General features: G+C 41.0%; 4 protein-coding genes across 9 annotated transcripts; 3 read left to right on the top strand and 1 right to left on the bottom strand.

Moving 5' to 3' along the window:
- Nucleotides 1-1,731: 1,731 nt before the first annotated feature.
- Nucleotides 1,732-20,801, bottom strand: LOC131191964 (lysozyme C-like). The gene is made up of 4 exons (XM_058170641.1): nucleotides 20,660-20,801; nucleotides 10,499-10,657; nucleotides 2,928-3,006; nucleotides 1,732-1,814 (listed from the first exon to the last, which is right to left on the bottom strand). Exons 1-4 carry the CDS (start codon nucleotides 20,799-20,801, stop codon nucleotides 1,748-1,750), a joined length of 447 nt encoding a protein of 148 aa, XP_058026624.1. The 3' UTR covers nucleotides 1,732-1,747.
- A 9,729-nt stretch (nucleotides 20,802-30,530) lies between these two features.
- LOC131190628 (homeobox protein prophet of Pit-1-like) lies at nucleotides 30,531-38,922 on the top strand. The gene is made up of 3 exons (XM_058167973.1): nucleotides 30,531-30,561; nucleotides 32,084-32,322; nucleotides 38,569-38,922. Exons 1-3 carry the CDS (start codon nucleotides 30,531-30,533, stop codon nucleotides 38,920-38,922), a joined length of 624 nt encoding a protein of 207 aa, XP_058023956.1.
- Nucleotides 38,923-43,332: 4,410 nt separating this feature from the next.
- Nucleotides 43,333-50,504, top strand: LOC131192026 (RNA-binding protein 3-like). 5 transcript variants are annotated; one of them, XR_009153627.1, is made up of 9 exons: nucleotides 43,337-43,470; nucleotides 44,504-44,615; nucleotides 44,702-44,808; nucleotides 45,677-45,779; nucleotides 45,881-45,989; nucleotides 46,072-46,136; nucleotides 48,765-48,869; nucleotides 49,785-49,857; nucleotides 50,032-50,504. XR_009153627.1 is itself a non-coding variant. In XM_058170782.1 (7 exons), the coding sequence occupies exons 2-6, from the start codon at nucleotides 44,513-44,515 to the stop codon at nucleotides 46,133-46,135; spliced, it is 486 nt and encodes a 161-aa protein (XP_058026765.1). In that variant the 5' UTR covers nucleotides 43,333-43,470; nucleotides 44,504-44,512; the 3' UTR covers nucleotide 46,136; nucleotides 46,493-47,109. The 5 variants fall into 5 exon arrangements, 3 of the variants coding, with proteins under 3 accessions (XP_058026765.1, XP_058026763.1, XP_058026764.1); XR_009153626.1 differs by having other exon boundaries at nucleotides 43,338-43,470; nucleotides 46,069-46,136; XM_058170782.1 differs by lacking the exons at nucleotides 48,765-48,869; nucleotides 49,785-49,857; nucleotides 50,032-50,504 and adding an exon at nucleotides 46,493-47,109 and having other exon boundaries at nucleotides 43,333-43,470.
- Nucleotides 50,505-56,379: 5,875 nt separating this feature from the next.
- LOC131190131 (cold-inducible RNA-binding protein-like) lies at nucleotides 56,380-63,700 on the top strand. 2 transcript variants are annotated; one of them, XM_058167153.1, is made up of 7 exons: nucleotides 56,380-56,531; nucleotides 58,743-58,857; nucleotides 59,426-59,532; nucleotides 60,542-60,635; nucleotides 60,733-60,811; nucleotides 62,440-62,503; nucleotides 63,015-63,700. In XM_058167153.1, exons 2-6 carry the CDS (start codon nucleotides 58,755-58,757, stop codon nucleotides 62,501-62,503), a joined length of 447 nt encoding a protein of 148 aa, XP_058023136.1. In that variant the 5' UTR covers nucleotides 56,380-56,531; nucleotides 58,743-58,754; the 3' UTR covers nucleotides 63,015-63,700. The 2 variants fall into 2 exon arrangements, with proteins under 2 accessions (XP_058023136.1, XP_058023137.1); XM_058167154.1 differs by lacking the exon at nucleotides 56,380-56,531 and adding an exon at nucleotides 56,665-56,799.
- Nucleotides 63,701-70,679: the final 6,979 nt, after the last annotated feature.

Below are 70,679 nucleotides of genomic sequence, written 5' to 3' on the forward strand. Positions count from 1 at the left end.
CTCTATAACTGTCTGGTTTGGTTCTGCAACCCAACAAGATAGACACAGACTTCAGAGGATAATTAGAACTGCAGAAAAAACAATCGCTACCAACCTGCCTTCCATTGAGGACTTGTATACTGCACAAATCAAGAAGAGGGCTTTGAAAATATTTACAGAACCCTCACATCCTGAACATAAACTGTTTCAACTCCTACCCTCAAAATGACGCTATAGAGCACTGCACACCAGAACAACTAGACACAAGGAAAGTTTTTTCCTGAACACCATCACTCTGCTAAACAAATAATTCCCTCAACACTGTCAAACTATTTACTAAATCTGCACTACTATTAATCATTCCCATCACCCATCTCCTTCCACTTATGACTGTATGACTGTAACTTTGTTGCTTGTATCCTTACAATTTATATCAGGGGTGAAATCTAAAAATTTTCCCTACCGGTTCTGTGGATGTGGCTTAATTGGTGGCATGGCTTCGTGGTCAGATGACTGGGTGGGCATGGCCAATAACAATAAATAATAAAAATAATAAACAAAGTATACCAAACAATAAGAGGTACCAAAAACCAACTTTCACACTTTACACACACACAACACAACACAACTGACTCACACACATGTAAAAGCAGCTGCACCTCACCCAAAATAGCCCCTGCAACAAGCAGGAACCTCACACAGCCACAAAAAGCTCAAAAACTGACTTTCACACTTTACATACACACAACACAACACAACACAATACTACTCACACACACACACACACAAAATGCCACATACAGCTTTGTGAGATTTTGTGTGTTTGTGTAGTGAAACACTACAGAAACACACCAAATCTCAGAAAGCTGCACAAATATTTTATTTTATTATTTTATTTTATTTATATTTTTTAGATCAAGGGTCTCCAACCTTAGTAACTTTAAGGTTTGTGGACTTCAACTCCCAGAGTACCTCAGCCAGGAAAGCTGGCTTTTAAAAGTAAAAAAAAAAAATCTCTGATGATGGCGCGGCTCAGCAGGGGCAGGGGGCGAGGGCAGGGATTTTTGCTACCAGTTCTCCGAACCACCAGCCACCATCGCTACTGGATCGGGCGATCCGGTCTGAACCGGGAGCATTTACCCCTGATTTATATTGATATTTATTGTTTCCTGATTGCTTATTTGTAGCCTATGACTATCATTAAGTGTTATAAGTGTTGTACCTTGATGAAGATATATTTTCTTTTATGTACACTGAGAGCATATGCACCAAGACAAATTCCTTGTGTGTCCAATCACACTTGGCCAATAAAAAATTCTATTCTATTTTATTCTATTCTATTTTCTCCATGTTAACCTTTTTTATTGCTACGAAAGGCAGCAGAGGTAGTGAGAACCTTATGTCTCTCACATACTGGGATTAGGGGAAGGGTACCAGATGAGGTGCTACTGGAAGACAGGTAGTGGCAGCAACTCTGTCACTAATCCAGAGTTGGGGTACAGATCTTGACGTTCCAGAAAGTTTCAGAGAGAAAAAATTGAAAAATCTGGCATCCTAAGTTTTGATCTAACACTTCACCACCATCACCATTATACCTTTTGCCACAGCCATCCTTGATCAAACAAAGACATGAAACTTATTATCTCAAAAAGAATTTATTCTGTAAAATGCCTTTGATCAGATTGTACTCTGTGATCACAATTGAAGAGCACAAGCATATAAAAAAACTGATTTGCAGATGATAAATTTGGTTGGTGGTACAATAAATTCACAGTTTACAAGTAGCTGTCCAGTAATGTAAGTTTTTTCCACGGCAATGATTTCGCCAGCCATTCCTAGAGGACAAAATTAAGAAAAGGGAAAAGAAAATACAGCTATGTGAAAATTAAAAACAAAAGGCAGTGAAATGACAACAGAAGTAGATAACTGTAAAGTAGCCCATGGTCTTTCTTCCATATGGTATAAAGTTAGAGTGCTCCCTACCCATCCCTGAGTCAACAGAGAATATTCCACCATGAAATATGCTGTCCCTAAATGTCACCAGTTACCAGGATCTTATTATCATATGTGGTGGACATGCTCAGAAGCTAAAAATTATTGGAATAAAATAAAGGTATGGTTAGAAGATATGACTCAACAACATATTGATTTAAAACCAGAGCTGTTCTTATTGGGTATCCTCCCAGAGAAAACCAGTAAAGAAAATATTTATTTGATTATACATGTAATAACAGCAGCAAGAATTGTTTTTGCACAAAACTGGAAAACAGAGAAAATACCCCTGGAAGGAGAAGTTATTGAAAAATTTTTAGACTGTGCAGAAATGAATAGATTGATGATCAAAGAAAGAGAGGATTCAGAATATTTTAAGATATGGGATCAATTTTACCATTGGTTAGAAAAAAGATATAGATAAGCAATTGATAGTTATGTAAGAAAATGGTATAATTAGAATATTGTACTTGTGGAAAAAAATTGTAATAGATTAAATTGAAATGAAGAAAGAAGAAACAACAAAAAGATGGAGCCATGAAGAAAACACCGAGATGTCGAATGGAAGGAATGACTGATGTATTAAATGTTTGTTTGTTTATAAAAAAAATATTTAAAAAACTATATGCTTTCCCCGTTATGAATCCCTCTCCTGGTTGTGTTTCAAATCACTCCCTGCCCCCTGACTTTCCTTTGAAAAAAAGCCTATACCCCCCCTCCCTCCCCCCCTCTCTTTCTCTCTCTCTCTCTCTCTCTCCCTCCCTCTTCCCTCCCCCTGTCTGGGAACAAGATGAAGGCATTATGATGAGGACTCAGCAGGAAAAGATGTTGCAGGGGCATGTTTGAGCCAGAATTGGGTGTAAATGGGGAAAAGCTCAAATTGTATTTGATGTGTGACTGGATGGCCGGGTGAAGGAGGTAGGCAAAGCCAATGAAAGATAAATTTAACTCCTTACCAGGCTTCCAAACCATCTGGACCTGCTGCAGCTCTCTTGACACAAATTATATCATCGATGATTTCATCGCCCACCAAATCTAGTAAGTAAACAGGAAATAATTTGTGGCGTGGAGTAGAATGGGACATGTTTGAATAAAACAGCCAACGGACCTAACAACTTTTCCTACTGACCTAGTCAACCTTTGCTTTTTAGGAGATTAGAATCCAAACCTTCTCCGGTAAGGGAGATGCTCTTAAATTGGAGGTGCCCTGGATTGAAGTTGGGACTTTTAGCATGGCAATAAAAAATTAAAATGCACACCTTCTTTAATTGGATGACAATTACAGTAGAAATGCAAATTTGTCAGGACAAGTAAAATATCCTGTTCTCTAAAATACCTTCTCAGGAATTTAAGAAACAATAAACATTGAAGCTCAACCATGTGTGTGTGTGTGTGTGTGTGTGTGTGTGTGTGTGTGTGTGTGTGTGTGTGTCGGTCTTGGCATTTTCAGGTCTTTTCCCATGTAAGGTTGAGAGTATCTTGGTGATGTTTCGACAAGGTCTCACTCATCATCTTCAGGCTGGTGTCTTCGGCACCAGCCTGAAGATGATGAGTGAGACCTCATCGAAACATTGTCAAGATACTCTCAACCTTACATGGGAAAAGACCTGAAAATGCCAAGACCTACATACCTATACCCATGAAAACCTACGAAAAGATATATATATAGATAGATATAGATATAGATATATAGATATAGATATAGATATAGATATAGATATATATGGCTAAGGAACATTGATAAGGCTGGAAAAAAGATCTGTTTCAGACTTGCAAATTTCTCTTACTGTAACTTACAGTGAAAGTGGTGTTAGTATGTCTGGACTATCTCAAAAGGCTGACACCAGTCTTGCAAATCTCAAAGTCCATCTCTTTTGTTTAAACAAAAAACATAAAAGTTTCTTCCCGCCTCACCCACTCTCCCTGCTAGTGAGGAATGGCCATGATTGGCAACACTAATGGGTAACCACTAATTTATTTTTTATTTATTTATTTTTTATTTAAATTTTTATACCGCCCTTCTCCCGAAGGACTCAGGGCGGTTCACAGCCAGATAAAATAAACAATAATATTACAATATAAATACTATTAAAATACAATTAAAAGACTTATTCAATTGGCCTAGATTAAAAATTTAGAATAAATGATAAAAAACCCATTAAAACCAACAAATTTAAAAACTAATCCAGTCCTGCGCAGATGAATAAATGTGTTTTAAGCTCGCGACGGAAGGTTCGGAGGTCCGGAAGTTGACGAAGTCCTGGGGGGAGTTCGTTCCAGAGGGCGGGAGCCCCCACAGAGAAGGCCCTTCCCCTGGGTGTCGCCAGATGACACTGTCTCGCTGACGGCACCCTGAGGAGTCCCTCTCTGTGAGAGCGCACGGGTCGGTGAGAGGTATTCGGTAGCAGTAGGCGGTCCCGTAAGTAGCCCGGCCCTATGCCATGGAGCGCTTTGAAGATGGTCACCAAAACCTTGAAGCGCACCCGGAAGGCCACAGGTAGCCAGTGCAGTCTGCGCAGGATAGGTGTCACACGGGAGCCACGAGGGGCTCCCTCTATCACCCGCGCAGCCGCATTCTGGACTAACTGAAGCCTCCGGATGCCCCTCAAGGGGAGCCCCATGTAGAGAGCATTGCAGTAATCCAGACGAGACGTCACGAGGGCGTGAGTGACTGTGCACAAGGCATCCCGGTCTAGAAAGGGGCGCAACTGGCGCACCAGGCGAACCTGGTGGAAAGCTCTCCTGGAGACGGCCGTCAGGTGGTCTTCAAAAGACAGCCGTTCATCCAGGAGAACGCCCAAGTTGCGCACCCTCTCCATCGGGGCCAATGACTCACTCCCAACAGTCAGCCGTGGACTCAGCTGACTGTACCGGGATGCCGGCATCCACAGCCACTCCGTCTTGGAGGATTGAGCTTGAGCCTGTTTCTCCCCATCCAGACCCATACGGCTTCCAAACACCGGGACAGCACTTTGATAGCTCGGTTGGGGTGGCCCGGTGTGGAAAAGTACAGCTGGGTGTCATCCGCGTACAGCTGGTACCTCACACCGAAACCACTGATGATCTCACCCAGCGGCTTCATATAGATGTTGAACAGAAGGGGCGAGAGAATTGACCCCTGCGGCACCCCACAAGTGAGGCGCCTCGGGGTCGACCTCTGCCCCCCCGTCAACACCGTCTGCGGCCGGTCGGGGAGATAGGGGGGGAACCACCGATAAACGGTGCCTCTCACTCCCAATCCCTCCCACCGGCGCAGCAGGATACCATGGTCGATGGTATCAAAAGCCGCTGAGAGGTCTAATAGGACCAGGGCAGAGGAGCAACCCTATCCCTGGCCCTCCAGAGATCATCCACCAACGCGACCAAAGCCGTCTCAGTGCTGTAACCGGGCCGGAAACCGGACTGGAACGGGTCTAGATAGACAGTTTCATCCAGGTGCAGGGGAAACTGATATGCCACCATACTCTCTACAACCTTCGCCGCGAAGCGAAGGTTGGAGACCGGACGATAATTACCTAAAACAGCCGGGTCCAGGGAAGGCTTCTTGAGGAGGGGCCTCACCACCGCCTCTTTCAAGGCGGCCGGAAAGACTCCCTCCAACAAGGAAGCGCTCATAATCGCCTGGAGCCAGCCTCGTGTCACCTCCTGAGTGGCCAGCACCAACCAGGAGGGGCACGGGTCCAGTAAACACGTGGTGGCATTCAATCTACCCAGCAACCTGTCCATGTCCTCGGGAGCCACAGGGTCAAACTCATCCCAGACAATATCACCAAGACCGCCCTCAGACGCCCGTCTGAATCGCCGCAATTTTGGTCCAGACCGTCCCGGCTGAACGATTTTATCGTATAGATAACGTTAAACTCCTCAGCACGTCCTGCAGCGGGTCATCCCGCTCCCCTGATGAAGGAGGGAACGGGTCACCCAAACAGGGCGGCTGGGCGGTTATCTGCCGACGCAATGAGGGAGGAGGCAACGCCTCGCTTCCCTCAGTGCCACTAGGTAGGTCCTAGTATAGGATCTAACTAGTGTCGATCAACCTCTGAGCGGCTGGACCTCCAGGAACTCTCTAGGCGTCTTCTCCGGCGTTTCATCCCCTCAGCTCCTCGGAGAACCAAGGGCGGTTGGGATCTGTGCCGGGTCAGAGGCCGCAGAGGCACGACACGGTCTAAAGCCCCAGCCGCAGCCCGTTCCCAGGCTGCGGCTAGTTCCTCTGCCGTGCCGTGAGCCAGACCCTCAGGAAATGGCCCAAGCTCCGTCCGGAACCTCTCCGGGTCCATCAGGCGCCTGGGACGGTACCAACGTAATGGTTCCGTCTCCCTGCGGTGTTGGGTAGCGGGCAGAAAGTCAGGCGAAGGAGAGAGTGATCTGACCATGACAAAGGTTCTGTGACTATATCTCTCAAGTCCAGATCCTTCAACCACTGACCAGAGATAAAAATCAGGTCCAGTGTGCCTCCCCCGATGTGAGTGGGGCCATCCACTACTTGAGTCAGGTCCAAGGCCGTCATGGAAGCCATGAACTCCCGAGCCACTGTTGATGACGAGCCGGCAGATGGCAAGTTAAAGTCCCCCATGACTAAAAGTCTGGGGGTCTCCACTGCCACCCCAGCAAGCACCTCCAGGAGCTCGGGCAGGGCAGCTGTCACGCAGCAAGGAGCCAGGTACGCGACCAGCAAGCCCATCTGACACCTATGACCCCATCTCACAAAGAGGGATTCACACCCGGCAATCTGAGGTACCGTGGTCTCCCTCGGCTCTATTTATTTATTTATTTATTTTATTTATTAATCATATTTATATACCGCCCTATCTCCCAAGGGACTCAGGGCGGTTTACAGGCACTAAAAACAGATAAATACAATATAAATACAATATAAAACATTTAAAAAACTTATTCTAAAGCCCGTCCAATTAAAAATAGAAATAAAACCCAATTTAAAACCCAAAATTTAAAATCTAGCTCAGTCCTGCACAATTAAATAAGTATGTTTTAAGCCAGCGGAAGGTCCGAAGGTCCAGCTGACGAAGTCCGGGGGTAGATCGTTCCAGAGGGTGGGAGCCCCCACAGAAGGCCCTTCCTGGGCGTCAGCGACATTGCCTCGCTGACGGCACCCTGAGGAGACCCTCTCTGTGAGAGCGCACGGGACGGTGGGAGGTATTCGGTCGCAGTAGGCGGTCCCGTAAATAACCCGGCCCAATGCCATGGAGCGCTTTAAAGGCGCACCCGGCTCTAGACTCTCTTTAATAAGAACCGCCACCTCGCCACCCCTACCCTGGGCCCTCGGCTGATGAAATGCACGGAAGCCCGGTGGGCACATTTCGACCAGGGGCACGCCCCCTTCAGTGCCCAACCAGGTCTCCGTAACGCCTATAAGGTCCGTGGCGCCCCCCTGAATAAGATCATATATTAGGGGGGCCTTATTTGCCACGGACCGTGCGTTGCATAACATAAGCCGAAGGCCCAGGCTCTGAGGGTCTTGACCATCCGGGGAACGGGAGAAGTCAGAGGGATCGGGGCACGCGATCGCCTGCAAACATCGAGCGCGTGCCCCCCTAAACTGATACGATCCCCCCCTTCCGCCATATCTGCCCCTCCCACTTAATGGGTAACCTTCTCCACAAAATTATTAAAAAGGAAGAATATGGCTATATTAACCCCTTGCAGTAGGAGACCTGAGATGGATTCATAAATGACAGAATCAATAGCACCCAGCTGGCAAAACATGAATGTCTTTCCCAGTTTAAATGTACTTTTCGGTAGCAGCACAGGACTACAGCCCTAGTATATTTTTAAAAGTACTATTTTTAAAATACAGATTTAGCACTAAAAAAAAACACTTTAGGACTCTAAAAAGTGCAGGAAGTCCATGAATGCGGGATGTTTGATGTGTGTATATATGGAATCTAAGCAACTGCATGTCTGTCATTGATTTGTTAATCCTGTTTATAGGCTCACTACTTCAACCTAGGAATGGGGGAGAAATTGGTTGATTTTATTTTTATTTATTTATTTATTTATTTATTTTATTTTCTTAATCACATATAAGATAACAGATAAAAGTATAAACATAATTTGGATACATGAAAAGAGTAAGTAAAAAGGAATTTTAGGACAGGGATGGTAGGCACGCAGGTGCACTTATGCGCACCCCTTACAGACCTCTTAGGAGTGGAGTGAGGTCATCAGTAGACAATTTAAGCTTAAAGTTTTTGGGGCTTGGGAAAGAAACCACAGAGTCAGGTAGTGCATTCCAGGCATTGACCACTCTGTTACTGAAGTCATATTCTCTGCAATCGAGTTTCAAGCGGTTTACCTTGAGCTTGTATCTATTATTTGCTCGTGTATTGTTGTGGTTGAAGCTGAAGTAGTCACTGACAGGTAGGACATTGTGATAGATAATTTTATGTACTATGCTTAGGTCAGACTGAAGTCTGCATAGTTCTAAGTTGTCTAAGCCTAAAATTTGGAATCTGGTGACATACGTTTTTATTTTATAAATAAATTTTTAAATTTTGCATTTGAAGGCATATTTTTCCAGTTTTATGACTTCCAACTACTATACAATTTAAATGTTCACTTGCATACTTCTAAACTTTATAATCGAGGTCATTAATATATGGGGGTGGGGGGTAAACAAAGATGTTTTACACTGAAAATTATACAAAATACATAGGCTAAAAGTAATGTGCACGGGAAATAACACGCAACATTTGTGAAAAGTAAATCTGTTTAATGAATAGCTGTGGAGTGCCTTGGTGCTCTCTGAGCTTGGTTGTTTGCTTATAGACATTTCATTATCTGACTAGATAACATCATCAATGTTAGTGAATGTGGAGTTTGTTCTCTGTTTATACACAGTAGCCTACGCTGCCAGTGTTACTGGCTATTAGGGAGAATGTGTTCTGGTCTTTTTGTTTCTCTTTTAGCTCTTTTTATTGGAGCTATGGTGAGCTACTGGTTAGAATGCAGTATAGCAGGCTAATTCTGCCCACTTCCAGGAATTCGATCCTCACCAGCTCAAGGGTGACTCAACCTTCCAGCCTTCCGAGGTCACTAAAATGAGGACCCTGATTGTTGGGAGGCAATAGGTTGACATTGTAAACCAGCTGGTAGTCAACCTGGTCCCTTCCACCCACTAGTGGGTGTTCCAGCTTTCATGGTGGGCGGTAGGGGTTTTGTCCAGTACTGAAGCACTTTCCTTTTTTTTTAATTTAATTGACTTTTTTAAAAAAAATTCATAGCATTATTTAAAAACATTTTCATTAGGTTTTCATAAGATTCCCCATGACAATTTAAATTTTTGAAAATATACTATTTGTATCGCCCGCGCATAAGTTTAGTTCACATTACGTAAGTGAAACTAAATGGCGCTATAGTATGACCGCAAACAAAAGAGCCTCATCCCAGAATAGCTCACCCATCTCCCCCCACACCACCCAGCTGTAACAGTCAAACAGAACTGGTAGCCGGCGCCCCCCATAACCCAATCCATGATGCACGAGAGGCATGCGCAGATGATGGTACATTGTGCATTACTGTGGAACCGGTGGGCGGTTAGAAAATTTTACTACTAACAGAGATACAAAAGTGGGCAGTTGGTATAAAAAGGTTGACTACCCCTGTTGTAAACCATTCAGAGAGTGCTGTAAAGCAACAGTACCCAACCTTTCCAGCTTTGTGAATCAGCAGTGGCAGGGGTGGGAGCAAAGGAATGGTTTCATGCGTGTACTCACCACAGACACAAATGGAGCTTCTGGGCCCATTTCCCAATTGGCTGCAACCTAGTACTGGGCTATGGAGTGGGGGTTAGAGATCCCTGTTGTAAAACACTATGGAGTGTATAAGTGCTATTGCTATTGTCTTTTTTGAATGGTGAATAAATGTGATTTATCTCAGTGTGTCTATTGATGGCTGATTTATCTGAATGCCAAGCTTTCAGGAAATAACTACCGTGTTTCCCCCAAAATAAGACCCTGTCTTTTTTTTTCTGAGCCCTAAAATAAGCACTTGGCCTTATTGCCATGCGCTAAAAAGCCCGATTGGGCTTATTATCAGAGGATGTCTTATTTTGGGGAAAACAGGGTATCGTTCTTAGATTTGGCTTGGTGTAAGACGCTCATAGTTTCCCAGTTGAAACTATGGTTGAATCGGTCCATGTGTTGTGAAATTAATCACGTCTTCTGCCTGCTAGTTGGTGTTCATGGATGCTCTCTGCTAGTCTTCTGCCTGTCTGTCATACAGCATATAGTGGCTGTTCCAGTCCTTACACTGTACGTTGTAGATGCTTTTTCTTCTCAGGCTACTGGGTCTTTTGTCAGGTATAGTAATTAAACATCTGCAAGAAAATAACCAAGCTCAGAGAGCACCAAGGGCTCCATAGTTTAATCTTGAGCCACGTATGTTCTCTTTAATGAAAAGCTTTGACTGATTAACAAAAATGAGAAATTAAAAGAAATCCAGACCCAGATCCAACGTTCTCTCTTTATAAACTGGACTTTAACACGAATATTTTAGAAGGAACACTTACCACGACAAGCTAAGCTGCAGAGGTTCCTTGACGTGCTGCGGTGGTCAGTACACCAGGAGCGACTGTTGATTTGGAAAAGGCCATATTCTGAAGTACCATCAATGTTTTGGGTCACCTTAGCTGTGTTGAAACCGCTCGCAAAATATGCCAAACAGACCCCTGAAGGGAGAAAGTGATGTACAGATTGACCTCCCTGTGGAAGTTTTCTTCAGAAAAGAAGCAGACAAGAAATAAGATCATGCCAGAAATAAGACCGACAGATTATTTACAGGCAGATTATTAGCATTACATGATGAATCCAGTTTGCCTAAGGGTTGAATGGCAATGGCACACAGGGTAGCTGGTGGCATATATGTGAAGATATGTGCCTGCTTGTATGTACATGGTAAAATACAGAAATTAGTCCTGGAAGATCAATTTGAAAAGGAACTTTAGTGGGATACAGGTCGTCCTTGACTTACAACAGTTCACTTAGTGACCATTCAAAGTTACAACAGCACTGAAAAAAGGGACTTATGACCATTTTTCATAAGACCGTTGCTGCATCCCCACGATCGCATGATCAAAATCATGTGGACCGTGGTGGCTCAGGCTGTAAGATAGCCTGTTATTAAAACACAGCTGCCTGCAATTACTGCAGGTTCTAGTCCCACCAGGCCCAAGGTTGACTCAGCCTTCCATCCTTTATAAGGTAGGTAAAATGAGGACCCAGATTGTTGGGGGAACAATAAGTTGACTTTGTAAATATACAAATAGAATGAGACTATTGCCTTACACACTGTAAGCCGCCCTGAGTCTTCGGAGAAGGGCGGGATATAAATGTAAATAAATAAAAAATTCAGATGCTTGGCAAATGATTCATATTTATGATGGTTGCATATCCTGGGAGGGGTCATGTGATCACCTTTTGCAACCTTCTGACAAGCAAAGTCAATGGGGAAGCCAGATTCACTTAATGACCATGTTACAAACTTAACCACCGCAGTGATTCACTTAACAACAGTGGCAAAGAAGGTCATAAAAATGGGGCAAAACTCATTTCACAAATGTCTCACTTAGTGACAGAAATTTGGAGCTCTCTGGTGGTCGTAAATTGAGGACTACTTGTATATTCATTTTCCCAAGTTAAATGCACAAATAATCTCATGCACAGGAAAGAATTTGGTATTCTAAATCATTATTCATTTTACAAGGGATTTTTTAGTAAATACAAGTAGAATACAAATGCTTAACATGGAATATAGATGAAACAAAATAATGCTCCTCAAGAGAAGAAAAGAACATTATTTAAAAAAGTTAAAACAAAATATAATTTGCCTACAAGAGGCAATATTAGGAAAAAAGAAATATTTGATTTATAAATATTTGGGTGAAGAATTTATCAGCAACAGCGGAAAAAAAAAGAAATGGAGTTGTCTTGTGTAGAAAGGCCCAATTAAATCAAAAATTGTATTGACTGTTGGCTGGAGAAGGTTTGTTAGGTTGGAAGCTAATTTGCATGACACTAAGACTTTGATACAGTACTGGGAATCTATGTTCTAAATGAGAATAAATCACTGTTCTATAAAGAACCTATGAAGAGACAAATAGGTTTTTCTTATGATGGTGTTTGATGGGGGATTGGAATGAAAAGAGTTTCCCACAACTTGATCAGAGGTGGGTTTCATCAGGTTCTGACCAGTTCTGGAGAACCAGTAGCGGAAATTTTAAGTAGTTCAGAGAACCAGTAGTAAAAATTCTGACTGGCCCCGCCCACATCTATTCTCTGCCTCCCAAGTCCCAGCTGATTGGGAGGAAATGGGGATTTTGCAGTAACCTTCCCCTGGATTGGAGAGGGAATGGAGACTTTACAGTATCCTTCCCCTGCTACGTCCACCAAGCCATGCCACACCCAACAAGCCACACCCACAGAACCGGTAGTAAAAAAATTTGAAACCCACCACTGAACTTGATGGAATGTCTGGCAGGGGGGGAAATTAAAATCACCAAAGCAAATAACAATTTTTTATTTGATGGACAGTTCAGGGCTGGTTGATATATGATAAAAGAATGGCAATTTGGGATAGTATACCTAAATTTCTGAAAGACATACCGTATATACTCGAGTATAAGCCGATCCGAATATAAGCCGAGGCACCTAATTTTACCACAAAAACTGGGAAAAACTATTGACTCGAGTATAAGCCGAGGGTGGGAAATGAGGCAGCTACTGGTCAATGTAAAAAATAAAGATAGAGCCAAGTAAAATAACATGAATATTTATTTGAACGAAAAACAATAAAAGTGCAAAAGGGGGAAGGAGGATTCCCAGCTTTAGAAAATTTAGAACTACGCCGCCTTTGGTATGACCTGAGCATAGCTCATAAAATTATCTGCTACAATGTACTTCCTATCAATGACTACTTCAGCTTCAACCACAACAATACACGAGAACACAATAGATTCAAACTTAAAAGTGAACCTCTCCAATCTAGATTGCAGAAAATGTGACTTCAGTAACAGAGTTGTTAATGCCTGGAATGTGCTACCTGACTCTGGTCTCTTCCCAAAATCCCCAAAGCCTTAACCAAAGACTATCTAGTATTGACCTCACCCCATTCCTAAGAGGTCTGTAAGGGGCGTACATAAGAGCACCAGCGTGCCTACCATCCCTGTCCTAATGTTCCCTTTAGTTGTATTCCTTTTATGTATTCAATTCATGCTTATATTTATATAATTATTTAATATGTATTTGACAAAATAAAATGAATGAATGAATGAATAGAATAGAATAGAATAGAATTTTTATTGGCTAAGTGTGATTGGACACACAAGGAATGAATGAATGAATGAATGAGTGAGTGAGTTACTTCAACAACATTGTCTCACAGAAATTGACAATACAACTGCAAGCATGAAAATGAGTCCTCCTTTAGCTTCCAAGGGACCAGGGTGCCTCTGAAGGTCAGTGCTCTAAGCACTAAGAACCCAGCACAAATCTAAGCCTGTATGCACACCAATAGTGAAAATACCCTGCACAGTGTCTCTTGGCAGAGAAGGTTAATTTTCATAGGCGTTGGGGTGGCGCGTTTTTTTTTTTGGCAGGGCAATAAGGATCTCTAATATCATTAAACCCAAGTGTGAGGAAAAAGACAGCAGCTAAAATGTTAAGGCCAGTTGTGTGACCTTCTCCAATACAGTTGGCCTGGCTGTTTGCCAAAACTTAAAACACCCTCCCATCCCCCCCTCCCTGCTAAAGCTTCTTTCTTAAAACAATTGTGGTCTTTGCCTTTCATGTCGCTCAACCTTTCACCTGCCAGGTTCCTAGCCCTTCACCCTTGACCCACTGCTGTGTTTGCTTAGCATTGTGCCAATCGACTTTAGAAGTCTGTGTGTGTGTGTGTGTGTGTGTGAGAGAGAGAGAGAGAGAGAGAGGGAGGGAGGGAGGGAGTGCAAAAGGGGGAAGGAGGATTCCCAGCTCTAAACAAAGGGAAATCCCGGAATGCCAGCGCGAAAGGCGGTGCTCGCGTTCCTCCTCCCTTGCTCAAAAGCCCCAATAACCTTCACCAGCAAGGCAGACCCCCACGGGAAGGAAGGGACGGGCTGACTCACCGAGCATCTGGCTGAAGAGCAGCTGCTCCAGGTCGCCCAGCACGGTGAAGCACGGAGGGAGAAGAAAGAATGAAAGAAGGGGAGGAACGGCCCCTCCTTTCTCTCTCTCTCTCTCTTCCAGCGCTGCCGAACAGAAGGGGACTAGGGCGCGCACACACACGCCCAGCTTCTGAAGCACGGAGAGAGAAGAAAGAATGAAAGAAGGGGAGGAACGGCCCCTCCTTTCTCTCTCTCTCTCTCTTCCAGCGCCACGGAACAGAAGGGGACTAGGGCGCGCACACACACGCCCAGCTTCTGAAGCACGGAGGGAGAAGAAAGAATGAAAGGAGGGGAGGAACGCCCCCCCCTTTCTCTCTCTCTCTCTTCCAGCGCCACGGAACAGAAGGGGACTAGGGCGCGCACACACACGCCCAGCTTCTGAAGCACGGAGGGAGAAGAAAGAATGAAAGAAGGGGAGGAACGGCCCCTCCTTTCTCTCTCTCTCTCTCTCTTCCAACGGGAAAACGCTCTTTCGCTTGCGGGGGAGAGGAGGGAGGGAGGGAGGGAGGTTGGCTTGCTTATTCAACCCTTCCCGGCTAGCCATCCAGCCCTTCCCAGGAGAAGGCGAGGAGTTTTGGGCGGCGACCTTTTTGCTAGAAAGCGGCAGCGGCTGCCCCAACACCACCAGTTGGGCGGGGCAGCTGAGCCGCAGTAACTCCCGCCAGGCCATGCATTGGCGCGGGAAGCCCTGGCGGTGCAGTCCTTCTCGGCTGAGGGAGGAGGGTTTCCCGACAGCGAACTTCGCCGCGAGAGCCACCCCAAAGGCCAGAAGAAAAGGTCATTCCATCGGAGTAATGGGCGAAGGCTCCTTCCTCTCCCGCCTTATCCATGCTGTGCGAGCCCGGCTGGGCTGCAACCCCGCCGCCGCTCCTTCCTCAGCCTCCGGGCTCGCGCTCTAGCAGCCGCCAAGCTCAGGCGGACTCGGCAGCTCCCCATCAGCACTGCACGGCGCGATTCGGGCAGGAGGAGCCGGGCCCGCCCCGTGGGGGTGGCGGCGGCGGCGGAGGCGGAGGCGCCACCGCCACAGAGCGAGCCCAACTCCTCCTGCCCGAATCGCGCGTGCAGTGCTGATGGGGAGCTGCCTTACCCATGCTGTGCGAGCCCGGCTGGGCTGCAACCCCGCCGCCGCTCCTTCCTCAGCCTCCGGGCTCGCGCTCTGCAGCCGCCAAGCTCAGGCGGACTCGGCAGCTCCCCATCAGCACTGCACGGCGCGATTCGGGCAGGAGGAGTCGGGCTCGCTCCGTGGCGGTGGCGGCGGCGGCAGCGCCACCGCCACAGAGCGAGCCCGACCTCCTGCCCGAATCGCGCCGTGCAGTGCTGATGGGGAGCTGCCTTACCCATGCTGTGCGAGCCCGGCTGGGCTGCAACCCCGCCGCCGCCGCCGCCGCTCCTTCCTCAGCCTCCCGGGCTCGCGCTCTAGCAGCCGCCAAGCTCAGGCGGACTCGGCAGCTCCCCATCAGCACTGCACGGCGCGATTCGGGCAGGAGGAGTCGGGCTCGCTCCGTGGCGGTGGCGGCGGCGGCGCCACCGCCACAGAGCGAGCCCGACTCCTCCTGCCGAATCGCGCCGTGCAGTGCTGATGGGGAGCTGCCTTACCCATGCTGTGCGAGCCCGGCTGGGCTGCAACCCCGCCGCCGCCGCTCCTTCCTCAGCCTCCCGGGCTCGCGCTCTAGCAGCCGCCAAGCTCAGGCGGACTCGGCAGCTCCCCATCAGCACTGCACGGCGCGATTCGGGCAGGAGGAGTCGGGCTCGCTCTGTGGCGGTGGCGGCGGCGGCAGCGCCACCGCCACAGAGCGAGCCCGACTCCTCCTGCCCGAATCGCGCGTGCAGTGCTGATGGGGAGCTGCCGAGTCCGCCTGAGCTTGGCGGCTGCTAGGCGCGAGCCCGGGAGGCTGAGGAAGGCGCGGCGGCGGGGTTGCAGCCCAGCCGGGCTCGCACAGCATGGGTAAGGCGAGAGGAAGGAGCCGCTCCATTACTCGATGGAATGACCTTTTCTTCTGGCCTTTGGGTGGCTCTCGCGGCGGCGATTGTGATCGGGAAACCCTCCTCCTCAGCCGAGAAGGCTGGCGGCCCCTGCCCAGCCCTCTCACTGCACCACCAGGGCTTCCCGCGCCAATGCACAGTCCGCCAAGTTTGCGCCGTCCGCCCACCAGACACGGAATGGGGCCGGCCTGGGGGCGACAAATCCCGCGAGACCTCGGCGGGCCCGCTCCCCGTCCCTCCCATGGGAGTCCGTTCGGTACCCCCTCCTGTGCGGGGTTCCCGAAGACGTAGACTCGAGTATAAGCCGAGGGGACGTTTTTCAGCACAAAAAACGTGCTGAAAGACTCGGCTTATACTCGAGTATATACGGTATATCCTTTTTGAGAACAGACATGATTTGGATTTCAAAGAATTTGGCTACTATATTTTCTGAAGTAGATATATTACCAAAGACTTCTTCAGATCATAATCTTATGAGTTTGATTTATGAAAGGAAATCCAATTATTTAGATGGGGACTAAATGAAATGTCACAGAAAGAAGCAATAATGGAGGATTGTAAAAAAAATGAAATCAAAAGTTACTTCATACAACAAAATCTTGAACATGAAAAGAAGAAACAACAGGAAAGACAAATTGTTTTGGAAGAGATAAAAAGAAAACAAAAACTAAAGAAATTTCCAGAGAAGCAGGGGTGAAATCTAAAAATTTTTGCTACCTGTTCTGTGGGTGTGGCTTGGTGGGTGGGTGTGTCCTGTACGGAGTGGGCGTGGCCAAATCAATGTCACTCACAGTCATGCCCACTCAGTCACAACCCCCCACCAAGCCACACCCACAGAACCCAGTAGGGAAAAAAAATTAATTCCTATTCTGCCTTTTCCCTTTTTGCGAGATGCCTGCAGCTGCAGCCTCTCTGCCCACTTGCCACCCACTTGCTACCTGTTCTCCCTTCACCTTGGGTCGGGGCCCGGGGCCCAGGGATGCGCCATTCCCCTAGGCCCCAGAGCCACCACCTGCTTCAACGGGGTCGGGGAATGCACCATTCCCCAACTCCGGCCTTTCTCCGGAGCTTCCGCCCACTCACCGCCCGCTCGCCACCTGCTCGCCCTTCACCTTTGCTCAGGGGCCGGGGCCCAAGGATGCCCTATTTCCTGAGGCCCCGGAGTCGCCCTCTGTTCGCCGCCTCCTCAATTGAGTCGGGGAATGCACCATTCCCCGACACCAGCCTTGTCCCAGAGCTGCCGCCCACTCTTTCTTCGCCACACGGCATATACTTACTTTCCTCCAGCGGCTGGCTGCCAGGAAAGGCAAGCATCCAAAAGTTACCAGAGTTGCTCTCCTTAAATATGCCGCCTTGTTCTATGTGCCGGCTGCGCAAGCGCATACCCAACCTGCCGCTGATAAATAAATGAAATAAACGGTGTGCGCTTGTGCAGTCGGCCCATGGAACAAGCAGCAATGGCGGCAGCATATTCAAGGAGAGGGACTCCAGCCTTTCCTGGCAGCCAGCCACTGGAAGAAAGTAAGTATACACTGTGTGGCGAAGGAAGAGCGGGCAGCGGCTCTGGAACAAGGCTGGTGTCAGGGAATGGTGCATTCCCCGACCCGGTTGAGGCAGGTGGCGAGCAGGGGGTGGCTCCGGGGTCTCAGGGGAATGAGGTATCCCTGGGCCCTGACCAAAGGCGAAGGGCGAACAGGCAGCGAGCGGGCAGCAAGTGGGCAAAGGAAGAGCGGGTGGCGGCTCCGGGGAGAGGCTGGAGTCGGGGAATGGTGCATTCCCTGACCCGGTTGGGATAGGCGGCAGCTCCGGGGCCTTGGGGAATGGGCCCCGGCCCCTGACCTAAGGGCGAGCAGTTCGCGAGCTGCCTTCCCGGTGTTTCGGTGTCCAGCTTGCGAAGGCTGGACTGCGGGCCGTGGACTGGTTCGGCGCCGTGGCCAGCCAGCAATTGCTACTGGATCGGCGAACCAGAACCAATCTCCACTACCTACTTGCCCGATCCAGTCCGATCCGGTAGCATTTCACCCCTGCAGAGAAGTATGTCTCATCAATTTAAATTGTTACAACTATAACTATCTATGTTAACAGTAAAAGAAACTAAAATAAAAATGAACTAATTTTTTGCGTTTACAACAATCTAAAGAAAAATAAGCCACATTGATTTTCTTAGATGCAGAGAAGGTTTTCGGTAATTTGAAATGGTTGTTCTTCCTCTTTTGGAAGATATGAACTTTGGAGATAACTTTATAAAATAGCTAAGATCAAATTTTAATTCACAGATGGAGCAAATAGCTCAGGCAATAGAGAAGCCTGTTATTAGAACACAGAGCCTGCAATTACTGCAGGTTCGAGCCCGGCCCAAGGTTGACTCAGCCTTCCACCCTTTATAAGGTAGGTAAAATGAGGACCCAGATTGTTGGGGGGGCAATAAGTTGACTTTGTAAAAATATACAAATAGAATGAGACTATTGCCTTATACATTGTAAGCCGCCCTGAGTCTTCGGAGAAGGGCGGGGTATAAATGTAAACAAAAAAAAAAAATTGCTAATGGAGATCTAACAAAACAGAGATAATGGAACAAGATAGGGGTGCCCAGTGTCTTTTCATTGTTTATTTAGGTTCTTAAAATACTGAATAGAGATTAAGACAAGATGAGATCAATTTGACAGATATGTATATTATTTCAAAATAACTATGTTAAGACATGGAATGAAAAACTTGTAGAGAGAGAAGCTGTATAAGACATTGAATTAGTGGAAAAAAGGGGGATTCCAGGACAGAGTGTCAAATATTTGCAGATACTCAAACATTTATACTCATAAAGGTTTGGAGCCCTATTCTTAAGCATTATGTTGCTCAAACATGTTTTATTATTTGTCTTGTGTTCTTTGAATAGTGAAAGCAGTCCTCCATCTTTTCTCCAGCTGGATTTGGTGCTGTGGTTAGAATGCAGAACTGCAGGCTAACTGAGAATTGCCTGGAGTTTGATCCTGACTGGCTCAAGGTTGACTCAGCCTTCCATCCTTCCAAGGTCAGTAAAATGAGGACCCAATATTGGAGCACCCAAAGTTGGGGGCAATATGCTGACTCTGTAAACTGCTTAGACAGGGCTGTAAACACTGTGAAGCGGTATATAAATTTAAGTGCTATTACTATTTCTAATCCATATATCCATGTAATCCAGGCCAACAGAGAGGCTGGATGCATCACATTGCAACAAATGTTATTAGCATTCTTCAATCTGTTGCATGTAAGTTAAAGCCTGTCCTAAGTCTGAGGATCTTTTACCAACTTCAGCTTAATATAATATATCAGATGTTGTCACTAGTGTTAAACAGATCGTGTTCATTTTCATTTTGGGTAAAGAGTTTGGACAAGATGGCCCTCTTGACCCTATAGTTCCATTAGTGGCTATTACAAGTATGGAAATATATAGAAAAGTATATATACTATATCTATAAAAATAAATACCTGATTATAAATTATGCAAAAACAAAAAATAAAGTTTTCCAACAGCATCCAAATGCCAAAAGAACAGTATAAACGAATAACTATATAAACAAAGAGGTAAATATATATTGTTTTCAAACAATATCTAATTTTATTATTTATGTGTTAAATTTATTTGCTGCCTATCTCGCTGTGGGACTACTCTAATTAATTTTGCTGCCTCAAAGGCAAACAATAGGGCTGCAGCCAGTCTAAATTTTTACAGAACACAAGGAGGGAAACTTGGTCTGGCAACAATTAAATTATTTCAAGCCAAACCAATAGCACAAATTATGTATGGAATACAAATGGATCTACCTTCACATCTTACAACCTATGAATGCGTCCAATCAGCTTTCCTTAGGGACCTAACAGGTGTTATCAAATGCAAAGCTAATGTAATCTTGAGGCTAGAAAGAGGGTTGCCAAGTGTTCAAGGCTGGTCCAGAACACTAACAATTTGGTTCATAGTTACATCAAATCCCAGTAGATTATTTCCACTGTTGTTAAAATATAAAGAAAAACTGGCAATTAGTTTGCAGGGAAAAAAGCATATTACCTATAGTTTCTCACTTGAATGTCTAAGCCAACTAGGTTATAAGAATTCCATGTGAATATTTTAAGAAGGGATCATTGATAAGTAACATCATAAAGTGATAAGTTAAACCCCACACTTCTACTGCTGATTAGCAAAAAGTACCAAAGGTGCCCCAACCAATTATTTACAACATACTATTGTTTAATAAATATTTTTCAAAACTTATTATTAAACTTCTATCGTCGCCGAGGCAGCTCTATATAAATGAGCCTTGCACTAGCTGCACAGTGTGGGCACGTGAAAAAGTTCCAGAATCAAGCACAGCACTTGAAAAGAGCTGGAAGAATGCAGGATTCAGAGCCATTTATATTCCTGCCTCAGGCTTTCTACAGTCTGTTCTAAAACGAGTACTATGAGCAGGTTCAGCAAAACCAGTACGTTCTTTTTTGTTACCCTTTCAGATAGAAAGCTGCGATCAGGATTTTAAAAAAGAACAGTAGGGACACTCCATGGAGGCTACTCACAGTCATCCAAACTGTAGCCCTCGTGCCCCTCCATTCCCCAGCGTCGTAATACTGTTGCCAGTTCACAACGATTGAAGATCTTGCCATAGACTTTCACCACGAGGCAGGTCAACAGAGCTAACCACAGGCAGAGACCTTTCATTGCTCCTCAACGATGGGCTTCTGCTATCTCCGGTACCCAGAAAATGGGAGGGGGGCTTTCCCAGGCTGGCAGTTCTACAAAGAGAAGAGAAACATCTAGAGACAAACTGTTGATGAGAAGGTTGCATTTTGATATGGAGAGTTGTTTTTGTACAACAGGAAGCAAGAATGCAGTACAGAGGCACGCACAATGGAAGTGCAGATAGCATAGCCCAATGTCCAGAGTTGACTTGTGGATTGTGGAAAGAGTGGTCAGCTCATGAAACACTTATAAGTTTTTATTTAAGAGACACATATGTAAGGAAGAGGCTGAAGTCTTGCTTGGTTTCTGTACCAAAAATGCATTGCCTTATTAACAGCATTCAACCTAGGTCACCACCTGACTTTTGCAACTGGAATAAGTTTCTAGGTTGATTTACTCAGAATGTCACTTATACCCTCATGGCCTCCCATCTGGACTACTGCAATACACTCTACATGGGGCAGCCCTTGAAAAACATTTGGAAACTTCAATTGGTGCAGAACGCAGCTGCATGAATAGTAAATGATGTCAGTTACTTGGCATACATAACATCACCACTATGTGCACTGCATTGGTTGCCAATGTGCTTCTGGGTACAATTCATTGTCTCTTTTAAAGTCCTGCATGGCTTGGGACTGTGTTACCTGAGGGTTCATCTTCTCCCAGTTATTTCTACCCATTCAGTCTGGTCAGGCAGACTGAATGTTCTGGATCCTGTCAGCCAAGGAATGTTGCTGGTGGGAACCAGGAGATATGCCTTCTCTACCTTACCACCTGCCCTCTGCAAACTTGTCTCTCCAGAAATTAGGATGGCCCAAATCCTACTGGTCTTTTGTAAGGCCCTGAACACCTGACTATTTATTTATTTTATTTTATTTATTTTTGTCACAGCAATATACATAAGCATCACACAAAATGGTTATATAGTATATAAATATATATATATGAGGAAATATGGGGAAGTATAAGCATATATGTATAAGAATAAAAACAATAGGACAGGAATGGTAGGCACGTTTGTGCTCTTATGCATGCCCCTTATAGTCCTTTTAGGAATGGAGTGAGGTCAATAGTAGACAGTTTTTGGTTAAAGCTTTTGGGATTATGAGAAGTGACCACAGAGTCAGGTAATGTGTTCCAAGCACTGATAACTCTGTTACAGAAGTCATATTTTCTGCAATCAAGATTGGAGCGGTTAATGTTAAGCTTAAATCTATTGTGTGCTCGTGTATTGTTGCAATTGAAGCTGAAGTAGTCTTTTCTGCAATCTAGATTGAAGCGGTTAACATTAAGTTTAAATCTATTGGTTGCTCTTGCATTATTGCAATTGAAGCTGAAGTAGTCTTTAACAGGAAGGACATTACGATAGATGATTCTATGAGTTAAACTTAGGTCTTGTTGAAGGCGACGGAGTTCTAAGTTTTCTAAACCTAGGATTTCAAGTCTGGTGGGATAAGATATTTTGTTGTTTTCAGAGGAGCGGAGAACTCTTGTAAAATATTTCTGGACACATTCAATTGTATTGATGTCAGAAATGTGGTGTGGGTTCCAGACAGGTGAACTGTATTCAAGGATTGGCCTAGCAAATGTTTTATATGCTCTGGTTAGTAGTGTAGTGTTTTTGGAAAAGAAGCTACGCAAAATTAGGTTTACAACTCTTAAGTCTTTTTTGCTATGTAGTTGCAGTGGGCTTTGGCACTTAGATCATTTGATATGAAAACTCCAAGGTCTTTAACAGGGTGGGGGTCATCTGTAAGGTAATGTCCATCAAAGCGTTTGGGTTTGGGTTTAGTGTTTGGGTTCTTTTTTCCAATATGTAAGACTGAGCATTTGCTGGTTGAGATTTGGAGTTGCCAAGTTTTAGACCAAGCGGTTAGAAGATCAAGGTCTTTTTGAATGGTAGATGTATTGTCGGTGATGTTAAATAGTTTGACATCATCAGCAAAGAGAACACAATTACTTGAGATATGGTCACAAAGATCATTTATGTATAGTATGAAGAGTGTTGGTCCAAGAACGCTACCTTGAGGAACGCCACTCTTGACAGGAACAGGATTTGATAGAGCATTGCCAATTTTAACCACTTGTTGTCTGTTAGACAGAAAAGCAGATATCCAATTGTGAAGGGGTCCTGAAATGCCATAGGATTTTAGTTTTAGGAGGAGTTTATCATGTACTACTGAGTCAAAACTTTGCAGAAGACTATGTAGATTGCATCTATTGCTTTGCCTTGATCAAGATGTGCCCAGGCCTGGGGCTAAGCTGGATTTGGACACGATTTGTTTAATGACCATGGTGATTAACTTAACAACCACGATAAAAATAAGTCATGTGATGACCCAATTGCAATAACTTACAGCCAAACTTCCAGGCTCAATTGTGGTCAAACATCAAGGACTACATGTATTGGAAGTCATTTTGTTGTATTTTATTTCTTTCTTTTCTATTTTTCTTTACCTTTTTTTTGCACTTTTTGCTTTCTCTTTGTGTTTTCCTTTTTCCTTTTTCTTCCTTATTTTATATTTATTTAGTTGTAAAATTTATTGGCTTCCCATATTACTTTGGATATATATATATTGTGTGTGGGTGTAAAACATGAAGGATTTGAAGGCTAAATCGGTGAAATCCAGCAGGTTCTCACAGGTTCTGGAATACCGGTAGCGGAAATTTTGAGCAGTTTGGAGAACCGGCAAATACCACCGCTTGCTGGCCCCAGAGTGGGGTGGGAATGGAGATTTTGCAATATCCTTCTCCCAGGAGTGGGGAGGGAATGGGGATTTTGCAGTATCCTTCCCCTGGAGTGGGGTGGGAACGAATAGTAGTTTAAGAAGTTGGTATGCTTAACTTATAGAAGAAAAGATTGAGGGGAGACATGATAGCAGTCTTCTGATACATGAAGGGATGAAGGGATGTCCCAGGAAAGAGAGTAGATTTATTCTCCCTAGCACCTGATAATAAGACAAGAACCAATGGGTGAAAGCTTTATGGTGAGAGATCCAAATATAAACTAAGGATGAATTTGTGACCTAAAGCTCCATTGTGTATAGGCTCAAATGAATTCATGGAATTGTTGAGCCTGACCTAATCAGCAATGTTCTTAGTTACAGACATCCAATAAAGGATTGCAGGGAGCAACTCTCAATACAAGGCTAAAAGAAACAGACTCATGTACGATCTGACTAGGAGACCTTTCAGATTCAAATGCTGGCCTACCACTAGCCCCTTTCAGATATAACTTAAATGTTCATAAGATTTATAAATTGATTTACTTGAGTATGTATTAGATGATTATCATTTTATGTTATGGTCTACTGATCATGGGTAAAAACAGTACTACACGATAGCACTAAGGACAGAACTCAGGATAAATAAACTGCCCTCTGCTTATGATGTGGAAAATACAATTATTTACAGATATCATACATCCCATCAGCACTCGATGATCAACATGTACGGAGCTCATGGATACAAATAAATAAACAATACTCTCAGTTCAGTTTAGTGTGGGTGGCTGTATAATCACTCTCTGTGAATGGGCATTCAGAAGTATGCCTGCCTATGCTCTTTAATGTGTTGCTGGGCTCCCTCTGCTCTCAACTCCAACAAATGGTGAGGGATACTATGTTTCCAAACTTAATTGACTATACAGGTACTTCTCACATTCAAAAAGGTGGAAAAAGCTGCTCAACAGAAGTGATTTAAGCAGATCTACAGTAGACAATTTATATTTCAAGCTAGTCCTCTGGCTTCTGATGCAGGGCAACAACCCAATAATTTTCACCCTTTAAGGAGGACAAAGAATTGAGGAAGGCTTATTTTATCAGTGGCCCATCTCTTACCTCAGCCACCGAGTTCAAAATGATTAACCATAAGTAAATAGCTTGCCTCGTGCAGGTCAAGTCCAAGCAAATATCAAGTTAGCATAGCAGCCAGGTAAAATGAAAGAAAGAAGCATTCAGGGTATTATCCTTTGTGAGTGCCAAGTCAAGAGCTCCAGAAGATTCTTAATGACAGCTGACAAAGCGAGGCTCCAACTTTCCAGCTCGAACTTCTCCAGGCCACAACCAAGTTCTTAATCGGCCCAGCAAGACACACTTGCCAGTGTACTCCATGAAGAGATGGCAGTTCACCTGACTTCTAGAACCTCAGCTCTGAGGTCATCCTTTGATGTCATAGCCTGTATCTGCTCTCAGCCTCAAGCCTAACCTCTTGGAATGGGAAATGGTATTCTCATCTGTCATATTCATGCAATGGCAGCCATTCCTGATTTTATCTCTCCTCTGAAAATCCATCTTATTTAATGAATGAAGCCAGCCCTGAATTATTTGACTGGTTGGTTGGTTGGTTGGTTGGTTGGTTGGTTGGTTGGTTGGTTGGTTGATTTAGAAGATGATCAGTTCTAAAATGTCTACAGATGGTTCACACTTAAAACAGGAAAACAATAAAAAGAATCTCAGCATCTGGACAGGCTACCCAACAGCAAGCCAAATAGGGCTCCACAAGCACCCTACCTCAAGGCTTAGGAGCATCTGGGTTTTCAACAACTTGCAGAACATCATCAGAATGGAATGATCATATGCATTTCTGGGGGAACCTTACCATACAGGCAGAAATCATCAGAGGTGGGTAGTCCCTCAAGTAACCTGGTCAATGCCATGAAGAGCTTATAGCTTATACAAGCTTATACTTTGAAGTCTATCAAAACCCTACTAGCAACTCTAGCTGTGGAAAAGTGGTATCACATGGGCATAGTGAAGCATGACCAACATTGCCTGTATTATGGGCTATTTGCAGCTTTTGAATGGCCTTCAACAGCAACCCCACGTGTAATGCACTGTAGTAGTCAAACCATGAAGTAACTAGAGTATGAATGACCATCTGAAGGCCTCCCAATCCAGGAATGCGTGCAACTACCACATTAACTAAAGCTTTGTAAAGGATCTCTTCATCACAGCTTTCATCCATTCTTTAAGCAAGAGTTGTGAATCCAAGATGCCCTCCCAGACTGAGCACCAGTATTAATCCATCTAAGACAGAAAATCCCCAGGTTCAAGGGACCCAAAATCCACAATCACTCCATCTTGGCAGGATTGAGCTTGAGCCTGCTCCTCCCTATCCAGACTCACCCAGACTTCAGACACTGAGATTGGACACTGATAGCATCAGTTGATCAGCTCAGATTCCAGATATACAATGGGGAGTCCTCCACTGATTGATGATACCAGACCCCAAATTGATGACCTCATTCATGTGATGCAGATGATAAAAAGGAGAGAAGAGACTACCAAGTTCCGAGACACCCTGCAAATGACTCTGGAATATGAGATGCTAGATTGCAACTGCACCTTCTATTCAAACTTCAGCACATGATCTCATGTTTAGCAGAAAGGACAGAAAAGGACTGGCACATTCAGTTATATGTGCATATTTTTCACTTTCAACCAAACACGACCAGCAGATGTGCAGAGGTCATGAGTGTAGCCTTCTATGTTTACCATCTACATGTAAATTAGAATCTATTTTCTGGCTTCTGGAAGGCCACTGAACATAATGTGATACAGACACAGCTGTGATAGTTTCCCCCACCCACCCCTTAGCCCATCTTTCCCCTTCGCAACTCACCACATTCAAACAATTGTAGGTGTACAACGGAATTGAAACAGCTTCTAGCCTCTTCTATTTACATTGACCCTATGAATAAAATCTTGCCTTTTTGAAGAACTGGGAGCTCTTTCATATTCCTGTTCTATATTACTGGAATATCCTGGGCAGCCAAGGAACAGACATAAGCAAAACCAATCTGGCTGAATAAGACATAAAAACCACTGCTGGAACTCATTCCATAGCCAGAAAGCATTACCCACAAATCTGGACTAATTGAGAATTCCACACTCACCCATCTATACATCCACCCTCCACATTCACACAGCTGCTAGACCTGTTTGCTTCCATCTTGCCCTTTTGTGCCTGGATTTGTTCTTAAGCTGCGCAATTGTTAATATTAAAGCCCTGCAGAATAACAAGAGCTGGACCGCTGGGGACATACCGCCTCTACGTGGGATATCCAGAATCTGAATGTGGCGAGGCTGTTGAGGCCACAAATTAAACTCAAATGGCAGAGGTAGGAGGTGGTGATATAGACAGGGTCTTCTTTTGAGGCTGGGTAGTTCTGCTATTTCAAGGGATTTGCCCTGACAATAGACAGTCATGATTGCTGGAACCTTATCTCAGTCCTGGGCTGCCACCCACAGAGGGGGCCTCCAATGCACTGTTAGGCAGGGAAACTGTTCCCAAAGTGATTGGCATGCCTCAGTGCTCTCAGATCAATCAGCGAATGTTGTAAAAATGGTAAGAAAAACACACTCACACCAGTCTAGCCTCAACAGAGAGTTGCAATAAACTTTTAACAAAGACCCTGGCCTCCAGAAGGAATTATTGGGAATTTTAGCTGAGCAAAACTCATCTAAAGTACCTATGCACATCTGTCGTCTGTGTAAAGGACACCTATCTTTGGATGCTTTCATAGGTACACAAACCGACCTGCCAAGCTGCAGCCATGCCTGGATTTCAAATACTCCATGCTCCTTAGTCTTGCTTTATTCCTTCCCTTTGTTGAACATCTCCAACATGGTGAATGGTGAATGGTGCCCTCCAGGCCAAGAAACAGGAGGCATCTAGTAAAGCTGCAAGATGCCCTGACACACACCCCCACAGTCAGGTGAAAAAAGTGACGTCAGCCTTCACTTATAAGTTTGGGAATGGGGAGCACTGAGGATCTTAAATGAGATGGAGGATGGACAAGCAGGCAAGAGGAAGAGTGTGGGGTTCACTGAAGCATATCCTGAGAGAGCTGGTGAGTTGAAGAACTTTGGTCTACAGGCAACAGGGACATTCAAAGGGCACCCTAGATGCAAAGCAGATTGAGTAGAAGAGTGTGGGTTGAAGAAAAGGTCAACCAACAAGTTAGAGAAAGGTTGCTGTGCGAAAAGGGTTTCAGGGTTGTACTTATTGGGAGCCAGCAGATTGCTGATCCATTCCCAAATGAGAGATCATGGAAGCTAGTAGTTAGGATCCATGAACATGTTCAGGATAGATTGAGGAATGATTTTTTTTCTAAACCACTGGAAATTGTTTTCATTTCTGTGCTTTGGTTCTTTATGAAATTAACCATGCTTGCTGTGTTTTTTTTTTAACTTTCTTCCTCCCTTCCCTTCCCTCTTTCTCTCCTTCCCTCCCTTCCCATTTAATCTCCCCAAGATATGGCACAGCAGAAATATGCCAGGAAATTACATTACCTAAATTTTAAGCAGGCCATTTTGGCTATCTTTCCTCAGAGCGGAACTCCAAATTAAAGCATTCCTATATATTTCTTCTAAAGCAAAAATTGACTTGGACAGAATAACTCAATAAAAAGGCATATCCAGGCACTACCTGAAGTTTTGATTGTTTCTGTCCTCTGAGTCCAACTCTACAAATCTTGCCACCCGATTCACTGCACAAACCCCCCCAGATATAGTGTCTTCAGTCTTTCTGTTTGCACTGCAATGGTGGGGGCAGGAGGGAGGGGGGACCCACACTCTAAACCAGGGGTAGTCAACCTTTTTCTACCTACCGCCCACTTTTGTATCTCTGTTAGTAGTAAAATTTTCTAACCAACCCCACCGGTTCCACAGTAATGTGCCATGTATCGTCGTCTGCGCATGCCTCTCGCACATCGTGGATTGGGTTTGGGGGGGATGCAAGCTACCAGCTCTGCTTGTCTGTTACAGCTGGGTGGTGTGTGGGGAGATGCACGAGCTATTCTGGAACGAGGCTCTTTTGTTTACGTTTGCACTATAGCGCCATTTACTTTCATTTACGTAACGTGAAATAAACTTATGCGCAGGTAATACAAATAGTATATTTTCAGAAATTTAAATTGTCACGGGGAATTTTATGAAAACCTAATGAAAATGTTTTTAAATAATGCTATGAATTTTTTTTAAAAAGTCAATTAAATTTTTTTTAAAAAGGAAAGTGCTTCAGTATTGGACAAAACCCCTACCACCCACCATGAAAGCTGGAATGCCCACTAGTGGGCGATAGGGACCAGGTTGACTACCACTGCTCTATAAGGCTGTGTACCACTGTGTGACCTCCCAATTCCTAGAAAGGGGCTTTCTCAGACTTTTGGAGGAGCAGGGTTGGTTAATCTGGGATTCCGGTATTCAGGACAGAACTGTGGCCCTGCTTGGTGCAGTTTGGCTGGCAGCTCTGTTAAGCTGGGCAACTTTCTTACATCCTCAATAAAAACATGGCACTGGATTGGAGGGAAGGGGGATTTTTTCCCCCCATGGCAGAAGGCCTCCTCAGCGAGAAGATAGGAGGAGGAGATTGAAAGTGCTTAGAAGATTTATAATCTTCTAGTTATAAGATTTATAATCTTATAATTTATAATCCTCAGCACAATCCTTCCCAAACTGAGGGATGCACACTTCTTAATGAGAAAGGTCTTTGGCTCCAAACCTGGATGCTCAAATTCCTCAACACTGCAGACCCAAATTAATTAGTTTCTCAGGCAAGGCCATTGTGTTGCCCTGGCTCTCACGGTCTCAAGTTCTCCCAGAGAGTGGGGGCTGAAGCATCATATTTCCCAAGCTTAATCCTAGCTATTTTGGTGAGATGGAACTGAGAGAGAAAAATACTGTTTCTATCACAGGATTTCATTATCAATATATCACAATGTCTGATGCTGCCAGCTGCCAGCATTAAAAAAACATTAAAATATAAAATGTTCAGCCAAAGATACACAACATGTTGGCTGTTCTTAAGAGGTATTTTGTTGTACTAAACAGTGCCAGTGAAAGTAAGGTATCCCTTCATCGACAATCCTAGGAATTTAACACCACAGGTGACTCACTCAATACTGTTTCTTTAAACCAATGGTCTTCAAAGAGGGAAACAATAGCATCCAGGGGTCTGCAAGACATTATGTTAGAGTGCAGAAAGAAAACATTAATTTATCTAAAAAATAAAGATATTAAGGTATACCAATATAGAGAATATTTAAAATATAGCATTTGTATCTTGAGGACATGTTTTACAATGTACGTATTAGTACACTATAACATGTATATAATTTATACATGAATATATAGTACATATATGTGGGCGAGGTCCATGTTCAACACATTGTTACTGTTAGATAGTTTTTCACTATAAGGTTGTGCAACCAAAAGAATTGTGCAGATATTCTAGACAATAACTTTATTGTGTGAGAGGCTGATTCTCAGTGGGTGTAGGGAAGAAGGTCCCCATCCAATTTAGAGAAGGTGGTTCCCTAACAAGTGTAATCCAGTTTTTATGGCTTCTTCGAAAAACTGAAAGGGAAAGCAAAGTGGACCAGCAGTAGTGCTACAGAGGGTTATTTTCTTTCTTTCTTTTTCCATTTTTAAAAAATGCTTCTCCGTTCCAAAACCATCCACAAGTGCTTCCTCTTCTTCTTGCAGCATTCTGAAGGGCACATGCAGCTCACAATCTCATATCTGAAATTCCCCCTTTATCCTCGCATTGTGTTTAAACAGACCAAGTAGCTTGGTTCAAGTATACATTTGGTTAATGATGCATGTGTGGCTTAGATTGAGAGATTAATCCAGCCCTGTGGCATGGTTTATGAGTCAAACTACCTGGCATAATAAAAAAAATGGATTAACATATGTGTGGCAGGGAATGGCGTTGGAAGAATCTGAAGCAAAACAAGGTAAGAGGAGATGGGATGGGATGGGATGGGATAAACAGAATGTGGAAATGAGTATTTTATTTCTTGTTGCAACTGCTGAATTCCTAATTGCCTTCTCACACCATTGCTTTTTTATTATTGTAAAAAGCAGCCATTCAGATACTGTTATGTGTCTATATAGGTGATGGGAGTGTGGAATTCAACTGCCCCTTCATAAAGTACCTTTTCTTAAGTGCTGCTATACAGTTAGGCTTCCCTAAATTTTTCATCATTATCACAGTACAGATGATAAAGTACAGTACAGTACTTTAATCAATCCCCTTTACTACCTTTCAGATCCTGCATAATGTAGGAAGTTTTTAAAATGAGGTAGGTTTGCCCACAAATTAATGCTAGCATCGTATCAATGTACAATATACAAAAGGTAGTGTTTTATGTTATGGGCTGGTTTTGTTTTTGTACACCACTCAGAATCTGATAGACTGCAAGGTCTATAAATTGGTAAATAAATAAAGAAGTAGGGGAATATTCTGAATAGTATAATTAGCTTCTGGTTTGAGGAGGCCTGGGAAGACCTTTTCATGTTGATTCCCTGCTTCAGATCTTCCTGATGACAGCAGCATTCCAAGTCAGAGGATTGCTATGCCAATTTCTTAAATCCCTGCTGCCCTTTATAGTACTGTACTGAAAATGGAAGTTCATCGACCCAGATGCTAATGGAGAAACTTCATTTCTTCAGTGCCCAGTGGGGCTTTCTCCACTTGCATCTAATCAAGAAGACAAAACATGCCTACAACACCTTGCTTTGGCCATGTGCCCACGATGTTGCTTTCATCTCCAGCCCATGAGTGAGCACACTTGATTCACCTTTCATTGTACCTGACTTAAAGTAAAAGACATTTCCATATCTTGAGGCTGCTCTTATTCTGACACCATAAAATGCTAGCCTCAAGATATGTAAAATCTGCTAAGCTTCATTGTCCAGGACCTGAGGGAAGTCAGCAGACTGCAGTGACCGAGAATTAATACGACAGGACCCAGCATTCGTGGAATTAGTAGAAGCTGTTTTCATTACGGAAAAACCTTTCTAAACATTAACTTTCTATCTTTTTTTGTTATTGTACTTTTGGCGGCAGGGCTTTTTTTTGAAATTAAACAATCAGTTACTATAAATAACTGTGTACTTTGGGTTTCCCAGTGTTTATTTTTGGAAAACTTCGTCATCTAGGTATAACTGCTAAGATGAGGCAAATGAAGGTCTGGGCAAGAGCCTGCCTTTATTATAAATCCATCTCCAAAGCCGTTGTGCTCCTATTCCATGTGTAATGAATGATACTCCTGGATATGGTACTAGTGACTTACCACCTAGGTAGTTATCACACCAAAGTACTGGTTACCACATTCACAAGGATGGGAATTATTCCGGCAATTGCAGCAGGCCATATTTAGAATATTTGAATATTCTGAATATGAAATATTTAAATAGAGGTTCCTTGCAGATTAGAACAAGAAGACATCAGGGAATTTTCTTATTTCCTTCCAGATGTTGATGTTTCCCTCTATAAGAAATTCCCTGGCCTGGCTGGAGGCTCCCTGCTTTCTCCATCAGTCCCTGACTCCTTGAATACAACTGCCATTCCTACCCGCCGTCGACACCGCACTACCTTCAGCCAGGACCAACTAGACCATCTGGAGACAGCTTTTGCAAAAAACCATTACCCTGATATTTATTGTCGAGAGGAACTGGCCAAGGCTACCAAACTCAACGAAGCTCGCATCCAGGTACCTGATCTACAGAACCAGAGAACTTCTGATTAATGGTCTACTAGACAAATTAAACTAGCCTGAAAAGGCTTTTTAGAAATTAGGTAAATAAAACAGCCATGGGTTGTCCCTTGCTTTATACCAAAGAATCTGTTTTCCATCAGGAGTGCTAATGGAAATTCACGTTGGATAAAATTCACAGAACATGGACAGAACCATCTATTTCCCTTTAAAATATTTTCTGGCAACCCTTCCTCTTTTCCTCAAATGGCTGTCAGGCAAAAATGGTATTGTGTTTGCTAGAGATGTGAGTTCATTGCTAATATGAAGCTACTAGGCCAAGGGCCACAAGAAACTGAGGCTCATTAATTCTGTGCCCACACACTTACTGCCCATCCCTACTACATACCACCACAGGTTAAAGGATGTTTGATTTTTAACTATTTAACACCACATGCTTTCCTTTTATATTTTGAATTCTAAGTGAATTTATTCCCCAATAATATTTTAGTATTTTCTTAATTCTGAAATTTGGCATCTATTTTAACCTTAAATATTCAGTATTTAGAATAAATTTGAGGCATTCACAATCTATGTGGTGCAGTAACAGCTAAATCACTTACCAATCTGTTAAGGATTTAAGCTGAGAATGCAAAATCACAGGAGTTGCCAAGAACCTTTTTTTTAAATTTTGTCACAACAGTATACACAAGCATCAACATAAAACAACACATCATATTAGCATATATATATAAGCAAAAGTGTGCAATAACTATATTAATTTGATATAATGAAAGGAAACAATAGGACAGGAACGATAGGCACTTTTGTGCTCTTATGCACACCCCTTATAGTCCTCTTAGGAATGGGGTGAGGTCAATAGTAGACAGTTTTTGATTGAAGTTTTTGGGATTTTGAGAAGAGACCACAGAGTCAGATAGTGCGTTCCAAGCGTTATCAACTCTGTTACAAAAGTCATATTTTCTGCAATCAAGATTGAAGCGGTTAACATTAATTTTAAATCTGTTGTTTGCTCTTGTATTATTGCGATTGAAGCTGAAGTAGTCTTTAACAGGAAGGACATTGCAATAGATGATTCTGTGTGTTAAACACAGGTCTTGTCGAAGTCAGCGGAGTTCTAAGTTTTCTAAGCCCAGGATTTCAAGTCTGGTGGTATAAGGTATTTTGTTGTTTTCAGAGGAGCGGAGAACTCTTCTTGTAAAATATTTTTGGACGCGTTCAATTGTATTAATGTCAGAGATGTGGTATGGGTTCCAGACAGGTGAGCTGTATTCAAGAAAAGGTCTAGCAAATGTTTTGTATGCTCTGGTAGTAGTGTAGAGTTTTTGGAAAAGAAGCTACGCAAAATTAGGTTTACAACTCTTAGAGCCTTTTTTGCTGTGTAGTTGCAGTGGGCTTTGGCACTTAGATCATTTGATATGAAAACTCCAAGATCTTTAACAGGGTGGGGGTCATCTGTAAGGAAATGTCCATCAAGTTTGTACTTAGTGTTTGGGTTCTTTTTTCCAATATGTAAAACTGAGCATTTGCTGGTTGAGATTTGGAGTTGCCAAGTTTTAGACCAATCGGATACAAAGTCAAGGTCTTTTTGAAGGGTAGCTGTATTGTTGGTAGTGTTAAATAGTTTGGCATCGTCAGCAAGGAGAACACAATAACTTGAGATAAGGTCACAGAGATTATTTATATATAGTATGAAGAGCGTTGGTCCAAGAATGCTGCCTTGAGGAATGCCACTTTTGACAGGAACAGGATTTGATAGAGCATTGCCAATTTTGACCACTTGTTTTTTTGTTTTTTTTTCAAAAGTTTTTATTTTCATTTTCTATCATCATATTTAATGTAGTCATTTATTCATCACCTTTTAACTTTCATTTGTTACCTATTCAGGCCAGCTCGTTTACCACTTCCTTCCTTAACTTAGCCTTCCCTTCTCCTCTACCATTCTCTACCTTCTTCTACTTACCCATCCTCCCTCTCCTTCCCTTTTCTACTTCCTCTCCTCCCTCCCCTCCTCTCTTCTTCCCCTTCCTCTCCATTTCCCCCTCTTCCATCCTTCTCTCTTCTTTCCATCATACTTCCTTCTTTCCCTCTCTCTCCTCCTCTCCCTTTCCAATCCCTTATTCCCACCAGTTCAATCTGAAGTGGTATTTGAGCAGCCCTGATTTCATCTCAAATTCTTTTGCTTTTTGGTTACATAACTTCCGTCATACCTGTACATTTTAATCAATCCATATACCATCTTCTACCCACCTCCCCAACCCTCCCCCCTCCCCCCCAGGACTTCCCAGAGCAAATACAGGGTATTATAACCAACAATCACAAACTAAAATAAACTAATCATACATAGACTCCCACCCCTCTCTAAAACTAAAACGAAGAAAGAAAATATAATTCCATCAATACAAATACAGTCTTCCCTTCGTAGATTTCTTCTTTCAGTCCAATTTTAAATTACAGTCCATCTTCTCCACTTATAATCAACGCCACAATTAATGTTCCATCTTTTGATGTTGCTCCATCAGTCAAATATCATTACTACAATTACATATCTAACATTTAAATTACCAAACATTTAATAAACTATCCTTAATCAATTAACATATTTAAAAATAATATTCGTAATATCATTTTTCTTCATTCTTTATACATTTACACTCCATTTAACATACAATTTACTTCTTTCTCTACTCTTAATAATCGCAATCTTGCTTTGATCCCCACAGCATTTGAATCATATAAATCCAACATTTTCAAAATCTTACTTATATTCCCACCACTATATGTTACAAAACTATCACCATATTTCATCAAATACCATTACTACAGTTACATACCCAAAATTTAAGGTATTAAACATTTAACTTATATTCAATTAATAAACCTAAAACTAATATTCCTAAAATCCTTTCTTCTTCATTCCCTAAACATTTTATACTCCTTTTAACATACAATTTACTTCTTACTCTCTATTCTTAATAGTTACAATCTTGCTTTGATCCTCCCCCACAACCTTCTGTAATTCTGCTGCCAACATTAAGTTTCAAATTGTGTTCGCTTTAGTTCCTCCCCTTCTTTAACCATTCCCACCTCTCCTTCCTTCTTACTTCCTAACAATGGTAAACATCCAGCCTTCAATACTTTAGTATAGAAATTTCTTGCTTTAAAAACTGTATTAAAACAATATTTCACTCCCTTATAATTTATTGTTATTCCAGCTGGTACATTCCATCCATACTGTATCTGAAGATTTCTAAGATGTTCCACCAAAAATGTGTATTGGTTTCTATTTCTTAACATTTTAAAAGGAATTTCCTTCAATACCAATACCTTTTGTCCCAATATTTCAATTCCATTTTTATAAGAAACTTGCGAAATTTCATTCCTAATCTTCCTAGATGTAAAATAAATTACTAAATCTCTTGGTAAATGCCTCTGCTTTGCTACCCATGAATTAACACGATAATTTTTTTCAATTTGAATTTCAATATCCACTGGGCTCTGTATCATCAGCTGTGCGAAGGCCTCTGCAAAAATCTTCTTTAGAGCCGCTCATTTATATTCCTTCAAACCTCTTAATGCATATTCCATAACTCTGTATTGCAAAAAAAACCGTTCATCCTCTGCTCTTTCCGCCTTGATCTGGAGCTCCTCTATTTTGTTTTTAAAATCCAAATTTCCTTGATTAATTTCTTCAAATCTATCATCCAACTGCTTTATATCCTCCACCTTGATTTGAAATTCTTCTATTTTACTTTTTAAGTTCAAATTAGCTTGATCAATCCCTTTCACTTTTCCCTCCAATTTTGTTATGTATTCAGCCACAGCTTTAATTGCTGTCACCAGATCTTTTCTTATATCTTCATTCTCAGCTTCAACAGTGTCTTTAATTTGCAATATTTTGTCCTCAATTTCTTTAATTTTTTTATCCCGAGCCAACATTTGAGCCTTGAGAAATTCCTTCAACTCGTCTTGTAATTTATAAAGTTGGACTAACAAAGCTCCAGCTTCCTTAAAAACTTTCACAGAAGCCATTTTACTTTTGTTTTATATTCAACCAAAGTTAAATCTTTTATTAAATCAATTATAAATCTTCCCAGTTCCACTTTATTTCTCCATATAAAAATCAAATCCAGCAAGGAAAGAAAGTAGCAAAGTTCTAGGCAAAGCAATATTAAAAAACAACTTTTTAACTTTCACTTTCTTCACTTACAGTTTCCACTTAAAAGGAAGAGAAAAAAAAGAAAAAAGAAAAAAAATCTTGTTTCTTCTCCTCTTGAATTATAAAAAAATAAAAAATAAAAAAAATTATTCAAATCCTTATTCCTTTAACATAATCTCTTCAATTAACATCAACGCCAACAACTAACAGGCATTTCCTTAACTTTCGCTTTCAATCCACAAACGGCATTTTCTTTTCTTCATCTCTATTTTTTCAAACTAAATCTTCTAATTAGGGAGTTTCAATTGATACATACATGCCTGTACTCCTGTTTTCTTTCCACCTGCCTTAAAATCCAATCATTGATCCCTATCGATGGCAGGAGCGGACGCTGCCTTTAGCTCTGCTCGTTGGAACAGAGGCGCCTCCAGATCCGGAGCTTGTTCTGGGCTTTTGAAGGAGCTTCACCCTCAAGCCTCCAGAATCATTTCTGGGGCTTTCCGCGGGGCTCAACTTCAGCCTGAATGCTCTCCTTCCCCTCTTTGCCCAAAGGGAAGATTTCAAGCCACCAGACAGCTGATCTCCGCTGTCTGGACGGCTCTATGAGATCGCGAGCGGGCGGTCTAAAAAAAGACCGCCATCAGGGCAGCGGAGCCACCGGAAGTCGCCCAATTTTGACCACTTGTTGTCTGACAGGAAAGCAGTTATCCAATTGTGAAGAGGTCCTGAAGTGCCATAGGATTTTAGTTTTAAGAGAAGTTTATCATGTACTACTGAGTCAAAAGCTTTGCAAAAGTCTATGTAGATTGCATCTATTGCTTTGCCTTGATCAAGATTAGTAGTCCATATGTTTTTGCAGTGGAGAAGTTGTAAGTTACATAATTTTTTTCTGAAACCAAATTGTTTATTAGAGAGTAGGTTGTTTGTTTCTAGGTGGAAGGTAATGGATCGGTTGATGATAGATTCCATTACTTTGCAGGTGACGAAGCATAGAGAGATTGGTCTGTAATTTTCAACTAGGCTGGGATCTCCTTTTTTGAAGATAGGGATGACTGTGGCTAGAGACCAAAGTTTGAGAAGGGAACTAGTCGTGAAAGCTTTATCAAAGATTATGCTTAGGGGTTCTACTATATTAGTGGAAAGTTTTTTTAAGAAATATGCACATAGCCCATCAGGCCCAATAGAAAAAGATGGTTTCAGTTTGCGAAGAGCTTTTTCAACATTATCTTCTGTGAAGTCTATATGCATTAAGTCATTGTACTCATTGTTGATACGATTGGGGAATGTCGGATATGAGCCATCACTGTTAACAAGACTGAGCCAAAGAATGTGTTAAAGAGGTTTGCTTTAACTGTTTCATCATTACATTCTTTGCCGTTAGATTCTTTTAGTGGTGGGATGGATCTTGATTCTTAAGTTTATTGTTCACAAAATTATAAAAAGCACGACTGGAATTTGTGCGCAGGTCTTTTTCTTGTTTGGTGTGGTAAATGGTGCATTCAATTTTTATTTGGTTGCAAATATTTCTGTAGCGGTTTTTGAAGTTTGCTACACAGCCCTTTTTGTTTCTTTTCCAGAGGGATTTTTTTTTTTGGATTGAAGCTTTTTTATTGATATGGGTAATTTTTTTTAATTTATTTTTTTATTTTTTTTGGTGGTGATTTGTGGTATGTATAGTTTGATGATTCTATTGATTTCAAGTAGGAAAACTCTATAGTGGTCTTCGGCAGTGATACAGGTTGAGAACAGATTTTGCCAGTCAAGAGATGAGAGGTTGTTGTTTATAAGGTCATAGTTGGCTTTTTTGAAATTGTAGTTAGGAGTACTATTATGACGATTTATGTGAGGGCGTATATTGAGACAAAAGTCTATCATGCAGTGGTCACTGTTGGAAAAGGGTTCTTTTATTTGTAGTCCATAAATTGAGTTTGTGTTATTGCAAAAGATGAGGTCAAGGCAGTTGTTGAGTCTTGTATTGTTAGTTACTAGTTGTTCAAGACTTGGCCCTTTAGACAAACATGGCTGTTATGCAATGTTTCCCTTACTATATTATTCATAATCCACTTTTGCTCTGTCCTTGTCAGGTGTGGTTCCAGAACCGGCGGGCAAAGCAGCGAAAGCAAGAACGGGCCCTACCAAAGCCAACCACACCTGCTGTTCTTTCTATCTGCCCCATTCCTGTACCTCCTCCTCGACAATACCAATATTCCTCCACGCTTGGACCACATCCTCATTTACCCCACTTCCCTTCCACCTACACTCTACCACCCCCCTCTCCTACTTCTGCCCCTTTTCCTTGTTCTGTCCCCCATCATCCTCAAAGCCCTCGTAATCATGAAGACTGGTATAATTCACTGCGCGCTTTCGGCTCTTCTACAACTACTCCATCCACTTCTGTGCTCTCTCTTAATCTTGATCCCGGTGTACATTGGGACTAGGAGCTGTTTGCTTGCAGGAACTGAGGGGAAGTACAGGTAGAGGAGGTCATGATAAAGATACCCAAAGGTGTCCTGCTTTTTTCTGACAAAGCTGTTTTCTAGGCACGTTTTCAGTCTCTAAGGGTTTGTGCTTCAAATATCTTTATTCCAACTTGACACAGAATAGAAACCAAAATCAGCTGGGCTGCAGATGACAAAACTTAAAACTCTGAGGACCAACATGTATAGCAATATATCTAATTTTAACAAATAAATAATGAAACAAATGTGACTTTTGAATAAAATAATATACAGTTAGTCCTCTACTTACAACCAGTTGTTTAATGACCGTTCAAAGTTACAACAGCCTGAAAAAAGTGACTTATGACCTTTTTTCTCACTTATGACCATTCCAGTATCCCCATGATCACATGATCAAAATTTGGATGCTTGCCAACAGGCATATATTTAAGATGGTTGCAGTGCCTTGGGGTCATGCAATCACTTATTGTGTCTTTCTGACAAGCAAAGTCAATGGGGAAATGAGAGTCACTTAACAACTGTGTCACAACTTTAACAACTGAGTGATTCACTTAATAACTGTGGCAAAAAAGGACATAAAGTGGGGCAAAACTCACATAACAATTGTCTTGCTTAGTAATGCAACTTTTGGACTCGATTGTAGGCATAAGTTGAGGATAACCTGTAAAAACTTTAATCTAAACAAATGCTATTACAAAACAATCTATACAATCTGTTAGAACTTTGGAATAGAGGCTGAAAAACAAATGCTTCAGACAGATATGTATGACATAAAATCTTTCCTAATCACTTTATAGATTTCTCTGTTCAAAATGATGGCAGTCAATTTCCAAGAAAATCCTGTGGTTATGTCCATGTAGTTATCAGGAGCCAAGTTTAATCTGAGGGTTTTTCCTTCAGGGGAACATGCATACAATTCCTCTTCCACTATCTTCCCACAACAATTGTAGTTTAGCTCATAACAACATGCTTCTCTACGCATACTGAATTGAAATTTAACTTCCATTACTGTGATGGTTTGCAGTAAGCAAAGATTCCCAAAGGGGGGAGGGGGTGCATTGCAGATGGGTAAGTTAATTCAGCCCAGATGCTATGTGTGTGAGAAAGAGGGTGAAGCCCCTCCCTAATAGTTCACAGAATATATTGTAGATGCAGATAGTAGAATGCCCAGTCTGGCAAGATTTTTACTTATAGGTGTGGAACAATAAAGAACTCCATTTGGAAGAATCTTGTGTCATTCTTAATTTTCAACCTGACAATTACCCTCCCACAGTATAATGCTCATAATATCAGGGAGCGAAAAATGTTTTAGTCCAGCAACTGGAAAATACAAGCTTGCAGAGAGAAAGATGATAACATTTTTTGTGCACCATGGATAACAATATTCTGTAGTTCTGCACAGCTGCCTTTTTTTCTCAGGTACTGTCAAGCCTGACTTTAAATACGGGTAAAAGAGATATGAAAATAGAATCAAGATTCAATCGCTTCCTAGCCTACCACTTCTGCTATACCTACAAAGCAATAGTTATGTTCCATTTCAGTTCCTGAGAATATTTTCTGAATATTTTCACACACTTGATGCTGGTCATTCAATGACAATTTTGCCTTTCAAAATAATTGTTTCATACTACTTCTCAGCTTCTGACACTCTCTTGCTTCACTTTGCAAACTACAATAAAAATATGAGCAGGGAAAGTGGGCTTCAATCCCCCAAAGGAAGGAAAGTAGCTATACACCCCAGATATCATACAACCACCTCAACAAGTTTCTGCCCCTTTTTTCCAGCCTCATTACACAATGCTGGGGGTGGAGGGAGAGGGATCAGTTTGATTCACTACTTTCAGAGCACTTCTGAAAATATCTATTTGAAACATCAATAAGAGTTTATGTAATGGTCAATATCAAAATGGATCCAGCTTTTTTTACTCTAAACCACCTGCACATCATGCATATTCAGAAGCAACATTCACTGCTTGTGATATTTTGGAAAAGGGAAAAGCTGCTAAGAAAAGAGTGCCATGTATTTCCATGTATGGATTTGCATCCACTTCTTTCATGAGTGAATATCCCTATGCATCCAGGCATTTACCGAATGTTTATGTTGCACTATACATGTATTCAGTATGCTCACATCTCAGCAGGCATGGGCAAGACATGAATTAACTTTAGATGCTGGAGGTGAGCTTAGACCTTGAGGAAATCTGAAATTGAGATGATTTTTTCTGGGAAAGAGATTAAAAATTAAAATTAAAATGTTCCCTTTATGTATACATTGCAATCAGCTTTTGAACATAATTCAAGGGGCTAGTTATTACCTATGAACCACTGTATAGCATAAGGCCAGGATATCTAAGGGATCACGCACCTCCAATCATTTCTCTCCACTCAGTAAATTTCAGCAGTGGGTGTGCTGCAGGTCTCCTTTATGCCATTGTTCTAATTCAGACAAAAGTGGCAAGATCCCTATTATCCCTATCTTCTGTGGGAGGGTTGTGTATGATGCTCTGAACCCTGGGCATACAGCAGTATAGATGTATTGGTTATAATAGCCCCACAAAATAACTCTTTTCTACTCCTATCACCTGCAAATTCAGTAACAGCAGAGGATCAAGGAATATTTCCAGATTGCAGACTTGTCCTTTCCAAATGAAAAACAGAGTTGGAAGGGACCTTGGAGATCTTCTAATCTAGTCCAACCACCTGCTCAAGCAGGAAACAAGTAGCTGTCCAGTCTCTTCTTAAAAGCCTCCAGTGATAGAGCACCCACAACGTCTGAAGACAAGATGTTCCATTGGTTAATTGTTCTCACTGTTAGGAAATTTCTCCTTATTTCTTGGTTGCTTCTCTACTTGATTAGTTTCCATTCATTGTTTCTCTTGTCTTCTGGTGCTTTGGAAAAAAGTTCGACCCCCTTTTTTGTAGAAACCCCTCAAATATTGGAACGCTGCTATCATGTCACTCCTAATCTTTCTTTTCACTAGATTGGACAAATCCAATTCCTGCAACCATTCATGTTTTAGCTATCTTGTTTATGTCTTCATGTTTTAGAATCTTGTCTGCTATTCACAAATAGCAGTTATTTGGGGGTGCAATATATTCAGGCTTCCTAGTAAGTAAGCAGGAGCAGATTATGATTCTCTCAGCAGCATTTCCTGTCTTTAAATATACACCAAACCCAGGCGGGACAGAAGATGTGATGGGAATATTTTGTGCTTACCCTAGCAACTGCGGTACATGCTAGAGATAGCTATGTTTGTAAACCTCAAGTTATTTTGTCTGCTAGAATGGAAAAAGTTCAGAATGAAATGACAAAACTTGCATCTCCATAGACACACAAAAGATATCTCTAGGTCCTATCTGCTCTTTCACAGATTGGGGACAGGAGAATTGAAGTGACATTACACTATTCAATGAGGGAACCCTACACCACCAATTGCGCTGACTAGGTGATTATGGAGAAGCGTTCACTGTAATGTATTTAGAAAGCATCATACTGGTCAACCTGCCCTCCCTCCTTCAAAGGATCTCCTGAGTGATCCTTTGCACATAATTATAGGCACAATTATGCACATAATTAAATTGTTAAGCTCTGACCGACAAAAGCTTCTTTTTAAAAAATCTTCAGAAAAAAATATACTTATTATTGGATTTATAAGACCACTCAACTCAATAATGGTGGCATGCAAAAAGGAACAAACCAAAGCCCCCAAAAGAACCATATATGATAGAAGTTTTTCTTTCCAACCATTCTTCCTTTCGTAGCCAAACAGGCATTTCTTCTCCTCTTGCCTAACAACTGGGCAACTTTTATGTCACAATACACCGACGCAAGACCACAAATCCCCATTACTCGAACGGGGAAAAGACGAGAGCATGAGTTTCTCAAACTGTTTCATAGGCTGCCCGTCATCTCAGGCAGGTAAAAAAAAACTGGTAGCAACAAGAAGTGGTAGCTTTTGAAGTGCGGGAGAACTCTAGCTCTCTGCCGCCATCTCGTGGTTGCCCGGAGTTCTGCACTTCTAGTTATAACGATCATACTCGACCTCGGAAACATCTGCCTGCTTCTTCGTGTTCCCGTCCTCTGGCTACACACGTGGAATCGTGCAGTCAGAACCGAAAACGAAAGCAGATCCACTTAAATAGAAATAATAAAAGGCGGGATTAAAAACAGCTTTACAAGTACATGTATCTCAAGGTAACATGGGAAAGTTCCCAGAAGACACTGTCACATCAAAAAAGCTAGCGATCGTGCGTGCATCAGTCGGCATTTAAGGTCCACCTACGAGTCAACCGTATTATATACGGTTGCATTCTGCCTCCGGAGCTTCTTTTCCGGGGCGAGAGGAAACGGTAGCAAAAAGCGCCCTCAGCGGTCCAACCGCTTTAACCCTCGGTGCAGCACCCGACAGCCATAGAACGGGCCTGTGGCGGTCACGTGATCGCGATAGGGGGCGGGATCCAATATAAGCGTCGCGCGGGCGGTGTCCTGGCCGCATTTTGAGTACGGTCCAGCCCAGGCGACTTCTTGTAAGTAAACTCTAAAGTTTCGTTAGCCCCCGTGGGGGTGGGAAAAAGAATCGCGCTTAGCCTATTTACAGGGGGAAATGAGGGCCTCCTGCTCGAGGAGCGGGAGGCGCTCGCGAACGCCCGTGCGGACACGGCGGGCTTTCGGAAAGCAAAAAAAAGCTCGCGCCCCGAACGAAAGCCTCGCCAACTGCCAAAGGAAATAACGTAGCCGTGCGGTGCGCGTGCGTGGTGGAGTGCATGGAGTGGGGGGGATGGGGGCACGAGGGAACAAAACGTTCCCTCGCGCGGGGTTAACAAAATGGCGCTCGGAGCGCGGCGATAGAAACGGCCGTCTCCTCTCCTTCGTTATTTTCCTCGAGCCGCCGCAAAGGCTTCTGCGGCTTTGTTCCTGGGCAACGAATAGATTGGGGCTGGCGGGCGGAGCGTGGATTAAGGCGTCCTTCTTGTAAAGGATCCTGGACCCAAACGGGGCGCTGGGTAAAGTTAAACTTTGAAACGACGAGGAGGGCGGAACAGGCTAGTGGGCAGCTTCCGCTTAGCGGGCTGGCGGAACGGTTAAGGTCACGTGGAATGCCGGATAACCGTGTGACGTTCGGAGCCATGTGCTCGGTTCAGGCCTAGCTATTCTCCATTGCTAGATTCGCCGGAATTACCCACGCCGTGGTGTATAGAATAAGAGAAAGTCCTCTAGGGTAGTTCAGTAGTTTACCAGGTTTTGTTAATGCTCCTGGTGGACTCTCGGTCGTTTGGTTTACGTCTCTTGTAAGGAAATATGGCTAGTATATTGTATAGTATACTATATGTCTGTGATTAATATATATGTGTGTGTGTATACATGTGTATCTTGATATATATGTGTGTAGGTAGATATGTATATGCACACACACGCAGTATATGTGTGTAGATCTAGCTATAGAGAGCAGACATCAGAATTTCATTTTTTTAATGTATGCCGGTGTGTTCACAGAAAAAAGTGACAAAGGTTATCTTACTTATACAGTATTCACATTCTTTCTTTTTGTTTATTGTTTAGACTACCATCATGTCTTCTGAAGAAGGAAAACTATTTGTTGGGGGGCTGAACTTTGATACTGATGAACAAGGCCTTGAACAGCATTTCAGTTCTTTTGGTCCTATTTCTGAAGGTAATGTGTGTGGCTGATAAAGGGGAATGAGTTGCTGTTGAGGATTACCAAAGAAGATGAATGACTTTTTTTTTCTGTACTCACAGTCGTGGTGATCAAAGACAAAGAAACACAGCGATCAAGAGGCTTTGGTTTTATTACCTTTGCCAATCCTGATCATGCATCAGATGCCATGAGAGCAATGAATGGAGAGGTGAGATTTGTTTCAAAATTGTATTGGTTATGGCCACAGTCTAAATATACATGTATTAGTGAGGTGTTCCCAGGAAACAAAAACTAGCACTGTGGTGGTTAGCTTTTAAAGAATCAGGAATTATTGATGTTGGGTATTTTTTTACCTTTAATGAATCAATTGAAGCATTCATATTTTCTTATCTAATTGACTAGTTTACTGGACTCTGATACCTGTACTATGCATATCATTTTGGCTATTAGTAAGGAAGTAAGTTTTGATACAATTTGGACAATATTCACAAACACAAATATAGTTTCCTTCAAAGATCACTTATTCCATGCAATAAGTCCGTCTTGCAAAATAACTTTGTTGCCTGCCTTTCATCAGGAAAGAAATACATTCAGCATACTACTAACACTAAGGATGCTGAAGATAGTAGTTGCAATGAGGGAACAAATGAGGGTTGAACTGAAGAACAAATCTATGAAAGAAGAGTGGATTGAGTTGAAACAAAGCCAGTCAACACAAAGTCAGTCAAGGCACCTTGGGCCAATCATTCTCAGTCATAGGAAGCAAGCAAGGGCGAACTATTTTTGAAAATCTTGCCGGGAAAAAGTGTAGGACTTATCTACACAGTCTCCAGAAGGCAAACATTGATTTGAGACCACTTACCAAAAGCATGTTTTTTCCTGACATGGTTTTTTAAATGTTCCCCATTCTTTTAAAGGTGTCTAGTTTACGTTAATTTGACAATGTCACTTAGCATTTAGTCAATTCATTGACTAAAATCCTGTTTTTTAAAAAATGGTTTTACATCTAGAAGAATGCATATTAATCAGTTTCATTCTCTGACTTAATCACATCTAAAGTATTTGTTCATTATCAGTCTATAGATGGGCGCCAGATCAGAGTTGATCATGCTGGAAAATCTCGTGGATCCAGAGGTGGCTACTTTGGAGGCAGAGGACGAGGTCGTGGCTATTCCCGAGGTAAAAGCAAGACACTTATGATAAATACTTGATACATTGAACTAAGGGTGAAAGAGGTGGGTTTCTGCAATTCAGCTGCCATTGAAACTTTTTTATTGTAGGCGGAGACAGAAGCTATGGTGGAGACAGAAGCTACGGGGGTGACAGAAGCTATGGTGGACGTTACGATAGCCGAAGTGGAGGCTACAGTAGTTCCCGTGACTACAGCAGGTAATTATGGTAGTACACATTTTATTTTACAAATCCATTCTATAAGAAACAGGCGTAAAATATTATCCCTTGTTTTCAGAAGTCAAGGAAGCTATAATGATCGATATTCCTCAGGAGGTTCTTATAGAGACAACTATGACAACTGAGGTAAGTAGGCGTAGGAAAGGGAGTGAAAAAATTGTCTATCAAAATGCCCTTAAGCTTTCAGTGCTCCAACTTACACTGGATAGTGGCAGAAACTTACAACTACTGAGTTAAAATCAAACATGTTTTTTCCATGTATGCCATTGATTACAGGCCTTCAGTCACATTACTGATGAATAATTTGAGTGCATGTTCGACCTTAAAGAGTTAATTTTTTAATTGAGAAGTTATCTTGAGTGCTAACTGGGGGAGGGTCTGAGATTCATAGCAACACTAATCTAAAAGTATAGGAGTGATGAATTGCTGCAACATGTCCATAAACTTGTGCCTTTATGATTATACCTGCTTCTTGTCCTCAGCTCACACCGAGTAAAAATCCTTCCTGACTCGAGATCGTCCTTCCAATGGCTGTATTTATAAAGATTTTTGGAGCTTCGCTGAATCTTGTTTAATTACCTACATGATCTTCCCCTTATATAGCTTTTATCACATGTAGCCTGAAAGCTTCCTCTACAAGATGGCCTGTTAGACTTTACTCAAGGGGTTTTTTTTAAGTGGTTTTTAAGCATTTTTTAAATCCAGTTTTATTTGTCTTGCCTTTGCAATCTTCAGTTTTTTTTAACTTGACACATGGGGCCCTACAAAATAAACCTGTTGGAAGCTGACCAGTCTTTTGAAAAAGTACAATCATTTGATGTTCATCTCTTGGCATAACAAGCAAGGGTGACAAGGCAAAAAAATCTTGGTATTATTAAAGATATTGGTATTAACTACATTGATCATAGTAAAAGCTATTTTACTGTAAACCTATAACTCGAATGCTTTGAGAGGTTCTTGAAAATGTTTGTTTATATTGTCCATTTTTTTACTGGAAGAAATATGCATAATTTCAATTAATTGTATTTGAAGTGGATACGGAATTTCCTGTACTGAGGTTTTGGCTTTACGAAGCCCATTAAAATCCCATCTGAAACAATTCTCTGTTCCTAATGTTTGCACTACACATCTTTAGTTTAGTTTAGTTGCTAGTAAGTAAAAGCATTTTAGATAAGGCCCTGAAGTGGTATCTGAGTAATGAGGGTTTCATGTATGCCAGGAGTTTAAAAAGTATGAAATACAAATGCAAAAATCTGACAAATTGGGAGGGATAATTATAGATACTTGTGTTTCTCACTAAAGCAATGTCCTAGCATGATTTAACATAACCATTATCTCTATACAAGAGTCTAAATGTATCTTGATAATCAGATGAGTATTAGATTGTAAATATCAAATATGACTCAAGTATGGCCAATATAGTTTTTGTTCTAGAATGTTTCAAAATGTTAGGATTTAACATTGCAATGCTACTCGGGGAAATCATTTTTACTTCTAGGAGGGATAGTGGCTGAAATAAAAATTTGCAGCCCAGTGATGACTTTGTGAACGTGCTAACAAAAATCCCAGCAGGATTTCTCGATAACAGTGGCACAAAAACAGTTTTTAAACATGTATCATTCAATAGTGAATTTAACTTAGATTTGACTGATGAGTATTGATTAATAATTTCTGGTTTGCAAGTCTATATTGCCATAGAAGAAACGATGCTAAGTTTGTAAGCTGTATGGTGATAATTGAATTTGTAATGTTTCTAAATTTTTCAAATATGTTCACTGAGTAACCTTCATGGGTTGCTACTTGCTTTAACTGTAATTTACTTTAATGTTGGTATTCCTAGAGTGGAGGGCATGGAAAATAACTTCCCTTGCTTGTACAAACACTTCCAAAAGTAGGGAATGCCCTACTTGGTGGTTTGAGAAATAAATGGCTTTGAGCTGGTAGAGAAATACACTTGACATTTGGAAGGCCTAAAGCTTCTGTTCAGCTTTAAGGCTGGACTGATGCTTAGCTGGCCTTACCTGTAGTTAGGTCTGTCCTGTTCTTACACTGTGAGAATTCTCTGCTAGCATGTGGAAGCCAGTGTCCTTGGAGACCCCGAAGTGTGTTGTCCTCCTTCAGTGCGATCCATGTGAGACGAAAGCTGCTCTTGGCTAGTTCATTTGTGGAAATAGTCCTGTATTTCGAGGTAACTCTTTTGCTCATGTCTGCATCTTTTCTCCCATAGAGCTCCATTCTTGTTGCTGCAGCAAACAGATCTTTGTTATTGGCAAATTTATTGGGCAAATCTGGGGTCTCATTGGACCCTAGCAGAACTTGGACTTGATAAGTTTGGGGTTTGTTTTTTTTCTAATCCTGGGGGGAGGTTCTGCCTTGCTCCTGTAACTTGACATTCTACTTCAAGAAGGAGGAAGGCAGTCAGCTAAAACAATATTCAGATCCATTCAGCCACCCTCTGTTCATTTCCAGTCTCTTGTGTTTTATGAAAACTTGGATTGTTACTTGGATTGATATTTCCTAATAAAGTCTAGCTTGGGTGTGGAAGCCTTCCCACTTCTTAAAATAACTTCATATAATTTTGAAAAAGGCTTAAATATGGGAGAAAAATCTTGTTAATTTGGGGAATCTTCTGAGGACTTGGTGAACAGCGTCACCTAGGCCTGAAGTATCTTGTTTAGAACTGTAATCACTGATATTTGTTATATTTTTGAAATTTTGAATGAACTTCTTTTAAGTGATACTTATTGTTTGCAGGCAAGAAGATTATAGTGGTTATTCTGCCTAAAATAACCATTGACCTCTGAAGTATTGAACAACAAGATTGCTGCCTCACCAAGGGTCTAAAAACCACACTATAAAGTAAGTAGATTTTCTTCAGAGTAATACTAAATAATACACCTACTCTATTGGCCACCATCGCATAATATATGTACTCTGAGATTATAATTGTTCATGAGTTAAATTTATATGGCTGCCCATTTTATACACCGGTGGCATATAATCAAACAAAGCATTATACAAATGTCATTTAAAACAAGTATAAATAAAGGTGATGAGGGAATGCATTAGAATCTTGTACATGATGCAGCAAACAGGCATCCTATTGGCAGGGGTTCATCAGGCCTGCTTAAAAAAGCTACATTTTAAGAGGTTTTTGGAATGTCACAAGGGTTGGAGCTAGCCTTCCCTCGGGTGGGATGAAGTGTGCTTCCTGTAAAGCTTGTATAGATGAAAAGTACAGAAATCTGAAAAGAGTAAATTTGTATTCAACATTTGTATTTACAGGCAAAATAGGATTGTGTTGTTCAATCAATGCCTTATATGAGAAATTATGACAGTGACTCTAGAAAACAAATGTTAATTTCCAGTATCACTTAAGCAAATTTACCCTGTTGTGTATGATACTTTGGACATACTAAGAATCTTTATGATTGTAAAGTGCTATCAACATTTATTCATAGTACAATCTATTTTTTGAAATCTAAACGTGATGCAATGTTCACAATGTTTTATTCTGTGTTATTCTAGATAATGGATAGAGCCCTATGATCCTTAAGAGCCCCTTCTGCTTGAAACATTATTTTCTGATATTACAATGGTATAAGTACTAACAGGCATAGCAGTTTCTAAAAAGAAAAAAAAATCAGAACTAGGAGATATTAGTTCCAGCCACATATGACGTTGTTCTACCTTAATTGTCACAAAATCAATCTATGATCATCAAAGGTTTCTTTTCTCTGTTATATGATTGACTAGTACATCCTTTCTTTACAGGACTTTCTTTTCTATTTGCTGAAATAGCGTAACAGTGAACCAGAGAAGAGGGGAGCCAAGATTATCCAATCAGGTTTGTTTAATAATTTGTATATTTTCCTCAAATAAGGGAGGTGGAGATAAAAAAAATTGAATCTAATTTTGGGGTTTAAACATAACTTCTGTATAACGGTTGATGGTGCAAACTTAATTTTCACCAGCTTGTATGTATTGGGTCAGTGTGCTAATTGTTCTTACATTTTGTCAGATTGCAGGAATTCACACCTATCAGGATTGTTGTAAGAAGTGTCATCATAACAGACCAAGAGGACTTGTCATTAGGTTGTATTAGATTGCTGGAAATACATGCATCCACAAGGACTTTTTTTCTGACTAGGCGACATGGTTCTAAGAATCCATACAAAATTGGAAAACATCTTAACCACCTTACTGAACTTGTATATTGATGAATCTGATCCTGTAGTGGTTTTAGAAAGTGGGGAAATGGATGTACAAATCTGCAGTACAGTTGTGTAATTCTTGGCCTAAAATTTACTATGAAGAATGTCAGATCAAAGTAAGAGAATCCTTAATGCTTTTGCTTAGATCATACATTACTGGTATACGGTGGGTTATTGTTTTTTTAAAAAAGTATGTTCTCTGAGCCCTTAAAACATTTTCCATTTCCAAAACTGTCAACATGGCAAAGTTTCTAATAAAAGTGTACTGATTGAACAATTACTGGCTGAATATATTCTAGTTGCTTTCGGTGAGGTAATCAATGGCACAATCAGAGGACTGTTAAACTGGCTGCTATATCTAGATAGATAGATAGATGCCAGGACCTGTGCCCACAAAGTAGGAAATCACACTGACAAAGCTCTATACCACAGAAGGAGGCTAAGTGGAACACTGACCAGGGTGTGGATGAGAGGTACCTAGCTAACAGACCATCTAGAGGTAAAGGTTTGTTGCAGTCGGCAGAGGACTGGAGCAGGTAGGTGATTGCCCCAGGGCTCTGTACCTCTTTTGCCCCCTCCAATGCTGGGAGATATTTTGAGTGCTCTGAAGGACAGTAAAACAAACGTGGAAGCCATTTTGAGTCTTAGCTGAAGGACAGTAAAACAAATGTGTATGCAGTGATTATAAACTGGTCAAGAAAACAAACTGCAAGAAGATTGATTGGGACTGATACCAGCTGGTGGACTGGTGAAAAGTTCACTTTGGGTGAAGTTTGTGGTGGGGTGCTCAGCAATCCAGTGAGAACCCTGCTATTGAATTATAATTACCGGTAGAAGACTGAGTAAGTTGTCTGTGCAGAACTGCTTTGGGTAGCAAAGACCTTGGGAATTGTGTGAGGTGGGAGCCACAGGTCAGGACATGTACTGTTATGAAGGGGGAAAGGGGTCTGAAGGAATGGGAGCAGGCTGTAAGATTCCAATAGTAATGGATAGAGGAAAATGAGAGTTGGGGCCCAACTCAGCAGTGGTAATACACCCTATCTGAATTTTCTGCCAGAGCAATGGCAGAGTGTTCTGAATTTGGGGGAAATGTTGATTTCTCACTTGCCATGGATAGATCATTCACTGGTTAACCTCAAATTCTTGGGTACCCCTCTGCATGCAGATCAAGCCTATTGGATCAGCCCACTCCAAGTGACTACTGGAACGATTGAATTTCAGAAGGAACTTGGGGTTATTTCAGAAAACTTGCTATTGAAGCCTTTAAATCAGATTGCACCTGAGCAGCCCCTCCAATGATGCACAGGCTTCCCGAAGCTCCCTAGGTATTTGATGGGATTGAGGGAACCTAAGCAGGATAAGAGACACCTAAAGCATTGCTGGCAAGAGACAAGGAGCAAAGACAATCAGAATGGAGCAAAGCTACTATTAAGGCCTACCTTATGGAAGTAAGTGGTGGAATGTAACTATCCACCCTTATTGCATCTATTAATAGTCACCCAACGATCCTGTCTCGGATAATTTAGTCCCTCCTTGGAGGGAGCAATATCAAAGTATATCTAAAGGGTTGCTGTGAAGAACATGCATATTTGGCACAGTCGCATTTGACCTACATTGGACTCCAGCCTTATAGCACAGTGAATGGAAGTAGTGGGTGTTATACTTTGCAAGGTGACCTGGTAAGAGTTTGAGCCTGCAGAACCTGAGAAAGTGGACACGGCCCTCTCAACTGCAAGTTAGGCCTTTTGTGTGTTAGATACATGCCCCTCCTGGTTAATTAAGGATGCATAGGAGAGGATGCATGAGTGGGTCTAGACTAGGGGTGTCAAACTGGCGGCCTGCAGACCAGGTGCGCCACATATAACCTTGTTCAGACTACTGTAACAGACTACACTGCACAATTATTAGGCAAATTGTATTTTAGAGGATTAATTTTATTATTGAACAGCTACCGTGCTCTCGATCAATCCAAAATGTTAAACCTCAAACCTGAATATTTTAAGAAAGTAAAAGTGAGGTTTTGGCTTTGTGTGCACAATTATTGGGGAACTTAGTGTGCAAAATCATTATGCAACTACCAGTAAATGAAAATTTGCCCATCTCACTTGTTTGCATCTGTTAAAATGAGAATAATAACTCAAAATGTAAAATAAACATTTCTGACATTTCCAATAAAAAAAATCAGTGACCAATATAGCCACCTTTTCAATAGCAGTCATAAGCCTTCCATTCATGGAGTCTGTCAGTTTCTTGATCTGTTGACGGTCAACTTTTTGTGCAGCAGCAATCACAGTCTCCCAGACACTGTTCAGAGTAGTTTACTGTTTTCCTTCACTGTAAATCTCTCATTTAAGAAGGACCCACAAGTTCTCAATAAGATTTAAGTCAGGTGAGAAAGGGAGCCATGTCATTATTCTTTCATCTTTAAGGCCTTTACTGGCTAGCCCTGCAATGGAGTATGTCGATGCATGTGATGGAGCATTGTCTTGCATAAGAATCACGGTCTTCTTGAAAGATGCATACTTTTTTCTGTACCACTGCTTGAAGAAAGTGTCTTCTAAAAACTGGCAGTAGGTTGGGAGTTGATTTTGAGTCCGTCTTCAACCCAAAAAGGTCCAACTAGCTCATCTTTAATAATACCAGCTCTACCAGTACCCCACCTCCACCTTGTTGGCATCTAAGTCAAAGTGGAGTTTTGTGCCCGTTACTGATCCAGCCACGGGCCCATCCATCTGGTCCATAAGTCACTCATCGGTCCAGAAAACCTTTGAAAATTCTATCTTCAGATATTTCTTGGTTCAGCCTTGCCATTTCAACTTACGTTGTCTTGTTCAGTGGTTGTTGGGTTTCAGCCTTCCCTACCTTGGTCATGTCACTGAGCACTGAACACCTTGTACTTCTGGGCACTCCAGATAGGTTGTAGTTCTGAAATACAGCAGCACTGGAGAATAATGAGTTCCTAGTAGCTTCACGTTTGATTCTTTTTAAATCTTCGGCAGTTAATGTGCGGTTTTTTTTCTCAACACATTTCTTGCAATCCTGTTGACTATTTGCAACATTACATTTTATGGTTCTGTGATCCTACATCTGGTGTACATGGTGCTAAGACCCTACATCATAGCAATTTCAAGCATGCTGCATCCCTCTGAAAGACTCTTATGATTTTTGGCTTTCCAGAGTCAGTTAAATCTCTTTTTTGACTCATTTTGCCTGTGGAAAAGAAGCTGCCTAATAATTATGCATACCTTAATATAGGGCAAAGGTGTCAAACTGGTGGCCCATGTGCCAAATGCATCATGCGCAGACCATGCCTACCCTGGCTCCAAAGCAAAAAATGTAATACATCACAATATGTCACGTGACACAAGCGAGTTTGACATCTGTGATATAGGGTGATGATCTCCTTAGGCCATACTCTCCTTCATTACACAAATACACATCACCTGATATGCTTATATCTACTAAGCATTCAAGTTAGGGCCTCTGGTGGCTCAGACTGCTAAGACAGTCTGTTATTAACACAGCTGCTTGCAATTACTGCAGGTTCAAGTCCCACCAGGCTCAGTCTTCCATCCTTTATAAGGTAGGTAAAATGAGGACCCAGATTGTTGGGGGCAATAAGTTGACTTTGTATATAATATACAAATGGATGAAGACTATTGCTTAACATAGCATAAGCCGCCCTGAGTTTTCGGAGAAGGGCGGGATATAAATGCAAATAAAAAAAAAGTTTATACAGTTTGGAAGTGAAAAACTTGAATAAAAATGATGATATGGTCAAAATGCTCACTAACCTAATAATTGTGCACACAGTGTATATGGAGCTGCCCGTGAAGAGCATTTGGAAACGTCATCTGGTGTAGTATATAGTTTTGTTGGTAATAAATGGTACCAGATATATGGCACACATAATACCACTTCTGTGTGAGCTACATTGGCTTCTGGGTGCAATTCAAGATGTTGGTGGTCACCTTTAAAGCCCTACATGGCTTGGGACTGAGTTACCTGGGGGATCACCTTTTTCCAAGTATATCTATCTGTCCAACCTATTACAGCAAAATGGGCATGTTGCAGATCTTGTGAGCGAAAGAGTGTTGAACTATCAGGGACCAGAAGACCACCTTTTTCTGCAATGGTCCCTGCTCTATGGAACATCCTCACTTTAGAAGATAGAATGGCTTTCTTTTATATTCTTTTATACTAAGTGGTGTCTTGAATATGTTTTGTAAATATTTATAAAGTGCTGTTTAATTTGGTGATTTGTTTAAATATCAAAGTCATTTTATGGATTATTAGATTTTTATCCCGCCTTTCTTAGGTATCTCAAGATGGCAAACATATCTAATACAGGTAGTCCTTGATTTGCGACCACTGTGGAGCCCAACATTTCTGTTGGTAAGCAAGACAGTTGTTAAGTTTTTTGCAACAATTACTAAGTGAATCACTGCAGTTGTTAAGTGAATTATGTGGTTAAGTGAATCTGGCTCCCCCCATTGACTTCATTATTGGAAGCCAGCTGGGAAGGCTACAAATGATAATCACCTGACCCCATGTTAGTTGTCAAGTGCCCAAATTTTGATCACATGATCTTGGGGATGCTGCAACAACCTTAAGTGTAAAAACTGGTCATGAGTTACTTTTTTCAGTTCCACTGTAACTTCGAACAACATTAAACAAATTGTTGTAATTTGATGACTACTTGTACTGTACCATTGTCTCCTATTTTCTCTGCAACAACCTTGTAAGGTGAGCTGAGAGTGATTCGCCCAAAGACTCCTTTCATATCTAAGGGAGGCCTAGAACTTGGTCTCTACTCAAGTCTCCTTGGTTTCTAGGCCAGCACCATAATCACGACACCAAATTGGCTCTCGAATTGGACTAGACTGAACATCAAACCAGAAACCTTTGAAGTTATTTCACTGATTTTTTAAATATAGTACTTATAGTCTTCTGCCAAAACAGATTTTTAAAATTTAAATACTTTAAATATGTGGCAACTAGTTACCTCTTGATTTCAGGAAAATTTTTTATCTCATCTTCCTGTTCCACCTCAGTTAGTGAAATGTAAGCATACCAGCATTCTTATTTTACTAGCATTCCTAGTAATGCTCAACATTGCTTTCCATTTATATGAGCCAATTTCAGTTTTCTATAATACTTCAATATGCAATCTCCAGTGAAGGAATACTGTAGTCTACTGATCTGAGGGAAAGGGAGAAAAATGAAATTTCCAAATTCTGCAAATGAAGTAATTTAATTGTGAAACCATAGAAAAAGATGCTGACTTGATGCCACACAATCAATGTTTTATACTAGCTCTACTATTCTGGAATCAGGCATGATACATTGAAAGATGAGAGAGCTTAATATGCAATCACACAAACATTTGAAATTTTTGGATGCTTTCAAGTATGACTTAATCTAACAAACAGAACACCACTTGCTTCCATTTTGTTGGTGTAACGTGATTCCAGATTGTGGACCCTGAGGAAATGAGTTTCAGAGTACAGCAGTCTGGCATAAATTGCAATGATGAAAAATGTGAAATTGTCATCCAATCCAGGATCCAGAGTCTCTGCGGTGCATACTTTGGATTCATGAGATTTTCTTTGTGATGTAAGGGTGTAAATTCCTCCCCCCACACACACACCCCAATTATCTTTGGTTTCCATGCATCGTGTTTGTCAATCCTTTGATTTTTAAGGTTGTTTTTTTTAGCCAATTACTAATTATTCTGCTTTTTCACGAAAATTATGCAGTATGTATAATCAGGATATCCATCAACATTTGATTAGCGGTTTACTTTCTCCATTAGAGATTTACTGACTTCCCTTCAACGAAACACTCCTTTTATTGTCCCCGTTCCCCCACCCCGTAAATTGGAGATAAGGCGTTACACAAATTTTGGCTCCCTCTCCCAGTTTTATTAGTCTCTTGGAAAATGGAAAGACGACGAATCGGAGGCCTGCTGTGGCAGCTGCGACACGTACGCAGCCGTGCTCACTTAATGAGGACCGTTTGCGTACGCTTTACACAAATGTAATTCCTAGCAAGGAAACGCTGATAGGGCTGCAGTGAGACGCCGCAGGAAAAGAGTTTTTTTTCCTGGAGCGGATGGGCGTCTCCGCTATTTCGGCTAAGCCTCGCCCACTGCCAACTCCAACCAATGGCTGCTCGCGAGCCGCGCAGAAGCGTGTGTAACCAGGCTCGCTTTAACACTCGTGTTCCCCTCGCCGCCATCGCGATACCTCTTGCTTCGGTAGCTGACGGGTCTTTTGCGCGGCTCTTTGCTTCGAGGCCTATTTTGGTGAGTGCTTTTGATCGGAGCGCGTTCGGGCTCTTGCGGGAGGAGAGGGTGCCGGGGTGAAGCTTAGCGAAGAAACGGCAGACAAAAGGCTTTCTTGAAGGAGAGGAGGGAAAGGTGCAGGGAAAGAAAGGAGAGACGCTTCACAAAATGGCGGTTGCCCAGAAAGAACTACTGGGCCCTTGCGCGCATGCGCTAGTTTTGAAACTCGTTTTTCACTGTCTTGCGCCTAACGGACGGTGAGGAAGGACGCGCCGCTGTGAGCAACGGGGTAAGATTCGTGATCCAGGTAACCTACGGTGAGAGTGGGGAGCGGAGGAAGAATCCCGTTCACCCCGGGCAGGGCGGCGAAGGTGCGGACTTAGCGCATGCTTAGTTGGGTTTTTCTCTGGAACGTGAGCCGCGCTCCACTCGCCTTCCCGCATTCTGTTCGGACCACGTGCTCGTGGCCATTTTACCGGGAGGGGGGGAATTCGTTGGGAGGGAAAATGCCGCTAAGGCAGTCCCTTAACCGTAGCGGTACTTTATTCCCTTACCCTGTTATGCAAGAAGATTAAATACAGTTTTCATTTCTTATTGGAAACCATGCAATGGGGCAGGCTGGTTTACAGTTACTTTTGTCATCCTTATCTGACAAAAGCAGCTTCAGATTCTCACAGTTTTTTTTATAATCATAAATAGATTGTATTATATTAATTTATTATAAGACTCTTATTGGTTTTATTTTTATAGGAGGTTTTATATTCTGTAAGTCGCCATTTGCGAATAGACAGCAATATAAATTCCATAAATAAATAAATGGTGCCTGTTGGGGATCATTAAGGGTTTAACCAAATCCTGGATCTATTGTATTTAGATGCGAATTTCCAGATACAAGTGCTGATATAAATATTTTAAGTTCTTTTTTAACAGGAAATATTATATGCTTCACAACTTTATGAATGTAACAATACCCTGGAAGCTGTAAATAAGCAGCTGGTGCTTATGAAGGAGACAGGTTTGATAATGATATCTTAAATCCCAGTTTACAGGGTGAAATACTGTAGTTGGCCTGAAAGACGGCATCCTCACAAGAAAAATAGCACAGACCCTCAATTTTTCAGAGATGAAAAGCATGACATACGTTATCAAAGGAGGTGTACACATTTTATAAATGAAAAATAAAATGTAATTGGTGAACAAATTATCCCTGTATTCAAAAACTGGCATTGGAAAAGACATAACAGGAAAAGGTTTTCAAGACTTTTTCAGCAACTTTTACAGGTCTACATGGTTTATCAAATAGTGCTTTTCATATGGAGAAATGGGAATCTATCTGCTTTTCTGATGAAATCAAAGAATTATTGAGTAACATACAGTAGCTAACCCACTGGCAGTTTGATTAGCTGTGCTTCATTTGGAAACGTGTTACTTCTTTCAGCCTCCTGTATCCATTTGTTTCTAAAATGATAAAAGGAATGTAACATAAAAATAGACACTGTCTAGTAAATACCAATTAAAATTGCCTTTTCCACAATAAGGAGGGAGATCTATGTTTAATTCTTGCCCTGAAAGAATAATAGATGCTCCTTGCTTGCTTTGAAATCCACAAAATATGTGATTTTAAAAAATATTTTGCATATATTTAGATTTTTAAAGTACCAAGTATTTCTTATCTCCAAAAAGAATCCCTATATATTTCTGCTATAGGCAGTAAGATTTAGTGAAACAGCCTTTTAAATGCATATAATTAAGAAGCTGTGTTCCACCCCTTCCTCAAAGTAAACATTGAGAGGAATCCTGCCTGTAGGCATTCATCATCCTCTGCAAGTGTCTACCTTGGGAAAGACAACAGAAACAGCCTAGTTTTATAGCACTAGAATATAAAGATCTTTAAGGCTTTCATTGGATATAAACTGATAATAAATCAGTTGCATGCATAAAGTTGAAGATATCTGGATGATGGAAGTGTGTATACCATGACAATTGCCTTTTTTAAAAAGAGGCATATATCTCCCTGCTGGAGTTGAAATTCAAATGTGAATTTGGCATTTAGTTGTCTAAGACAGTTTGTTTCTATTAGTGTATGCATGTTTACTGAATTTGTTATTGCTATGAGCTACTTAAAAGTTATAGTAATTGAAGCAACATAGAACTCTTTTAACCAGTGTGGATTTTGCCCTTATGTGTATATCCTTGCATTTTCTCAGAATTAAAAGAGATTTTTGCTTATAGATCACTTAGAAAATGGCGTCAGATGAAGGAAAGCTCTTTATTGGAGGACTCAGTTTTGACACCAATGAACAAAATCTGGAGCAATTGTTCTCACCCTATGGTGACATTGCAGAAGGTGAGAAAATGTTTCAGACATATTAGATTACACAAAATCACATTCATTTCATTCATTCATTACTGATATTAGATGTAATAGCAGTAACGTGCACTGTGATGCAATGCATAAAATAGTATTGTTTTACTTTTGATGTAATTTTGCTCCTAAACAATTTGCTTTTTTATTACTTTCATTTGAATTATCTTAATTTAAAATCATATAAAAGCATACACATAATTGTAAGGATTTATTTCATATTATGGAAGACTTCCTCTGATGAGTGGTAAGCTGGTTACTTTAATGTGTAAGGACTAAGATACTGTTAATAAATTTTACTTTTATGATAATCAACTGAACATAGTTAATGTAGGAGATAATGAGGCAGAGCTGTTGTTACATTCCCACAAAAGACCTAAGTCCAACCCCCTGAATTCTGTTGACCCTTATCTAACACCAGTTTGGTTTGACTGTTAATAGATCAGATTATTTTGTATAAATTGCATGAAATAAACTTCGAGTACGCTTGAACTCTACTCCTTAGAACATCTGTGATCTAAGTTAGCATGCTTCTTTTTATAATCTCAAGTGGTTGTGGTGAAAGACAGAGAGACCCAGCGATCCAGGGGATTTGGTTTTATTACCTATTGCCGTCCTGAAGATGCCAAGGATGCCATGCGAGCCATGAATGGAGAGGTGAGAACTTTAATTGGTGACTATCAAGATGCTTGAAGTGAAGTTTCATGCTTTGCTATTTCCCAGCATACTTGTCCTATAATATAGATTTGTAATTGTAATATTACATTATGTTCCCTCCAATCCTGTATCTATGTCCACTTACACAACTATCTACTCATAGTAGATACCATTATATCAAACCTCTGGAATCCTAGAGTTCAAAAGTACTTCAGAAGTCATCTAATCCAACCATTTTAAACTCTTGTTAAAGCAGTGCCTCATAGGAAAACAGTGTAAACTCTAGTAGTAAGAAGGAAATAAAGTGCTTTAACTTTTGTTGTGACTGCATACATTTTAAGTTTTTTTCACAGAACCTTGTTAACTTCAGGTTGAAAATAGATTTAGTTTTCATTTGCACAATATTGTTATCAGGCCTGCAAAAACTCATAAAACAACTCAAAATTAATGTCAGGTAATGGGTGAATAACATGATACTAGCTCCATAAAACAGTTTATCAGAATTATTGTAATTCCCCTTATCCTAATGTGCACAGTTAGCTGAAAGTTACAACAAACAAATCCTGACTATTTAAGACACTTTTTTCCGCAGATAATAGTTGCATCATTGATATTTAAATATTTTTGAAGTGTTGGACTGAGTCTGGATACGTATCTGCTTAGCTTAGAAAAGGCAAATTGTTCTGGAAGCAAGTGTAGATAGGCTGCAGAAAGTTAGAATATAATTTACTGGTTGTATTTGTTCTGGGCATTATGTATTACACATTAAAGAGTTTGTTTCTCTTCTCAAGCTGTAAAATGGAGAAATGCAGTCTGCAGCTGAACGACCCTTAGAGCCCCTCCAAAAATTGCTATCAAATTGTGCTTGTGTCAAGAAAAGGAACATGCATGTTATAATCAAATGTAGTACTTGACTTAACTATGCCCATATCATCATCATAGGCAGCTTCCTTTTGGTAGTAGGTACAATTGTATCAAATAAAAATCTTATTTGATTCTTTCTTATAAGTCTGTGGATGGACGTCAGATCAGAGTTGACCAGGCTGGAAAATCCTCCCGTGGCTCTTCTGGAGGCAGAGGGCGTGGACGTGGATTTTCTAGAGGTGAAGCTTTCCTACAATATTAAACTTGGCCTTTTATCATAAACCTCCACTGCATTGAAATGATAAGATTTAACAGATACTTTTATCTTTACCATAGGAGGTGGTGGATATGGAGGTGGCCGTTATGACAACAGAAGCGGTGGATATGGTGGATCCAGAGACTATTATGGCAGCAGGTAAGCTTTTTTAGAGGCAAATTGTGATCTTTACAGGTTGGGTATGGAAAACACATCCGCAAAATATTCCATGCCTCAACTGAAACATTCATATTGGTTCAATAAACAGAACAAAGTAGGAATGTTCTGAGCCAAATCCAGAGTTAGAGATTATTATTCCAGACAGAAGTAGTTTGGAGAATATTGAAAAATTAGGAAAAGCCAAGGATATCAGCAGTTGATAAAGAGGGGGGGAGGGAATTGGTTGTGGACAGGCCAGCAGGGTATTGCATGCTGGAAACCTTTTTCATCTGAGAGTCTATTCCTGTACATTAAAGAATGGGCACATGGACCAATCCTTTGACAGGGGGGGGGGGTGTTAGTAGAAAAATGCCTTGCTGAGGGGAGATAGGGAGCATTGCACGCCAGTCCCCACACTTGCCCTGTAAAATGTTTCAAGATCCCACTAGACGTTTCCTATTTCATTCCTAGCAATGGCAATGGCAATTTTTTAAAAATGAGCTGTGATTTTTATAATTTAGAAATTATACAGCAAAGCATACGTTAGAAACTGCTGCTTGCTACCTCCAGGATTTCTACTCTATCTTATTGACACTCGTGATACTCCTGCTAATAACATACTGTGTCTTATAGAAATGAAAATATACCATTTTAAATCACTTGCAATAATGGATATAATTGTCCTGTACTATAGCTCGGTTGAATGGGGTGGGGGATACTCAAAATTGCTTGACATAGTGTAAGCCACCCTGAGTCTTCGGAGAAGGGCGGGATATAAATGCAAATTTAAAAAAAAATCTTCTTTTTGCCCTCAATGGATGTAAACATTTAGTAGGCATTGGAAAGGTTATATTAATATATTAAGTAATCAATCCTAGCAAGACAAAGTCACTGCAGATGTTTGGATTGCTGGATTTGAAAATACCACATCTTTCACCTTGGCTGGGATAGCACTTTCCCATTCAATCGTGATACATAATTTGAAAGTCGTCTTGGACTTAACTCCCTCATAGGCAGGTTGCAGCTGTGGCTGGAAGAATTTTGTATAGCTTGATCTGGTGTGCCAGTTGTTCCCTTCAGTCAATCATTCTTGACCTGGTCACTAAATGGCTTTTTTAGTGCAATGTGTTTATAGGTGTGTCCATGCAGAAGTTATAACTGATCCTGAATGCAATTGGATGGACAATGGTAGGCATGCCTTGGTATGGCCTTGCAATATCTGCTTCAATCAAGCATCTCTCTTAGTGAGAGGGCATGGTAGTAACCAAATAACCCCTGGAAAAAAATGCAGTTGCTTTAAGTGGTTCTAGACAGGTGTTAATTGTCTGCCTGTCTGTATTCCAGATCACATTCACACTACATCAGCTCCTCCACTTAGTACTACAACAAATGAAAAAAATAACAATCTGAGGAAGTACATAATTGATAGCTGCATCAAAGTAGTTGGCTTATCCCATAATAATTGATATTTGATAATGATAAAATATATCCAAAATCACGCAACTATCATTTGCGCATAGAGGATAAAGCAATTGTTTACATGCATGTATTGAGTTTTGCTCTTTGTATTTGCACAATTTATCTGTAATCCAGCACTGGACTAAATCAGTCTTGTGCTTTTCTTCCAGAAATCAGGGAGGCTATGGGGACCGTTACTCTGGAAGCTCTTACAGAGACAATTATGATAATTAGGTAAGTATGTTTCTTTATTATGTTCAAGTGGGCTTAAGAAGTCTATGTTCCTATTATGTAGTAGGTAGTAAAACATAGTACTTAGCTTTCTAAATGCCTATTACTTTGCCAGCAGAATACAACCTAAATGAACTGTCTTGCTGAAGAAAAGCAGTTCAATGTCTTAACAAATTGATTCTGAAAGGAACTATTGAGCAAGTCTATAAAAATTCTGACTGCATTCTTTGCGCACAAAAACATTCTCTGGACTATTTTGATAAATAAACTACCATGTACTACTTAGACCCATGCATTTTTGAAAGGAAAAAAAAGTTTGCAAGCATGGCCCTTAACAAAAGAAACTTAGCTTTACTCCCACCCCTTCCTCATGCTCCTTCTCAGGTTAGCTGACAGCACCATTACCCAAGGCTGTAAACAATTTGGCCTGGGTTGGGAGGAGGGAGACTAGTTTAGTAAAATGTACCAGTTTCTTCAGTGTGCTTTACAATTTGTACCTGCTTCTCGTTCTCAGCTTGCACCGAGCATAAATCCTTCCTGACTCAAGATCGTCCTTCCAATGGCTGTATTTATAAAGATTTTTGGAGCTTCGCTGAATCTTGTTTAGTTCTCTACTTGTATCTTCCCTTTTTTGTAGTCTTATCACAAGCAGCCCAACAGCTTCTGCTACAGGATGGCCTATTAGATCTTTTTGGAGGAATTTTTTTTAATTTGCTTGTTTTTCTTTTTTTATTTTTTACAGGTGTGTTTAAGCATTTTGAATAATACATTTATTGTTTTTCCCCCTGATTTCTTTCAACAAGCCAAGGTGGGGGGGGTCTGACCTATATATCACCTATAATTCCCCAGAGCCTGAGCAAGGTGTGAAGATCCTCCTTGTTTTTATAAATGCATTAATACCTTGTAGTTTTGTAAAAGTACTATGATGTAGTGAGGAAGGGGCATGGTGGAAGGCAGCCCCCCCCCTTGATTATTAAGGGAGAGTCGTGTTGATCTTCAGAAACAAATTTATACTGTATGATGTACCTAGAACCTGAAGCTTGCAGAACCTGCAAGTTCTTGAAAAACTGTTTGTTTATATTTTTCTTTTAAACTGGAAGACTCACATGTAATTCAATATTGTACTAAAAGTGGTTAAGGTATTCCTGTATTCAGTTCTTTGGCTTCACGAAGCCTATTAAATGCCCTTCTGAAAATGAATTCTGTTCTTGACATTGTAACACTTCAACTCTTTGCAGTCAAGTTAAGGCTGCAGTAACTACATGGGTACTTGGATAAACAGAAATCTTGATAGAGAACTCCATCACATAAGTGGGCAGGCTACAAGCATAAAGTTTTATAAAATAATTTCATATAGATGTAGTAAAAGCTTGAAAATCAAGCTTTTAGAACTAGAAGGATTGTTTCTGTGTTACCTTATTGAAGTGTGCAAAATACTTGGTTTGAAACATTTTAGGTGTAAAATTTTATGAAAGTCTTAACAGGTATTTTGAATTTGAAGTTTGGACTGCATCCCAAATGCTTGAAATGGCTCATTTCTCACATAGATGTTTAACCATAATTTTTTTTTTTGCATTGAACCATTTGAACGTTTTACGGTAAAGTGTTGTTAAAACTTGCATAGAAGACACCATTGTGGCCTTTTTTTAAGATTCCCTGCCAAGTTATGCATTACTTAGATATAGCAAATAAATACATTTTAAAAGTTATCAGAAATGTGAGATTCAATTTAAATATGAAATAACTACTGTCTGGTTCCACTTTCCCAGACACTTTCATTTGTTGCTCAGTTTTTTATGCATTAGTTAAAAATTATGTAAGTTGTCATAAAGGATGATTGTCAGACACTGTTCATCTTGCCCATTGAGTTTCTCAAAAGTTTTAGTTCCTAAAGTATTTTGTGACAATCACAATGCATACATAGTGGGGCTGTAAAATGAGGTTTCATTTCAGAGGCACTAGAAGAATTTTTCTGAGTACACCACTGTTAAAATACCCTTGAATGTATCCTTCTTGCTAAAATACGAAAGCAAAGGACTATTAAAGCAGGATTATAGCCCCTTGCAGAAATCTTTCATCATCCTTCAAATCAGCAATGTAATTGTACAATATTGAAAGGAAAAAATAATGCAAATTTCCTCAGTATATTTCATAGCACTGACTATAATTTGGCTGTTCCTGCAGATTCCTAATGTTGAGTGTAAAGTATACATCAATCTATATGGACTCAGGAAAGATAGCTAAATTAGTCTACTTTTATTGTATTTATAAAAATACCATTTTGTGAGAGAAGTGGGCTTCTGAACAGGTCTGTTGCTTTTTGAGTCCCAAATCTATCACAAAAGAACTTGTTGATCCATTGCTGATTTTGTGGTATCAATTTATGTCAAAATTAATGTGGCACAGGTATATTATAGAAAATGTTAAAATCATGCAAATACTGATACTCTGGAAGAAGCAAGTAATGAAAGTGCAAGACTTCATACCAATTATAAAAACTGAAGTATTTTAATATAACCCCCATCCTATGGGCCAGCGTAACTGCATGAATAAAGTCAGATGTCTGAAGAGTGATATCACGTGATATCACAAGAGTGATATTACATGGCTTAACTAACTCCATTATACCTGGTGAAAGTAGTTGGTGATAACAGATGGTGGGACTTATTACAAGAATTTAATACGCCCACCCAGAAGGAAAACTTCAGGGCCGGGTTTCAAATAATTATAGTCAATCATGCACGGGTCCATAACATTCTAAGATTGTTATGTTGCGTTGCACATAATTTATTCAGTGGAAGTGCCTACAGATTATTGACCTATAGCTGGATCTTCCATGTTCTACATTAAGGCTCAATATCATATAGTCAACTTCTTACAGGTAGTCCTCAACTTATGACCAGAATTTCTATCACTAAGTAAGGTAGCTGTTAAGTTGCTCCTAATTTTACCACCTTTTTTGCCAGTTAAATCATTGTAGTTTAAGTGAATCGTGGTTAAATCTGGCTACTCCACTGACTGTCAGAAGTCAGCTTGGAAGGTTGCAAATGGCAATCATGTGATCCTCGGACATTGCAATAGTAAATGCTAGTTTTCAAGCACCAGAATTTTCATCGTGTAATGGGATGCTGCAATGGTCGTAAGTGTGAGGACTGGTCAGTCACATTTTCAGTGCCATTGTAACTGGTCACTTAAGTGAATGGTTGTAAATTGAGGGGTATCTAGTTCTAAAGTGAAGTTGCTGGTCTTTTTGATTTTTGTCTCGAACGCAGAGTTGCCTTGGACTGTGATCTGGGCAGCAAATGAATTTGATAATAATGGTCCTGTCCTTAAAGGAACCTGGATGAACATAGCATAATATTTAATATAAATTATCCCCAAGATAATGAGGATTCACCTGGAAGGCTCCGTTATCAAAATATCACACAATGAATACTGAATTAGAATTGTAACCTGGCTTTATTTGGCAGGTGGAAGGGGCACCTCTGGATCCTGGAAGAGAGTTTACCTCAAGGCTGGAGTTGAAAACAGACTTGCTCTTTGGGTACCTCTTGAGCTTCTGTCTTGTGTGTATGTTGATGTGGTCATTCACAGACTTGAATATTAGATTGTCAAGTCAGCCAGTGTAATAAGTTTGGGGGAAAAGTACTAATTCCATGTGTTACTATTTGCCACACACAGCCCTTCTTAACTATGGGTCTTTGGTTATGTTGATCTAAGAGCCAAACAACCAAATGGCATCCTGACTAATAAGACAAAGCTCATGAAATTTGGAATATATTTTTTTTAAGATGGAACACTCATCTTTTATAAAATACTTGATGTGGCCTTAAAGGGTTTTCCTTCAGAAATCTATTTTGCTATTTGTAGAGTTCATCAAAACAAATGTGAGGGTTATGATAAAAAGTATTTTCCATTTTTGAGCAAAGAAATAAATGCCACAGCTCTCGAATAATTGATCCCAATTCATCCAGAGTTATCCTTCAGTCCCAAACCATCCGTTATAAGTATCACTTTTTGGAATGACCTGTAGAACAAAGTGATGCTTCTCCAGTGCTGCTGCTTTTATGCCACGTTTTGTGTCCTGTGGCTTATACATAGCAAGTGGGTTGTACCTGGCCTGTAGCCACCAGCACCATTCCAGATGTAGCTTAATATTGCAGGTAGTCCTCAACTTACAACCATAATTGGGATCAGAGCTTCTGTTGCTGAGTGATGCAGTTCTTAAGTGTTAGTGCAATTTTATACCTTTACCATGGTCATTCAGTGAATTTGGTTTCCCCATTGACTTCTTATTGGAAGCTCCCTGGTAAGGTGGTAAATGGCAATTGTGACTTCAGAACTCTGCAACCATATATAATAAATGCCAGATGCCCAAATTTAGATCATGTGAAAGGATGTGACGGTTGTGTGAGGATTGGTCAAGTTTTTTTTTTTACTGCCTTTGAACAGTCAAATAAGTAGTCCTAGGTTAAGAACTATCTGTACCTTTACTTTAAAAACCCACAAAAGCAAAAAAGAATAAACATCTGCACCCACACCCCTTGGGGGTAATACCATGCCACTTGTAGTCCTCAAAAGACACTTTCAAAACAATCACCAGCAACAACAACAACAAAAATCCCTGGTTTACATTCTATTGCATTTTTTTCTGCAATGTCTGCCAAAAATATTTTACCCTGATTTTATAGATTTTTTTACCAGGTGCCATTATACTGTTTACAACCAAGTGATAATACCACAAAGCAAAAGAGGAAAGTTCTTTTGGTCTTAATGCCAAGAACTGTTTTATTTACAGTTTTCCTCTTTTACTTCACCAGTTTTGGGTAAACGACAAAAGTAGGAATTCTTAAAAAAAAATTCCCCTAATCTTATTCAGGAAAATTGTATGATGTGGGGATTTTCTTCAGTGTGGAAGCATGAATGATAAAGCTTATATTCCCTCTATATTGCCTTCTGGTTTCTTTAATTATCAACTATCCAACTAAGGTAATGTACATTATTTTCAGTTATGGGAAGCTGCAAAAGTTTTTAACCACAAGTGTAAGTTGATTCTGGGTGTTGATTATGATTTTTCCCCATCGTGTAGAGAATTAATTTATGATGCACATTTATTCAACTGAAACAGGACAAAATACAGTTTGTAATTACATGTCAGTAAGTAAGTCAGGAAAAGGAAGCTGAGCTTCTGAGGAACAGAGAAAGTCTGCTGAAAGTCTTCTTTTGTAGACTTTTGTAGGAAGTTTTCTTTTGAAATCTACATTGAAAAATGACATTTGAATCTCTACTAATTGGCTGTTGGGGACCAGCTTGGTATAATTATGTTTTCCACTCTTCCAAAGGTAGGTGAAAGCTTCAAGACAAAAGTATTATACTTCCTTTCTTTGTCTTTCAGAATGAGCCAGCAGGTGTCAAGTGCGGGAAATCAGGATTCCGGGCAATTCAAAAGAATATATAGGCTTATTGCATGCTAAAGCTCTTTACAAGAGCTCTGAACTAACAGTCAAAGCGAGTTGGCAGTAGATAACAGTCAACGGAATTCAAGGTGGGCTGGACTTAAATCTGTTGTGGGCGTGAAGGGACTCGAGACTGATGACATGCTTGACCCCTCCCTCGAGCTCAGCCTGGTCATCTACAGTGGAAGATCCCAAGAGGAGCTACTGTCACAAAAATCTTTAAGGATTATATTCTCATAGTGTCCAAATTACAAGGAAGAAGACCAAGAGCTGCATTCCATGGTCCAGAGTACATGAAATAGAATAATGGTCCTAAATCACAGAATACAGATTACAACTGAACATTGGGGGCTCATGGAGTGGAGGGAGCAGGAGGGAGACAGGAACAATTTAACAAAGGAATCCAAGTAGTGATTCCACTTTACTGGATCCTGGCAAGCAGTAATCAGATTCCTTTCTGGCATGCTTTAATGTATTCTCGCCCTGACTGAAAGGTTGAATTTAAAAGCCTAAATAGTCCCTTTTAGTGTGATGATTGTATGAATCAATTTTAAAGAAAGGTACTTTTCAGGACAAAGACTGGCATATTATTACTAATGTATAGTAATAGTTGGGTTCAGTGATGCTCAGGCAAGGAAATACTTCAGTTTATATCAAAATTGGGGTTTTTTTTATCACCTACAAGTAGTGACAAAGCAAGAGAGAGCATTGTATTAAGGTGGCTTCATTTTAAACTACTGAGGTGGGAAGCAGAAGTGGGTGTGTGTGTGAATTTTTTAGTGCCCTCAAAATACATTTTGAGCATTAGGACCAGATCGTAAAAGTGTTGCAAGGATATTTATTTTAAAATAAATTTCTTCTAGAAGTCATTCAGCGTCTTTCATTTTGAATCTTTTCTATTCAGACAATAATGTGGCATTTCAACTTCAGAGATATTTTAAATAAAATTAAAGGTTTAGTCCCATTTCATTAGTGTTTTCAACTTTTTTTGAGACTGAGATGACCCCAGTTCAAGTTGTTAGTCAGACTATGTCAGGATCTGGTCAGCGTTGGACCACTTGACTGCTATTGCTTCAACCATGATGTCTTTTCTAACTATCTACTGGAAAGAGATTTGTATGACACTCTTTCTCCTCTTCCTCTTTCAGAATTCTCCCCTAGAAGAAAATGTTTTAAATCAAATTGATTGCAAATTGTAGAGTGTGAGGAACATCTTACCCTACTTCTAAAAAGACAGAAAAGCAGTTTCCCAGCATTTCTTTGAGAAGGGCATTCTGGAAGCAAGTCTCCCTTAAGAGTCACCCACCTAATTTTTCGTGGTGAGAACAAACAAAATCAAGTCGCTGAAGATGGCCAAAATGCTCAGAGAGTTGAAAGAGGCATTCCCTCTAGTCCCATGGACAATAGTGGCCTCACTGATTTCCCAAACTACCAAACCATACTCATACATTTTGGATGCAAATGTATTGAACATGTATTTTCTTTATTCTGGGATAGTGATCTTGATAGGTTTTATTTTTTCCCTGTGTAGTTTTGGTTCAATATCACAACTAGAAACTAGAAAAGTTATTACATTGATCATGATCTTTATTTACTTATTTACTGTACTTAATTTAATTCAGTTTAGATGTTGCCCAACTCCAAACTGACTTTGAGAGGGTCCCAAATAAACAATACAAATGCAATACAAATCAAAGCAAGGTGGGATCCAGTCACTGTATGCAAAAAAACTGAAATGAAAATAGACAAAAGGACATCTAACAAGGGCTCCATTGAACTTAAGGCCAGAGAAGAATCAGATCGTCAAAACCTTATGGAATGCCAGCAGGATGGGCCCCAGTGGGGAATCCCATTTCAGAAAACAGGAACCACAACAGAGAAAACTTCACAGCATATTCTGGCCAGGCAGAGATAGACAATTTCTGAAATAATAAGGCTCTATGCCATGTAGGGTTGATGTCCAGCATTTTATATCACTTCCAGAGGCATACTGGCAAAATAGTACAGCTTATGAAACAGAAGTGTTACATGGGCATTCTGAGGTATGCCCATGATTGCCCACACTGCTGCACATCAGTTTCAGAGTTTTCAAGGGCAGTCCAATCTATAAGTGCGTTACAGTAATTGAGCTGTGAGGTAACCAGGGCGTGAGTAATTGAAAGACTTCCCAGTCCAAGAAGGAGCACCATGCCAGATGCAGCCATATAAAGGCCCTCTTGGCTACAACTGCCACCTGCTATTTGAGCAGCATCTGAATCTTAAAGGATGCCTAGATTATGTACCATTCTTGAATGTGCAAATGCTATGCCATTTAAGAGTATTTAAGACAGAAAAATTACTGAACTCCCACTGTCCTTCAGCATCTGTAAGGGTGCAGATGGCAGATCTTAAAGAGTCTCTGCAATGCAATGTTGCTGAAGATACATTGAGATCAGTACAACTCCTGTAAAGCACAAGAGAGGCTGTCTAGTTGTTTTACTTAGCAGCAATAGGAACAGAGCCAGTAGTAACACCCATTTGGAAGTATGGAAACATATGAAAAATAATTCACCCATCAGGTAAAATGCAGTCACCTGGAGAATAATATGAGGGGAACAATTTATTGCTTAGCTAGGCTTAGGTAGTTTTTGATAGGACCAACCTTTGTTCTCGCTTTCATTTGGCATGATAGGAATATAAGGCAATTCATAATCAGCTGTAAGGACAGCTGATCATATATTAGA

The sequence above is a fragment of the Ahaetulla prasina genome, chromosome 2, assembly GCF_028640845.1.
Source record: "Ahaetulla prasina isolate Xishuangbanna chromosome 2, ASM2864084v1, whole genome shotgun sequence".
Lineage (NCBI taxonomy): Eukaryota > Metazoa > Chordata > Lepidosauria > Squamata > Colubridae > Ahaetulla > Ahaetulla prasina.

What these genes read in the sequence shown, in the direction of transcription:
- LOC131190131 (XM_058167153.1), top strand. Translation starts at nt 58,755, where the DNA reads ATGGCGTCAGATGAAGGAAAGCTCTTTATTGGAGGACTCAGTTTTGAC. An exon ending in CTATGGTGACATTGCAGAAG is followed by an intron (nt 58,858 to 59,425) that starts GTGAGAAAATGT and finishes TATAATCTCAAG; the next exon opens with TGGTTGTGGTGAAAGACAGA. An exon ending in TGGACGTGGATTTTCTAGAG is followed by an intron (nt 60,636 to 60,732) that starts GTGAAGCTTTCC and finishes TCTTTACCATAG; the next exon opens with GAGGTGGTGGATATGGAGGT.
- LOC131192026 (XM_058170780.1), top strand. Translation starts at nt 44,513, where the DNA reads ATGTCTTCTGAAGAAGGAAAACTATTTGTTGGGGGGCTGAACTTTGAT. An exon ending in TGAGAGCAATGAATGGAGAG is followed by an intron (nt 44,809 to 45,676) that starts GTGAGATTTGTT and finishes GTTCATTATCAG; the next exon opens with TCTATAGATGGGCGCCAGAT. An exon ending in AGTTCCCGTGACTACAGCAG is followed by an intron (nt 45,990 to 46,068) that starts GTAATTATGGTA and finishes CCTTGTTTTCAG; the next exon opens with AAGTCAAGGAAGCTATAATG.
- LOC131190628 (XM_058167973.1), top strand. Translation starts at nt 30,531, where the DNA reads ATGGCGTTGGAAGAATCTGAAGCAAAACAAG. An exon ending in AGAATCTGAAGCAAAACAAG is followed by an intron (nt 30,562 to 32,083) that starts GTAAGAGGAGAT and finishes ATTTCCTTCCAG; the next exon opens with ATGTTGATGTTTCCCTCTAT. An exon ending in TCAACGAAGCTCGCATCCAG is followed by an intron (nt 32,323 to 38,568) that starts GTACCTGATCTA and finishes TGTCCTTGTCAG; the next exon opens with GTGTGGTTCCAGAACCGGCG.
- LOC131191964 (XM_058170641.1), bottom strand. Translation starts at nt 20,801, where the DNA reads ATGAAAGGTCTCTGCCTGTGGTTAGCTCTGTTGACCTGCCTCGTGGTG. An exon ending in GGGCTACAGTTTGGATGACT is followed by an intron (nt 10,658 to 20,659) that starts GTGAGTAGCCTC and finishes TTCTCCCTTCAG; the next exon opens with GGGTCTGTTTGGCATATTTT. An exon ending in CTGCAGCTTAGCTTGTCGTG is followed by an intron (nt 3,007 to 10,498) that starts GTAAGTGTTCCT and finishes TTTACTTACTAG; the next exon opens with ATTTGGTGGGCGATGAAATC.